The sequence below is a fragment of the Symphodus melops genome (genome assembly GCF_947650265.1).
Source record: "Symphodus melops genome assembly, chromosome: 3".
NCBI lineage: Eukaryota > Metazoa > Chordata > Actinopteri > Labriformes > Labridae > Symphodus > Symphodus melops.
The window spans coordinates 24,344,338-24,416,426 of record NC_136693.1 but is presented as its reverse complement, the minus strand read 5'-3'; the positions used below and the strand labels follow the sequence as shown (position 1 = coordinate 24,416,426).

The window sequence follows — 72,089 nt, the reverse complement described above, 5'->3', positions numbered from 1 at the left end:
CTGACAGGCTGGACGAGCTGGACGAGACAGCAGAGAGTCAGACAGCTGCTGATGCGGAGAAAGATCTGCAAAGCATCAAGGAGGAGTTTCAGGCGGAGCTTGAAAAGTCCCGTACCTCCTTCACAGCCGATCTGGAGAGCCTGAAACTGGTCAACGCAGAGCTAACTGGGGCCCAAAAAAACGCCCAAGAAGAACTGCAGCAGTGGCAGAAGGAGTGGCAGGAGGAGAGGAGCTCCCTCTTAGACACCATTCTGCTCCTCCACAAAACCCTGAAGGAGAAGGAGGAGAAGTGGACAGAGCGGGAGAGCTACATGGCATACAGGATGGAAGAGCTGGAGAGCATGATGGAGGAGATGTTAGAGAAGAAAGCAAAGAAGAAGAGAGGCTGGCTGAGACGAATCTTCACCTGCTCCAGCTCCAACTAACACCATAGGTCTCCTGCTACCTGCACTGAAACATGTGCATGTAAAGAAAGAAATAAAAAACAACAAAAGTAAATATACTGACCTGTGAAACATTGGCTATTGTTTTAGTAAATAACAACACACATGCAGGAAATCCTGTAAGTCTGTCATTGTCTATTAGAGTGTCAGTAAAAAATAAAAACATGATATTATAAATAAGGTTGGACTCCTAAAACACTACCAGCAGGAACTTATGGCCTTCCATCATCTGCTCAAGTAAATACTGTGATGCACTGCTGCCAGTCCAGTCTTTCAGGACAATGTGCAGGTGGAGGTTGTCTGTTCCAGGATGGATTCACGTCGCAGGTCGTTGGTCAAAGTCCTGCCTGGTATCTAGATGTTGAGCTCACTGTAGATCCCCATTTCCCCCTTAACCTTAAGAGGGGATACAATTCTAATAAATTCATGAAAAAAATTGACAAAAAAAGAGTTTGTGTGATTTTCGTCATTCATGATTTCATCTGTAATATGAGTGGCTGCATATGACTACAGTTCAGTGATCTTAAGAAAATTATTTATTACAACGATAATATGAAAATGTGACTTGACAGAAAGTCTTTGGCGCTTGGACTCTATGTGGTGGATGATGAGTTTGGAGAATGAAATTCTCAACGTCATTAGGATCGATCCCCCCCCCCCCCAAAAGAAAATATCGACCTGCAACAGGTCGGCTTCTCAACTGCACCCTCTTTCTCTCAGGGCCGACTTTCCCACCCGCCGCTCTATATTCGACATGCAGGTCTAATTTTTATCCGTTTTAAATTGTGTCAAGATTTTTATTCTTAGTTCTGTACTGTGATGTCCAAGGAGGGTCAGCGGGGGATGTTTTGTTGTGTAGTGATTGTCTTGTGAAGGTGTGTCGACCATGTGATCTGGTCCGATCACTGATTGGAGTAACTCAGCACACCGGGCAAAAGTGTGCTGAGGTTACTTAACCTGCAATTTCACGCACTCTCTCTCTCATAACTTGCACATTTAGCCTGTTGGTATTTTACCTTTCCATTTCCCTGGCTTATTATTATCTGCAGTTTAAGCTTCCTTAGTAATAAAATATTTAAATTCTTGGCAGAGCTCAATCAGCAGCATTGGGTCAGTTATTGAAAAAACGGCGCTCTATCTAGGTGTTGTCCGACAACAACAGTTCTGGGGACTTTTTGAAGAACCACCCACGAGTTCCCTGAGAACTACACACCATGGGGACTTAAATTATGTCTGTATTCGCAACGCCATGGTGCTGGTTCAAATGAACTTTCCAGTGATGTAAACCAGGTGACCTGCAACACAAGAGAAAAGCTGGAAGATAATAACCGTAATGGGAGCTGTTTGTGTGTGATGGGTTCAAACTTTTATTTTTTGTGGTAATACAATACTGTGGAGAAATAAGTCTGAAGTGACAAAGTTTCAGATGTTGCTGTGGATAATGGCACAGTGCAGTGCACATTTGGATGAAAAGCAGAGCGGCTGAATGGTGCACAGAAAATTTCCGGATGTCAAGAGAAAAAGTTAAATAAACATGTTTCCGCCTTAAGCTTGTTATGGAGAAAGTGGATAAAAATGTTCGACTCTCTGCGCCTCTTAAAAAAAAACGAGTTGCGGTCGTGCTGTGGAAACTTGTCACAAACTCCAAATACAGGAATATGTCACATTTGTCTGTTTTTCACGTTTCATCATATATGAAGCTTTACCACACCATGACCATCACATCAAAGGGAAAATGGTGGCCATAGAACTTTGTTTGTTTTTAAAAATAAACAGAGAGTCTAAAGTCTTTTCTCAAACAGAATCCTGTATTGTGACATCATTGGATTACAGAGGTTACAAAAGGCTTTGAGTTCATTCCAATCTTCATAACCACTTTGATCAGTCTCTGGATCAGTCGCTATTTTCACAGCCAGTTGGTACTTTTACAAACCTTTGCAAAACGTTCAGTTTCACTCGGTTTACGACGAACACAGTCAGTAGTTTCTACTTCTGTGAGTAGTTTAAGTGCAGCGATGGATAAGCGCTTTCACAAGAAAGCTCAAAATCCCAGGAGGAGCAGAAACATGGAGGATGCCTGCAGCAGCATGCAAGACTTTGGACGCCAGTTTGAGTCAGGAGTCCAGGAAGACAAAATGTCTCAGCTGATAGCAGAAAACACTCATTTAAGAGCGCAACTCAAAGATGTCGAGCACCAGCGCGAAAAATGTTACAACAAATATATAGCTGCAGAAAAGAAAGCTACACATCTGAAGTCCGAGCTGAACAAGGCTCGCTTCGATCTGCTCAACACAGAAAATAAAGTTGCAGCTTTTGATCATAAACTTCAGATGGCCAAGCAGAAAATTAAGCAGCAAAGCTCCAACGCCACTGCTGAGGTTTCTGCAGCCAATCAGTGCACCCAGACTGAGGACAAAGACGCCGCAGAGCTGATCCTGCAGCTGCAGACAGCTCATAAAGATCTGGAGAACTGCACCCTCAAACTTCAGTACAGTGAAGATTTGAAGGAAGAGGATGAGAAAGAGCACCAGCAGAAGGTCCGTACTCTGAAGACAGGCATCCTGAGCCTCAGTGTGAAGCTGCAGCAGGAACAGGCTGCTCTAATGAAGAAGGCCACAAAAATGCATCCCTGCACCTCCAAGGAAGAGGGCACCAGCCAGTCTGCCCAGGTTGAAGAGGTGGAGAAGATTCACTTCCACCTGCAGCAGCTCCAAATTGATCTCCTGAACCAGGCCCTGAGTCTGAAAACAGTTTGCGAGGAGAAGAAAGCTTCAAACAAACACAAGTGGGTCAGAACGCACCGGGAGCAGGAGCAGCAGACTGACAGGCTGGACGAGCTGGACGAGACAGCAGAGAGTCAGACAGCTGCTGATGCGGAGAAAGATCTGCAAAGCATCAAGGAGGAGTTTCAGGCGGAGCTTGAAAAGTCCCGTACCTCCTTCACAGCCGATCTGGAGAGCCTGAAACTGGTCAACGCAGAGCTAACTGGGGCCCAAAAAAACGCCCAAGAAGAACTGCAGCAGTGGCAGAAGGAGTGGCAGGAGGAGAGGAGCTCCCTCTTAGACACCATTCTGCTCCTCCACAAAACCCTGAAGGAGAAGGAGGAGAAGTGGACAGAGCGGGAGAGCTACATGGCCTACAGGATGGAAGAGCTGGAGAGCATGATGGAGGAGATGTTAGAGAAGAAAGCAAAGAAGAAGAGAGGCTGGCTGAGACGAATCTTCACCTGCTCCAACTCCAACTAACACCATAGGTCTCCTGCTACCTGCACTGAAACATGTGCATGTAAAGAAATAAATAAAAAACAACAAAAGTAAATATACTGACCTGTGAAACATTGGCTATTGTTTTAGTAAATAACAACACACATGCAGGAAATCCTGTAAGTCTGTCATTGTCTATTAGAGTGTCAGTAAAAAATAAAAACATGATATCATTATTATAAATAAGGTTGGACTCCTAAAACACTACCAGCAGGAACTTATGGCCTTCCATCATCTGCTCAAGTAAATACTGTCATGCACTGCTGCCAGTCCAGTCTTTCAGGACAATGTGCAGGTGGAGGTTGTCTGTTCCAGGATGGATTCACGTCGCAGGTCGTTGGTCAAAGTCCTGCCTGGTATCTAGATGTTGAGCTCACTGTAGATCCCCATTTCCCCCTTAACCTTAAGAGGGGATACAACTCTAATAAATTGAAGAAATAATTTTACAAAAAAAGAGTTTGTGTGCTTTTCGTCATTCATGACTTCATCTGTAATATAAGTGGCTGCATATGACCACCCCCCCATGGAGTCCAGACCCTGGTGGTGGTGAAGCTGAGGACTTGATGAGACCGAGTGGGATGAAGAATTGATGGATGATTCTGCTGCTGAAGATGGCAGTGATGGGAAGATGCTCATTAAATCTTGACTCTGAGTTTCCAATACATTCACAAAGGAAGGCAGAATATTGATGAAGAATTGAGAGGGTAAGCCCAATATCTCTGTAATGCGAAGAAGAAATGTTTGACAGAAATATTTACTTTGGTGTAAGAGACAGATGTTGTTGGACAGTGGTCAAACAGAAAACCAACATTACCTTGATACTGAGATATATCGATTCATTTTTTTGTTAATAAAGTGGCAAGTCAGTTGTTTTTTTTATTGATCAGTAGTGTTAACTTTAGAGTACTCGATTCCCCAGATTTTCAGTCAAGTCTTCGAAACAATTAAGCTGAGATATAGAGGTACACAGTTTGACTGATAGAAACAATGGCTCTTTCCTGACCATCAAGACAAATACACATTGCTATAATATCAATCATTCTGTCTTGTGTGTTTTTTCTCATGAGGAAAATCCTAAAAAGACAGACATGTTTACAGAAATCTTTCCTCCATGCGTCTGCCTGAGCAGAAAGCTGCAGTAATTACACAGAGCCAGAGCACGCTCAGAGGGAATCTTGGCTGCAGGAAGAAGAAGCTGCTTGTGTTTTCAATCTCAAGGTCAGCTGTGAGGTCTGACTTGAAATGGATGCCGATGTTTCAGAGAAGGACCACAGAGGAAAGAAAACATAATCCTGCAAGCACTGTGATACTGTTTAATGAAACACTGTGTGCCCTGGAGGCTGGTTTCAGCTGGGAGCGATGAGACCAACAGCAGAGGTGTTACAGTAAAGACTTTTCTGCAGGATGCATGTAAATTGTTGTGCAATGTTTTTACGAAACAGAGACAAAAAGGACCGTACCTGACAGGACAAGAATGAGGCAAGATGGTGAATGTTCACACTATAATCATTTTAAGCTGTGAACAAGCTCAAAAAACAGTTTATCAGTTTGAACTCTGTGTCCCAGCATGAATCAACTCTCTGCCATCACATCCAGCTATCGATTCAGAACCTGCTGCTTTCTGCACGACGTGTGCTCCATCAGACTTTGGACCTAGAGTAATGTTTGCTAAAAATAAATAAATCTATCATTGACTGTCTTTTCTCCAATGTTGGCCTTGATGAACCTAGACGGCAGAAAATATCAGGCATTTATAAACGTATGTAGAACATGTCTCTGTAAAGGACAGGCCTTGGCTACATTTTTCACTTCTCCTGTTTAACTTGTTCATTACAATCATTCTCATTTTGACGCAATCCTGTTCAACCTGCGTTACAATGTCAATGCAAAATCTAGATGCTTGTAAACACATTGTCTTTGCAGTAAAAAAAAACGTTTTACACACAGCCACTTTACCAGGAGTTGAATAGCTTTTAAATTAGAAGACGATGAGTAAATTGAGGACGTAATCAGTTTGTATGGGAAACAAAAGTTGAGGAGTTGGCCTGTTTTAATCAGGCCAATCAAAGCAACAATATTTATTTTTCCATCTTAAAATAGTTGTTTAAAAGTTGAACTGACAACACAATAAATTTCAACAGGAGGCTTTTGGTGCTATATGTAACTCTGTCAATGGGCTGAGTTTGTCTGGCTTTACAGCACACACCAGCCTTCAGCTGCAATAAAGCCAGTTAGCCCATCACAGTATTGTTTGATACAATGGCTTAGTCTGAGAGATGGAAGAGGACTGTGACAGAAGAAGCTCAGAAGAGAAAAAGAGAGAGTAAGTGAGCCACAGGCAAAGTGTACATCCCTGCAGAGGTTATTGATAACAGACTTCAATGTAATGATATGGCTGTATCATCTGTGACCGCTGGCAAGCCGCTGCCGTGTCTCCTCCACTCTTTTCGCTGTTTTATGACATTTTGCCGTTTCTTTTGCTCACAATGTGTATGAATTTTGGACTTTAAAGACATCTGTTAGATTCAGTTTGCGCAATCTAAGACTCTGACACACTGAAACACCAGTTAACACTCTGATGGGTGCTACACTGCCGTGACAGAGATGTTACACCAATTTCTTTATGTTAGTGTGGGAGCACAGGGAAGAGCATCAGATGCGGGAGTGTTTAATGAATCTGATTTCAAGAAAGCACTGGACCAGGGCCTTCTAAATATCCCTGCAGAAAAACCCCTTCCACTGTCAGACGATGCTTATTCTTTGCGCACAGACCTCATGAAGCCAGTCCGTCAAATGGACTATGAGCAGAGAGTCTTTAACTACAGGCTTTCTGGAGGAAGCAGAGTAGTCGAAAATGGATTTGGTATACTTGCCAACAGGTGGAGAGTATCCGCACAACCATAATGCTCGACGCAGACAAAGTACAAGAGGTTGCCTTAGCATGTGTTTGTCTCTAAAGTTATTTGTGTGGCATTAGGTTTGCCACATATGCACCTCCAGCCCTGATTGACTCAGAAGACTGTGACCACAGAATTGTGGAGGGTACCTGGAGACAAAATGGTCTGGGACCCATGCTCCCTCTTCAACCAGGAAAACCCTGCAATAGCTCCATGGATGCCAAACAAAACAGAGAGAAGCTGAAGAACTTTGTTTCCTTTGCAGGCAAGATTCCCTGGCAGGACAACCACATTTAGGCTCAGGTCTGTCATATTCTGTATATTTTGTTTTGAATTCATAAATTCAAAACAAAAAAAACACATAATCTGCATTTAGTTTCTTAAAGCTGGGGTAACTTTTTTTTATAGCATTGAATATATTGTTTACACATTTTACATTTCTGGAACTGAAAATTCAATTAGAAATTGAAATGATCTGCCTAAACTTTTAATATTTTAAGATTTACAACATTTTATATTCACACCTTTTGTTTGTACTTTGTAGTTTAGTATTAATATTTGTATAGTATTTATATTTTGATATTTGATTTACCTGAAGTTCCTTGAGCAAAAAATTAAACTTTCTACACGTCCAAATGGTCTTGAATCTTCATATTTGAATGAAATAATTTAGTTGTTTTTTCTACTTATTTCTATGAAATTCCATATTTCAATCCGAAAGATTGTTGAAAAAAAGATTGTTGTTTCCACTCAGGAGACACTACACACGATATATCCCTGATTTGAGATCGGGGCGGTCCCAACATTCTTCCGACCAGACGAGAGCAGTCTTAACACACCACCCGGCAGGATGATCTTATAATCTTATGATGATCGGGGCATCCTTAAGATCATCGGAAAGGCAGAATCGGGGCCAAAATCGGTGTAATTATCCTGCCGTGTGAACCAGGCTTTAGCGAAGAACATTTTTTTATTGTTACTTAAACTTATACAAAGTTTATTTCGTTTTTAAGTGGGTTTTAAATTGTTTTAATTTACGAGAACCTCTATGCTCTACAAAATAAATCTGTTGCATAACAACATTATTGTTTTTAGTCTTTTAATTATTTGTCAGTGCTGCTCTCACACGATATTCATCGATCTGTGCATCATAACTTGGCACCCAGACTATGGAACTCCCTCCCTCCCCACATAAGACAGTCAGACTTCATCTCCACATTCAAATCTCAACTCAAAACCCACCTGTTTAAAGTGGCTTACTCACTGACTGGTCACTGCAAACCACACCTGTCGTTTGTCTTTTTTTTTTAAATCTCAATGTTTGGTTCTAATATTCTGTGTTATTTTATGCTTTTATCTGATGCTTTTATCCCCTGCAAGGTGACCTTGTGTAGCTTAAAAGGCGCCATCAAATAAAATGTATTGTTATTATTATTATTATGGTTTGTAGACATCATGGTAACAGTTGAATACACACATACTCCACACTTCCCTCAGGACGGATGTACAGAGCACTAAGGTGCAGAATGGCTCGCCCTGGGAAAAGGCTGATCCCTGCTGTTATTGCTGCCCTGAGAAAAAGGCCTCACTGAAACTTGTCAGCCGACATTGTTCTTTGGCTTCTCGTCACATCTTCGCAAACTTTGAACCCTCTGTTTGTTATCAAGTGCACATTGTCTAATGCAGCACATTGTCAATGGTGTTTATGCTCAGAGACCTTTGGTGGACGCCAAAGCACACACCAAATAAAATTCCTGCATATAGTTACTTTAAAGACAATAACATGCTAACTGTTTAAGGTAGCTCCTTTAAAGTCAGAAAGAGTTTACAAAATTCTGCATGTAAAACAGTTTATGTTCTGTATCAGAAAAAAAAGTAATTTCTGTATCTAGATGTTTTTTATTTACAATTTTATATAACAGGGGAATTTCACTTTGGTAACAATCAAAAACAGTAACAAAACATTTTACTGCTTTCTTTTAGCTTTTTTTAGTTTCAACAGTGGAGGATGAATGAGCGCACACAGAGGTGAATGAAGAGGAACAGAGGAGTGATCTAATGGAAATGATGGTTAAAAAGGAGGGCGGATGGGGGTGACAGGAAGTCTGCTGGAGATGACCTGTAGGGTGAGATGTCACTCCTCGTGGGGGAGAGAAATGGGAGGGTTTGGAAGAGAATGTGTTAATGAAATCACAGCAGCTCGCACACATTTGTCTATCCCTCGTCCTCTGTTCAACTCTGAAACAAGGCAGGTCTGATTCAGTTTGTTAATAAGATTTAGTTTGGTGCATTTTATTAAGTTAGGACAGTGAAAATAGACGGAAATTAGGGTGAGGGGGTGGAGGATGACACAAGGGCATAACCTGGGGTTGCAACCAAACCTACAAGGCCATCCAACAATTTCATTTTATATGCTTCAGTCAAATGTCCTCAATAGTAAAAACATCTAGGTGGAAAGTTAACCAAGGCTGCACATGTGTGAAATTACAGAATCGTACAGGTGAGGGACGTAAACGGCTGAAATAAACATGTATCAGGTTCTATTGCTTGTTTTTTATTTCCTATTATTGCTTCTCTCTCTTTAGTCCTTTGTTGAGTTCTTGTGTGGCTTGAGTTCTCATGACGTTTATGTAATTGTTTTTTTTATTTTTTTGCCATTTGATTGTCATGTTTGATTGTTGGATTTTTCTTGTTGACCATGTTGGTTGATTATAAAGGGCAATATCCATTTGCGTTTAGTCAGTATGTTATTCTATGTTCTGCATAGAAGTACAGAATGATCGATTTCTGATGTGCATCTGGATGCTGATAACAGCTGAGATAACTGTAATTGTCATTTTGCTTGAATTGGATGCCTTTGATCTTAAAAACTCAGCGTAGCCGAGCAACAGACCACTTTTTGAAGTCCGTTCATGAACAGGAACTCGGTTGAGGCAGAGAGGTTGGCGTGCGGTACATTGCGGGGTAGCTGCGAGCTGTGTGTCTGGTCTTTGGTGACGGCAGCTGTGAGGCCTGTGATCGGCTGGGGGTTGGCGAGATCATGTTCAGGGAGAAATTAATGACTTTGCCTCGGAACGCATGCAGCTCTGCCGTGGCTCTCGGAGTTCTGGATCCATGGTGAGTATGCTTACTTTTCGTTTTTCTCCTTGAAAGGTTCTTGAATAAGATCGTGTTGGTCTGTCTGAACTGAGACAAACAAGGTGTGGTTGGGTGACCAGGTATAAATAGGATTGTCAGGTGAGGTGTGGTTTTAGGCGTCGTCCTGCTCCCATCCCAAACCTAAGTTAATTCATTAACTCCCTTTTGGCCCCATCCACACGTATCTGGATTTTTTTTTAAAGGATAGTTTTTTAATCTCCCTTTTCATTACAAAATGGCCAAACCAGTGTTATATATATATCTTTCATTGGTATATTACCTCAAATATTTCCAACAGTTATCACAGCCAGACAAATCCTTAATTTTATAGTTGTAACGGACTGTGTCTTGATGGCGGCCACCATCAAAGCAGGAGCTTCGTTTTCATCTGGGGGGGAGGGGTGGGGGGAGTAGCAGATTGAGAGCCCCTGGTGGTGTATTTTACAAACTGTGTGTTCAAGAAACGGACACAAAATAATTGTACACAAAAAGTGGAGGGGGGGCCAAAATGTTCTTCCTTGATTCAAAACTACGAAACACACGTTAATTTCCTGTCACACACAGGTAGGTGTCAACCAGGGCAAGTTAATATGAGTAACATCATATTTAAAACATCTATGATATATTGTGAATTACAAAGGCCTGACTGCCATGAGTACTGTGCAGCTTTTGCACCTAATGAACCTGTTTAAAAGAAACAAAGACACACCATCTACCTTATAAGACACACCCAGGGGGTTAAATGCTCCCCTAACTCAGCTTTAGAGTAAACACATTGCGTGCCCTGGTGCATCTTGGCTTGTTTACATGCAAACCAGACTCAGTGCAAAAAGTATCAGATCCACAAACGGAATGACTCTTGAGAGTTGGTGGTAACTGTGCAATGATATTTAAAAGAGATATCACGCTCAAACTTTCTGGTGATAAAGGAAATAATGACACTTTTTTAAAACTTCAAAATAAAAAATGTATATGACGTCTATAAATCTTACTTTGACATCAGTATGATGCGTATATTTATATCGTCTGAGGCTGTCAGCAGCTCGACACTTCATCCACATTTGAAGACGGTCTGGAGCCGTTACCATGGAGAGGTTGTGAGTTTTTTTGGGGGGGGGGTTTGTTTTGTTTTTTACTGAGTTGTCCTTCCTTGCTCCATTCAGGGAGGAACATTTGTTTTAACCGGTGAAACTCTAATTAGATTCTGGCCTCACAGTAAGTGAAGTTTTACTTTGAGGCATAATTCAAAGGTTTAAGTATTGAGGACTTTTCTTCTCAAACCATATTTATGTGTTTAAAGGGATATACTCACAATCCTGTATCATACTCAACTAATTTAGTAGGACAAATAGGGTTATGATAATATGGGTCTAAAGTTAAATATATATATATATATTTTTCATATATTATTGAAAAGCATTCATGTGTTTCCTGATGACAGAAAATGTCAGTGCAAAATGTCAGTGCAAAATGTCAGTGCATGTCTACCTGGAGCTCTGAGATGTGTGCGCTCACAGATGAGCAGGTGTTCAGAGAAAGCGCTGAAGACAATAAAGAGGTTTGTGTTAGTCTGTTTCCATTGATGCCTGAAGGACAGGTGTGTGTTCATTATACTGTATGAATGCCTCTCTTCAGTGACAGCTGCACTTCTTAGCTTTGGCAATGAAGTGGCACAATTCAAATTTATAGTCAAACAATATGTGTTTATTTCAAACAGAGCAAACTGTGTTCACAATGCTCTCACCTGAAATAAACGAACATGAGGAAAAGACTGTACAGTCATTGTAATATGTTTTATTTCAGTCTGTCACAATTGGATTACTGAAGACGGACTATAAAAAGGTACTTTTTTGGACATTAAATAAAATCCATACAAATTGTCTAAAGTTTAGACAACAAATTAACATTTGTTTCTGATGATTTTTCATTAATCGATTACACACACCTCCATATTAGTTCTGAGGACAGCTTTACTTCATACATACTTTGAAGCCAGCATGAGTCATGTGGTCTTTCTCATGCGTGAATGACTTTTTGTGTTTTACGTTTTTATTATTGTTTTGTGTTTTCATGTATTTTGCTGTTTATATGTGTCTTATACGGGCTTTAGAATAGGACTCTTTTTTATCATTATACAGGAATAAAGAAATTTCATTGCACACCCTATAAGTGGAGCTCAAATAGAAAAAGATGAAATCTTAAAGTAGAAAATTTTAGGGTTACAAATCACACACCTGTGTAAGAAACATGTACACACCATACACCAATTTGTATGGACATAAGGTAACAGTGATATTGCACTTCCATCCAGCCATCTATTTTTATCTATACTGCTTATCCTGTTCTCGGTTGTTGGGGGCTCGAGTCAATCCCAGCTGTCATTGAGTGAGAGGCAGAGTAACACCCTGGACTTGTCGCCAGTAAATCACAGGGCTCACAGACAAAGACGAACCATCAGTCACACTCACGGTCACACCTTCAGGCAATTAGGTGTCACCAATCAACCTAACGAGCATGTCTTTGGACTGTTGGAGGGAGCAGGAACACTCACAGTGAACCTGCCATCCGATGGACAGTCAGTCCAGGAACCTCCTTGTGGACAGTGCTTACCACCTAGCAGCCCTTGATGAAGAAATGAAAAGAATACTGCACAGAAATACAGAGAGAACGTGAAAGCTTTCGAGTAAAAACTGTTCTTAAGTCTGTTGGATTGCAGATAAAAGACCTTACTCATTGTTACGTTAAAATTGGGATGGGGGAGACGAGATAAGATGCAGGACGTAGATTTCTCACGTTCCTGTTGTCCACACTTGCTGCTGAGGTCATAACAAGCCATGCATGAATGAGGGCGGCTGTGGTTGTGGGGTCGACACAGTCTGATGCTTGTGGCTGAGCGTAGGGTGGTAGTAGTGCCATTTCACCTCGCTGAAGGTTAGCTTGGTGTACTAAAGAGTCCAACCTCTGCTTCATGTATTTTCTGTTTTAATTTTGCTATTTTAACTCACTGTGCACAACTGTGTTACACTGTGTTGTTTTTAAAAATATAACGGATACATGAACAGGATTGGATTCAATTTATTGAAATCGTATTGTTGGCTATTCTTCCAGATGTGTAACCAGTGTTTGTGTTATTAAATGAACACACATATGGAGCAATGCACAGTATTCGATGTTGTGTATTTAGTTTATTTATATCAAGAAGTATTGTTTTTTGATTATATATTCCATAGTTATTTGATTGGCACGTTGAGTTTAGCAGAATCAGTATTGTTGTGTCGTATGGTGTTTAGGTAACACTATGGGCACCTGAGGTTAGTAACAGCAGTTAAAGGGGCGCCAGTAGCTCAGTCTGTAGGGACTTGGGTTGGGAACCGGAGCAAGGCACCATATGGCTGTGGGCAGCCCCCTCACTCTGAGACCTCTCCATTAATGCATGTCACTAGAACCCTGTTTGTGCATGAGTGTGTATCTCGGCCTATGTGTGTGTTCATTAGACAGAGTGTAAACCGAATTTCCCCTCGTGGGATAAATGAAGTATAAATTAAAGGACCAGCATGCACCTATAACTGCAGAGAGGCAGCAGGAGCCGGGATGTTCTTAGTTCTTTTGTTTGCATGCTTGCTATTTGTTAAATAAACCATCAGACTCTCTAACCTGCGGGTCAGGGGTTCAATCCCCAGTTCCTGCAGCCAAGCCTTATCAGCGGTGTGTTATCGTGTATGAATGAATCATTTCTTACTGATGGACAATTCCCATACTTTGTGATCTGTAGCACCACTTTCCACTTACTGTAAGTAACATCACTGAGTCTGGCTCTAAGGCCTGATGGCTCTTCGCTCTGGACAGAAAGTCTTTTAATAAATTAACCATTCCAAAATCTTTGCTTTCCTGTTTTGAAAACAGTCTGTAGTTGTTTAGGGTTTTCTTGATGTATAGGATATGACATGCACCATTTTCCAGCCTTCAGGAACTCTAGCAGATGCGATGGAATAATTACAAACAGTGGTAATTAGCTCTGAGATGATTGGAGCCGAGAGCTTCAGAAAAACATTCTCACATTATTAGAGAGGACACCTGTGTCACAACATTAACAGGTGGAGTTATTACCATTAATGACAGCTGTGATCTCATCAACCATTTTAAACAGAGTTCAGAGCAAAGTTAAAAAAAAGAATCTAACATTTCACACAGGAGTCCGCTGAAATCTGTTTTATTATGGCACCGTGAACCCGTGAACAGAACATCAGAAGAATGTCATCGCTGTCGAGTCAATAAGACACAGAATCATTCTAAACTTGTCCTGATGAGATCAACTTATTAATACTTCAACAAGCTGAGTCTGCATGTCCTGAGGTTTGCAATTTTATTTAATTAAACAAAGAAATTGCAGAATGTTTAGTGTAATGGATTTATATTTGTGTTGACATGGTATCAAACAGGTGTTGATATTCTTTGATTTTTTTTTTGATCTTATCAAAGTTTAAAATTCAAGCATTGAGACATCCACGGGCTGAACACAGCTTTGATGATCCAGCTGAAATATTTCTGCTCAAACATGAAAATATCTGCAGTGAATCAGTCTGTTAGTGTGGACTTTCCAGGCTGGTTAAACATTGGCTGGACTGGAGCCTTAAAGCAGATCCTTAAGCCTTAAGCAGTTCTGGTGATGAAGGGCTACTCGTCTTCCTCGTACAGGACTTCGTCGATGAGCACATCGTTGGTGTCCACAGGGATCTCCTTACACAGCTGCTCTTTGAAGGCCAGGGCGATGGTGTAGGGCTTTCCTTTGGTGTGCTTGATGCAGCGCTCCAGGTATGTGTCATAGAAACCTTTCCCTCGCCCGAGACGGTTCCCTGAGCGGTCAAAACCCAGACCTGGCATCAGGATCAGGTCCAGACCACCTGTTGAGGCAGAGTAGAGGCTGTGATGAGTTATAATGTCTGTAAATGTCTGCCTTACCTTTGGGCTGACACTAGGTAAACAGAGGTCAGGCGAGCGCACACTGTATGGACGAGTTACCATGCGCAGTAAAATGACCTCTTTAGTGGGACAACAGCTCCATCTGCTGGTGAGTCTTTGACACAAGGTCTGGTTTCAATAGATAGATACTTTATTGATTCCAGGGGAAATTTAAGGTTCATTAAATCACATCTGATTAAAACTAAGATCAGAATCATTATCATTACTTGACACAAAATATTAGTAGTATAGTTTTTTGTTTAAAGGTGAAGAATAAAGAGCGCTCTGACGTATTCTGAAATAAAAGAGCATGTGTAGTACTGAGACAAAGCAGCATTAAAGAACTTCCATAATCCTGACTGTATTTTCCTGAACTAGTTTCGGGGATCTGAAGAGAGCGTTCTCAACTATTGACAAAACACTCAAATTAACCACAAGTCATCTAAGCTGAGGGGAAGCAGATCTCGACCCGTCACTGTCAAGATGAGCTGCATTACTGTTTTAGACCGAGATCGGATCAGAGCGTCTGTGGTTGAGGTGGGAAACACACAAATCACAATACATCGATAACGTAATGCAATAACAGACAACATTTCTAACAGACAAAGTTCTCCATTAAAAAAACAACTTCTCTTCCACTTCTCTTTAAATTTTTCTTCACTTTTGATATTTTCTTGGAAAACAAAGACAAAAAAAGTCAGTACAGAGAACTAGCATGTGTATACTAACAGGAAGTATTTATTACCTGAACACATTAGCGAGCACTGACCTGCACAAACAGTCAGCATTCATGCCTCCTTGAAATTTCAGCCACATGCATGAAAGGAATGCTTTTTAAACTTAAACTGTGCAGTCATGTGGACATTAACCTGCAACATTAATGTGTAGGACTCTGTGTTTGATGAAGTCTTCCCCTCACCGGGAGTTTGAACTGCTGGCTGGAGTTTGTTCTTCACCTTTCCTCTTGTCGTAGCATGTAGAGAAACATTTTTATTCTTCCTTTCAGCTACTTGAGGATTTGATAGTGAATCTCTAACCTTTTCACTTCTGTCGTCTTCTGCTTTAATATGCAACTTCTTCTTCAACTACCTAGGTAACTAGGTTACCCTCGTGTCATGGAGAATTGATCCTGAGTCAAATTAGAGGGGGAATCTGTTGAGGCAGTATTGACAAAGAGATGATCCATAAACTGGAGCTAGAGCCCCATCTAGTGGTGTGCTGCTGTATTACAAAGTAGACGCAACATATAAAAGGGATAGTTCAACCATTTGCTTTAAGCATCGTATCATTAGAAACCTGTTCGTATTTTTGAAAAGTCATGCATCCCGCCCTCATTTTCCCCTGAGAGGGGAGAGCTCTGGATTTCTTGTCTGAAAAGGAGCACCCACTAAAGCTACAGACCTAACACAGATCAGTAAGCGGGACCTCACTCCCAGAATCCAAATGCAACGTCCGCCATCTTGCTAGAAAGCTATACTAACAGGCTATGTGGGGAAAGCGAAAAAAAACCAATACTTTAACTTTAAACTGATATGGATGAAGAGGATTTAGAAGGTCTTGCGCTTGAATCAGATTTTCATGGCCATCTCTGCAAGCCGCAATATAGCGGCGAGCTGGCTGCTGCTGATAGGTAGGTCGGCGGTTGTGAATACAAAGACTTGACCTGGGTCAGACTGGTGGTGTCGGTGCTCTCACTGTTTGCCTACGGACACAGACTTAAGTCTGTTTGCCAGGAATTGCAAAGATGCTAATTCATGAAGAGACCTTTGAATCAGTTAAGGAAACTCTTTTTACAGATGTGTCCAACAACACATGAATGCACCAAAAGACTATCTACGTCAGTGGGAGGGGTCTGCGGTGCAGTGCATTCTGGGAGTTGTTGTCATTCATCCATGAAATCCAAGAAACTCTGCCAACATCAAAATGTATGTCACATTTCTACGACGTATATGACCCAATGTCAATGTGTTTTTAACATTGTTAAAAATGTTTAAGTTATATTAGTTCCAACTGTCGAGATCGATAATTTCCTTTAATTGCCCCCCGAGGATAAATAAAGTTTTTGGAATTTGAATTTGACTTCTCATCGTCTAATCGCATGTCCAAAAGTTCACGCTGCTCTGCAGGTGTCGCTCATGGGACGACATGTAATCAACAACACCCACCCTCTAGTCCAGTGGTTGTGGTAATGAACCACAATGCTAGTCACCAAAGACGCTATAGCTGAAAACGGAAGAAGAATTCACATAAAAAACAGTGGCGGTGGCATGCGATAACAGCAGCACGAGCACCGAGGAGCAACAAGTAGAAAAATAAATCCTGCACACGGCCTTCAAAAGTGTGGGACTTTTTTTACTCTCTTTTATGCCACCAGATCTGTGTGCATTGCGTGTCTGCTCTAGCGTGTCACGGCTCCGTTCTCCCTTTTGCTGCAAGAAGAGCAGTGCGCTGGACTGCCGTGACAAAGGTAATTAAACAGATTCACTCACAACCGTGCAAGATAATACAGTGTATGCAGTATAAAACTCTATATAATCCCTATCAACACAGAAACGTATACAGGTTTTTTTCTGAACTGTCAAAACGGATTGTTTTATTCGGAAAATAAACTGGATGTTTTAATGTTGTATCAGTGTCTGACTTCCTGTCATGGCTCCGGCATCCAGCAAAAATAGAAGCGTGATGTGGTAGTTTGCAGACTGAAAAATTCATCTGGTGTACCACGACTACAACAGCAATGAACAAATATTTGAAGAGAAAACATCCAGAAGCTCTGTGTCAGGATGGTAGCAAAACATATTGTCTATGTTGAATCGTTACATTGATCAAGTGAAATACCTAAAAATGAATTGTTGGATTAACCGAAAAATGAATTGTTTGAAAAATAATCGTACTGTTTATGCGTTAAATTTCGAGTTTTGAAGATGGGCATTTGTGAAGGAGGGATAAAAACACATTCTTTGAATATCAAGGCCCTTTGTTGTTTTCTCTACTCTTTAACACAGCAGAGCAGTCACTCACGTTCTCACCTGCAGACAGCGCCTCCTCTCTGCTGTGATCTTCCTCTGCAGGCTGTTGGATATTCCAGGACGTCACAGGCAGCGTCTTCATGTCGTCCACACTCCTGAGCTGCAGCATGTCCATGTGACTGGAGCCGCTCTCATATTTGGGAATGAAGCAGCTCTTTCCCCGTTTAAAAACGTCTTTGATGATTTCTTCGGTGAGCACTTCATCATGCATACTGAGAAACACCGCTATCCGCTGACTGGACACATACTTCGGATGTCTGAAGAGCTTGAAGAAAAAGCAGAAGAGGAGAAAGTTCAAATGAGAAAAGATCGGAAACCCAGAGCAGATTTCAATATCAGCAGAACTCTGGTCTACTGTGCGGCACCACCTGTCACCGTCCTTGCGCAATCCAGTCTTGAGTCCCCATTACCTGACACCGAGTCAAGTCCCCACTATCTGAGCCCAAGTGCTAAAGGAGTTCAAATATGGGCTTCTGTTCTCCACTCCAGCAAATTAACGTGTTTCTTTAATTATATTAAATGCTTCCCAGCTTTAGCCCTCAGTTATCTTTGAGTCATCATGTCTAAACTGAACCTCAGAGAGGGTGTGATACTGTGAAAATAAAAATAAAGACACAGGACAGAAGAAACTACCCAGAGAGGACCGATACACTTGTCACTTTTCTGATATTAACAGTTCCACAGATTTAAAGGAGCCAATAAGTTCTATAAAAAGGCAGCCCCTACGACGATGAATAAAAAGAGAAATAGGCTAAAGCTCTTTTTTCTGTAGCAGGCTGTAAACAAGCTGTTTATTTATGCTTTAAAGTTGGAGAATTTAACATGTGGCTCTATGAGGGTTGAAATACTGCAAGGGATGGCCTCTAGAGGACACTTGAGGAAATGCAGCCTATTTTTTTATTTTATTTTTTTAAATGTAATGCCTTTGCTTCATGTCTCAGCAACAGATTGCTTTTTGGACTGTCTTATTTTTTTATATCACTGATGTAGTGTTATTTTTTCTATTTTTTATTTTAAGTATAATCTACTCGGAACAAACTGTGAGTGTTTATATTATTTCGCTAACGCTGCAAGACTCTTCGTGCAAACTGGACAAAGTAATAATTAATCTGATTCACAGCTGTTACATAACTTGAAAACTCTGGCAGGGATAGTTTGAGTTTCTCTCATGAAGTTTTTGACTTTCTTTGGATCTACATGCAGCTTCAAGCTCTGCCTCACGTTGTCGCCTTCTGTTAGTAGAAAGATTACAAATAGACATTTGGTTAAAAATAAAATATTAAACTCAACATAACTCTGAAAAGAGCAGATGAGAAAATCTAACATTGCATTAGTGTTTAATTTGGACATAGCTTGAAAAACAAGCATCAGAATAAAGTCCTTATCATTTAGTAGTCTTTTAAATGTTGCTGTCTGTACCTTTTGAGAAACGACCAGGGACTGCCGTAGTTTCTCCTCTTCACAAAGCGCTGCGACCCGCCGCTTGATTTCTCTCCTCAGAGTCTGTTTAGCAGCTCGCAGAGCAGCCATCCTCTTTCAAACTTCACACTAAATACACTGAAGGGTGATTTAAGTCCTACCTGGTCTTCTGTGGCGGTCTGTTCAGACTGATTTTAACATCGACGTCGTGTTTTAACGTCATGCCACTCTCCAGAAGTTAAACATTAACTCGTGTCAACACGCCGAGACGAATCAAACTAAGAGAGTGAAGCCTTAATCCTCACTTCTGACAGCAGAGAGCTCACACATGACTCCGCACCGTGAACAACCCTGCGCCGCATGCATGTGACGACACAGCTGCATGCGTATGACGTTGCAAAGGACGGCGTGCTCCTCGCGGGAGAGACCGAGGGGGAAACAAAGCAGCGTGTTTCCGTTTCACCTTTCATAGTCATCCTTTATAATATCAAAGGAAAAACAGATTACACAAAAGTAGGCTACAAAATAATGTGCAAAAGATGTAGGCCTACATTAAAAAAACAACAACACGTGCATGACCATAAATTAATATAATCTCTAACTAGTTAAAAAATGTCAAGTTTTCAAATACAAATAGGCACACATTTCAAAAATTCAAATGTCTCCTTGTGCTAATAAACTCCTCTTCAATGACACACAGCAAGATAGAGAGAATAACACATGCGGTGGTAATACATTTTCAAATGGGTTTAGAATAGCCTGACTTAATTAGTTTCAGGCAAGACTACTTTATAAAGATCTCTTGTTTTCCAGGTTTTTTTTAATTTTTTTTATGTTTTCAGTATTTTCCTGCAGACCTATTTTCTTCACATCTAATTGTAATGTAAGCTACTGGGAAAATAGATAGATTAGATCTGATTGGCCTTGTTGTGAACTGCTTGACACCTTCAATGCCAAGAGGCCTCTGACACAACATTTAAGTGTAATCACAGGGACTGTTTTCCTAAAAGGGACGAGGCCAGCTTTGAACACTTTCTTAGACTTTTTTAAAATGTGTATTGAAGTTGAATGAATCACAAAAATCTCTAAAGCTTAGAAAATTACTAACTAATAACATGTGATACAGCCCAGAGTCATTTATTCATCCTATTAATAGTAATCAAGAGCACGAATGTGTGTTGTTCCACAGGGAAGTGAAATGAAGAGTGTACTGTACAGTTAGTTCCAATAATATAGAACTTTCTTTTGAAACAGAGAGTTTGAGACTGTTCACATACTTTGATTCATACTTTTGAGTTACTCAAAATATATTTAAACTAGGCCAACCAAACGTAGCCCTGCCATCTGTTGTTGTCTGAGCTGTGTTTACATCCTCTCACATGTATGGGATGGCTGGAAGACTCCTCCCATTGTATAAAAAAAGCTGTTTTAGTGGCGCAGTGGTTAGTGCACGCATCCCCATGTATGGAGGCTATAGTCTTCAATGCGGACGGCCCAGGCTCGACTCCTGCATGTTACTCCTCTCTCTCTCCTGATTTCCGACTCTGTCTCGTCTATATCTAATAAAGGCATGACAAAAAAAAGTCAAGGACTAGAGTAAAGAAGAATTACATGGCCAACTCACTGCTTATTTGAATGTCAAGTATAAGATCACGGTCATTCTGTCACTTGACATGCAGTTTGTTTTGGTTTCATTCTGGTGCTCATGAGCAACATTCACTTGATCAAAAAGTTGCACATTCTTCCTTTAATGACCAATCAAGAGAAACCTTTCCACAAACATGTAACATAAAATATGACTATATAAAAAATCCTCCACAAAGAGACCAGAAGAACAATTCTAAAATCTCTCTACTCGGCGACCTGGAAGAGTCAGTATCAAATTTAAATATCCCCAAAGTCTCTCACTGTAGTGCTTCTTTAGATCAGGGGTCTCCAAAAGTAAATGCACCTCTTCCCACTCTTCATCATTTTGGCCCATAACAACAAGTGTAAAGTAGTAATATTTTCTTCTACATTTCTGTGAATTTTCAGTAACATAGCACTAACCTATGTGGCACATTAAGAAGTGTAAAACAGTCATGTTTTTCTCTTGGACCTTGATGTGACTTTAAGATTGTTGATAAGCATTGGGATTATTGCAATTACTGTACAAACAGTAACAGCTGATGGAAGCGACGTAAATATATGAAAGCAATGTGATGCAGGTAGCTCTTGACCACTTTCATTTGTTCAAAGTAGCTCTCAGATGAAGAAAGGTTGGAGACTGCTGCTTTAGATCAGCTATTTGTGTTGAATGTTGAAGCAGTGATTACATGCACATAGCAGACATTCAAAGGTCCCGTCAGGTCACTTCACTTCCTTGCTGGCAGGTAATTTCAGTTAGTTTATCCATAATGAACTCCTTTGTGATTAAAGTAGGAGCTGAGCTGTCCCCTTTAGAGGGGGATCATTCATAAGGATGTTCTCGTTTGATAGAATTATTTGTGTAACATTTTGAGTCTTTATACTGCGACACGTGACCACATATAATCCTGAATGCTCTTTTCTTTATCACAATGCTGCAGGAGGCGATGACGTCTCATCTGAGCTGTGGAGATCGTGCTCTTATTGTATGATCGGCTTAAGAACCTATTACACAATTACTGACTGTATATGGAGGTCTGAAATCTGGTCACATATCCTTCTTAACCTATAGAGTTGTCCGTGTGTTGTCTTTGACAAGTTGGGACTGAAAAGATTTATTTGAACAGTTTTATAGTAACCCTAAGATTATATTCTTATCCTCAAGAACACCTGGAGTTTGACTTCCTGCTCTTTCACATCTTTTTACTGAACCAAATGTTTTCAACCACACAACGCTAATTACCCATAAGACTCATTATATAACCTCATGTTATTTAAATCTCATTTTTCGTAAGTCAGCTCTTTCCTGCAGGTTTTGACTTCATTGATGTCTTCCTCGACTCCTACTTTTTATATCACTCTCATAAGAAAAAAGACATCACCCTCGGACTTTATTTGTAAAGAACATTTAATCCCTTTCTATCTGGGCAAACCAAAGTCTACAGGAGCAGAGAGGGGTCAGCTTTAAGTGGCAGGGCGATCAAAAAAGGCAGCATCATGGACAGTCTGTCAGAGAAACTGACGGCGTGAAGGTTTGATTTCCTCTCAGTCCGCACTGCCACACAACAACCCCTCCCCTCTCTGTGCAGACTCCCTTTACGACGTACCAGACAAGATATCACAATACAAGAGGAAAAAAGGCATACATTGTCTCTCTACAGCCTTCATGATTCATTAGTACAATACATCAGAGCTGTAAATATTACAAGACACTTTTACTGGTTCTCAGTTTAAGCATGAGATGTTAAACAAGACTAGGTTTAGTGATAGTATGAAAGGTTACACAGGATGATATGGATGATAGGACTGCGTGTGTGTTTGTTAAAATGAGACGAGCAGGATCAGACCTCTGGACAGATGATTTTCTAGTCTGTGTGTGGGAGTGAATAAATGTGATCCTGCAGGTGAGGGTGAAGCTGTTAGTGTGACTGCGCTGCCCGAAAACTAAACAAGACTAAAGTCAGCACAACAATCAACCTGAGAGGGTGAAGATGGACTCACAGAGAGCAGACACAAAACCACCAGCACTCGACTCACGGAGGTTAACGCATCACTTGCAGGCTGGAACTATTTCTTTGTCTAAGTTGTGGCGTTGAGTTCAACTTTAAGGTGTGCTCACATTATTTGGAGGAAAGACTGCTTTTCCAGTTTTAATAGTCAGTCATTTTCTGTTTGTATGAAGTCAAAAGGAGTTAAGAATTAGCTTGTTATAGAGCTCTGAACCCAAATAAACACAGTTTACTATGATTGAATTACAATAAACCAGGTTTAAAGGATACTGACATAACTCCGTCTTAATGCGGATTTGCAGAAAAATTCTGAAATTGTTGATTTTTCAGGTTTGCAAGACAAAAAGCAAACAACATTGAAAATACCATTTTCTAAATGGAGTTTGGTTTGACCTTTTCAAAAGCCCAGACTTGAGGGCTACAGCCTCTGTACACAGAAGCTCACAAGAAAAAAAAAACAGTTCCAGTTTTCTCTCAGGTTCCTGATAATGTGTCTGCTCCTGTTCTTTTCTGCACATGTACACTAAACACACCTGGTCAAACTGTTTCTGGACAGCATTTAGGGTCAAACTAACAGATTAGCAACATTAGCAGGACAGCACAACACTTAGTGCAAACCACGGGCCCTGCACTGGGATCAGTCGTTACGTGAAGGATGACGATGAGGAGGTTAGTCTGCTATAAAGCTGAAGGGGAAGAACAATGAGACAGGACCAGACTGAACCAGGTGAGGAATGAACAAACCAGGCCTCTGTTTGTAGATGCTCTGACCACAGGCTGGAGTGTCACCCTGCGCCGTCTGCAGGCAGCGAGCGAGAGAGCGAGTGAAGGACAGCCGACTGATGTAAAAAGTACAAGTTGCATAAGATCTTTTAATTTCCCTCCTTTAGACGTCTCTTTTATCACTTTCCTTCTTTCTACTCTGAGAGAGATCAGAGGAGGTTTCCAGAAATATTTCAAACACAATCCTGAACTGAAACAATTAAAGTTCTTCTGCCTGACTTAATTTCAGATGAATTGGCTGAATGTGTTTGGTGTCTCATTTGGTTTGTGAGGACGTGATTTTTTTCAACTTGATGCAACTTCATCGATTGGAATCAGTCATCTAAAGGTAGAAGAATTCGAAGGTTTTATGCAACAGAGCCACTTCCAGGATAAAGTCCTCCCTGCAGACGCCACGCAGAGCGGGATAGATGTGAAACAGAGACAACAGAGACACTACAATTAAAGCTTCTCCATCTCCAGGTTCAGTCTGGAGTAAACAAGAAGTGAGTGTAGGCAGAGTGTAATACAACATCCATGCTCAGGCAGTCATAAAGCACTGTTAATATATATATTTATATACAGTTTATACATAAAACAGTGAAAAAACATCCATAAAACTAAGGGTATAAAGCATGTTCATAGAAAGCAGTAAACAAGTCAAAGGATTAGAGCACCAGGACAGGTGTGTGTAACTCAGGTGTGACAGTGTGGTATAAGATCTATCAGGTTAGGGTAGCATGGGTTAAATATGCAGAACAGCATCTGTGACTAACATAAACTTCATAGACAGTGTCGTTAAAATGCTCCATGGAGGATGGCTTACGTGAGCTCGCTGAGCTAACTAAATCCAGCAAGCAATATATGTGACATCTCCTGCTTATAAAAGAAAAAAAACAAACAAAAAAACAAACAAAAAAAAAAAATACTGAGACAGACGGCGAGGTCGTCTCTCCATCATCAGCGAGCCGACTGGTGGTCAGACGCTTCAGTACACCGGGCTGTTACGGATCCCGCAGCACAACACCATGCTGAAGATCATCTCAAAGATCTGCAGGAGGAGGACAAAGACAGGAGGAGATGGTGACGATGTTTCATAGTGGAATGGTTACGTGTAAAAAAAAACTCGACACATTTTGAAGCATCCCGAGCCGCGTCACATACTACAGGACTTTTCTAAGATCATCGTGCCAGGCGAAGGAGCGCAACACTTCACGTACGGCTGTAACTGTTCGATGTGTTACAGTTCTCCGGCACACGTGTGCGGGTTGCGTCCTGCCGTCCTACCTTTGATGACGTAGCCAAGATTTAAAACCCTAAACATCGAACAATAAACCGGGACATCCCCAAAGGACTCTGAGCAGATCGAGGACATCCGTTAGGATTGGATCTTTAGAAAGCAGCAACTTTCTTTTATTGAGGCTCAAATAAAGTTTTTTGAATTTGAATTTAAGTGAGAAAATGAAATCCACTCCCACCTCACCAGCGTCATGTTATTTCCCACAGAACAGAAACTAAGTTTCCCTGCTTTTCGATACACCAAAGAAGAAAACACACCATGTTGTCAGAGCTGTAGTGACTGTTAGTGCAGCTTCATGTTCTCACCATGATAACAGCGACCGCCAGAGCGAGGATACCGATGAGATAAATCTTATCCGACAACAGTTCCTTGATCCTGGAGTGGCAGCTCTGCAGAGAGAAACAGCAACAGTGACGTGAGTCGGTGACACCTTCATCCGACTTGTTCAAAAGAATACGGATGGAGTCTTATCGCTGGGAGAAACAGTGTTTTCATGGAAATGTGACCCTTTCTCTGAGCTCATGAATCATCACGACGAGTGAAAGGACCACTGTGGACCACCTACATGCTGCGAAGGAATTAAGTTGATGCCTCTGTGCAGTCTGAAGAGATTTGAAATTTAGCTGAAAATCTTCCCTCAGAGAGTCTGCAGTGAACGTCTGACACGGAAACAAAGTTATTAAGTAATCAATGAGTATATCAGTTAAATACAATCAAACAGGCGGAGCTGTAAACAGCAGTGACGGATTTAATGCTTTATCTCATATTCGCGTCACGCAGCATGTCTCTGTCTTTGTTGAAGCAGCTCAGTTAGAGATTAAAATGTTCTGTGCTTGTTTTAGAACAAGACAATCTTTGAATGACTGTGAGTATCACGATGTGCCGTAGCATTAAAAACCCGTCAGTGAACCCCCGTGGTGTGGGCGAGCCGGGGATGATGAGCTGTGTGTTTGTGGTTATAAGCTTGATCACACTCACCGTTGTGGCTCCAGAGGAGGGGCAGAGGTCGGTTATGCTCAACATGTCCGTGAGGTGTGTGAAAAAACCAGAGCCCTGTCCTTTACCGCAGCAGACCAGCTGAAACACACACACACACACACAGAGATTAACTCCCAAACACCTCCTGTGTTCCTCTGCTCACAGGGAACAACAAGCTAACCTTCATTTAGAAAAGGGATTTTGGTATTAAAGACAAACGTGACAGTTCTTTTAGCGTTCCTTCAACGTTCCGTCTACACCAAACCGCCTCCCCTCTTGGCTCTTTCAAAAGCCACGCCCCTCTGTTTACCTGCACGAGCGCCGTTGCTCCAGAATCATACCTCAGCTCATCGCTTGCAATGTACAGAAGCTACATCGTCTCATGCCTCATCCAGCTGTAAGTATCTTTTGAGTGTAGAGAACGAGCGAAGAGACAGGAAGGCGGGATGTGATCTTCAAATTGGTAGCACGTGGCAGATGTTACTTTTTACAGTCTTAACACCGATGCGGACGGCACGGTACTAGTGGCGACGAAGGTTGCCTCATCTCACCTACACGCCAAAAAAGTCGCACTCAAACACACCGTCAAAACTACAGCCCACGGCCTCATACGTTCTGTGCACGCGCAACACCACTGTTACGCAACACTCGTATTATTTGCAGCCTACTTATGGCGAAGAAAAAGTTTGAAATGACAGTGGCGTTGTCAGTCAGAAGAGGCGCAGGAGACGAACAGCCGAAGGAGATCAGACAATCAGCGAGAGTCCTCTCATCGACACAGATTCAACATGGCGGGCGGAAAGTGGCGGACACGCCGCAAAAACTAGGGCAACAACCGCTCACTGACGTCCGTGGTCTACGCGGTGTATCAGGGCCTTTCCCACTGCTGGAGATGACGGATTTTCTTTGTTGTCAACCAAAATCTTAAAAAGTGTATCTGGAAAAAAATGACCAACCCTGCCTTCATCTGTAGCTTCTTTTTAAAAAGAGATATACCTCTACATGTTTTTACTTTGCATGAAAGTGATAGGCGAAAAGATTGACAGATTTTTTATTCAAGAAAGGATTACTGTATATGGGCTCTTTATTATGCTTTAACTTTAGAGATTGGACAGTGGACGGTGTCTTCATTTATGTGATTACGTGAGTGTGAGGCGGCTCACGAGGAATAAAACTTTAAAACGTCTGAAATTCACTGGAGCAATTCACAGTTTTCCCTTTAGTGGACTTCATAAGAAGTTTGTCCGTCTGTTGAAGAAAAGCAAGATACATCTCACGTGGGCTCTGAACTGAGATTTGAATCGGGTCATTTTGCAAACGAGAGAAGCTCAGTGCAAAAAAAAAACAAAAAAACCCCTACATTTATTTTTTGGAATATTTGACAGCGTTTGGTCTTACCGTCTCATGGAAGACCTTGAGCACAGAGGCAGCCGCCTGCTTCTTATCCTTGTCAGTCAGACTTTGTTCCATGGCCTTGTCGTACACAGAGTCGTAGAAGTTCATCATTTCCTTCGACACCTGAAACAAACGACATCGTTAGATGTCTTTCACACTCACACCTCTCCTGTGTCTCTTGATCTCAGGCCAACATCTCTATCAGTCAAGTTCAAGTTGAAGTCAATTGTTCACGGCTCGCTCAGAAAAAGAACAGGAAATTCAAATCAAGACTTTAAAGATTTACAAACTTAGCACAGCTTTGTGTCTCTCCAGCTGCCATGTTTGTCAAATCATCTAATACAGCATTCGAAAAGTAGGGAGTAAAAGCTGTGTGCAAGTAAAGTTAACACAGTTTAATCCACTAAGTTAAGTGATCTTTGATGGTGGATCGGTTTGAACATTTAGAGAGGATGAAAAGTTTTATTTCTGAGGATCAGATAATCCAGCTCACGTCTGCAGAGAAGAAACAGAAAGCATCAACCGTATCCAGGGTCAGACTTGCTTTAAAGGCAAAATCACACTACATACTCTGTCCACAGGGAGGCGCCCAATTCCACACAATAAGAAGGCTGAAAATCCGATAATGTTTGAGACAAAAATATTTTTGATAAAAAATTATTAATTACTGCGCCGGTGGCGCAGTGGCACCGCGTGCGTCCCCATGCATCGAGGCCACAGCCCTCGTGTGGGCAATCCGGGTTCGTGTCCAACCCGTGGCAACCATACTGTACGTCTTTCCCCACTCTCTCTCCCACCCTCTCATCCATCCGCCGTCCTCTACACTAAAGGCTAAAAAGGCCAAAAATAAACCTTAAAAAAATAAATGATAATCATAATTACTTTACTACACTAGTGCCAACTTCCGCTGCTTAAGAAAAAGTGCTTGAACACATCACGTAGTGTTCATTAAAAATTTTTAAAAAAAATGTGTGCGGATCTTTTTCTCTCACATTGGTCCACTCTGTTATTGAAGCAAATAAAGCATTCAAGTGCAAAATAGATTGATGTTTAAAACACCAACTGGATGGGTTTACAACCCTTCATATACTTTAACTCAGCATATGCATGACATCAGCCTCGCCTACCCTGTGGTGGTTTGAAGCGGAGGTTGTGCACGTCCTCAGAAACGCTTTGCGTCCACGAGATGCTCCAACAGTGGCGGAAGGTTTTTAAGAACAGTCTGCAACTACCCGCACTATAAAACCAATCCACGTTCAGCACAGTTTTCTACGGTAAACCCTGATCTAGAGTCAGCTATGTGTGACATCATCGAAGTCCAACACAGTGCAGCCGCTATTAATTCAGTTCAACATAGAAACGATGAAACACAGAAAACGATGGGACCCTTAAAGGTCGGATCTGAAAAAAGGAGGACAGATCCCTTATTTTGTTACCATTCCAACAGTTTGACAGTTGAAATGAAGAGAAATACTGTTGGTACCGAACTGAACTGGACCATACCACTTGGTGGAAACAGGGCTTATAATGCCTCATTGCCGTTGCCTAGCAACTAACTTAAGTGACAAATAGCTGGCGACGGATCATCTCTACTTTGGTGTTTTATGCAGTCTCATGGATTTGATGCTCCGTCGAGAACAATCCTCCAGTGACATGTTTACGCATACAGGAGCTTCACCCCTGCTATCCAGTCTGAATCCAGCCTTCTGATAGGTCCGATATTTTTACATCAAAGTTTTTAAAATACACTGAGAACTGAAAGACTAAAAGTTTGTCACTGTTTAAAAAGAAACAAATAAGATGACCCGATCTTATCTGATTACGAACCACTTCTTTTCTAACTGATTAACGACCAATCAAACAAAAGTGAATCTAATGTCTATTGTTCTCTTGAACAACCTGATTTCAAGATTTAAGCTGATAACTTGAATCTTGTTGGATTACTTTTTAACAACCGTGCCCTGGGAACAGTTTTCGTCTCTGTGATGAGAAAACACGGGAGGTAAAAACCGGAGCGAGCAGTGAACTACATCGAGGTAACTCAAATATGTTTTTATGAGTACTAAATTAAAGATGTCTTCATGCTATCTGAACTTCTGAGACCTTTTGAAACCAACACGGGTTCTTTTTTATTTCACATCATAGAATATTTGTAATGAAGCTAGTACAGTTCCTTCCTGTATTTGCTGTCTCTGTGTAGTGTACTTCTATAAAGCCATGAGTGTGTGTGTGGTCTTACAGTTTCTCTGTGCATGAAGCCCCAGATTCCAGCAGCTACCTCACAGGCGAACAGGATGACGAGGCAGGCGAAGAACTGCGGGAAACAACACAGACATCACTGCAGTTAACTCGACACACACAAGAAAATCACAAATTACAGGCTCTAAATGTCAGATTGATCATTGATTAAATATCCGTCCATTAACAGGTAAACATCAGATTCTGTTTCACACATAAACTCCTTAACACTTTTCGAACATTTGAAGCAGGCTGCCCTTGAAATCTCCCTGAGTTGGTTGTTCACACGTGCAGCTCACAGGAGGAGGCCGTCAGACTGAGGGGGGTGGGAGGGTCATGAGGCGACACACGACATAAAAAGAACGATGTAGAAGCAGAAGAATGACAAGCAGCGAGTCTGCCGCCATCATGACATTTTTCGCTTTTGAAACAAACAATGAAACATGTAGTAAGACACATTCCTGGAGAAGAACACTGCAAACAGAAACATTTTGAAGCAGGTTTATTATGTGAATGGAGATCGCACCTGTTGCACATGCCCCCCCCAACATATTCCCTGCTGTGTCCTCACATCAGCTCACCCTGACGGGGCTGTCAGACAAAAACAACTGGGTAAAGCCTGAGTGAAGCTCAATCTTAAACTTTCAGGCTGTTTAAAGAAGTTTTCGAGCATGTGTGAATAAAGCGTCAGACTTTTATTCTGAAAAAGTGTCTGAAAACATCACAGAAAAGATCCCGACAGAGAGAGTTCTTTAATATTAAGAGGGAGGTGATTTTCTTTATCCACAAACACCTGTTACATAACTATCTACAAACACACCAGACTCCATTCATATAAACAGTCACTGTAACCTCCAAAACAAGAAAGTTGCTGATCTACCGCTGTTTACATCAGTAGTTTCTTTGTGTCATAGTGTTTCTTTCAAATGTACGTTCTTCATGTCCAAGACAAAACACGCATACATGCACACACACTCTTCAGTTTGAGGCAGCATTACTCCAGAAGCATCCAGGAACTTTGAGCTTAAATTCCCGTTTGTATGAATGGAGTCTGGTGTGTTTGTAGAGAGTGATGTGACAGCTGCTTGGAATCATCTCCCGCTTGAACAAAAAGGTCTCTCTTGTGTTCGGATCCTTTCTGTTATGTTGTCAGACACTTAGAATAACAATCTGAGTCTGTCAGGGACAAACACAACCACTTTGACCCTTCAAGGATAATATGCTGCAGGCATTACGCTGCTGCAGGCTGATGAAGGCCACTGTGTATTGTTACCATGTTCCCGGGTTAAGTCATGTGAATGTCTCAGATACAGTATTTTTTTTTATTTCTAAAGTTCCTGATTGGTCAGAAACTACAGTCACCGTGGATACTGAAAATGTGGAGCGAGATCAGGCCATCTTGTGACTTATAAACACGACGAGCGTTAGCAGACATGAGCTTCCTTGTTGATAAGCTCTATTCATCTTTAAGGTCTAAGTGTTGGTGTTTAGTTCTTTACATTCATCAGGAAATGTTTTCATCCAAACCTTCAATAACGCATTTAAAATTCCTCCATGTTGACTAGCCTCGCGTATTGATCCGTTGTGTCTCCCTCCGATCATCACTGCCACCACGTGCTGATCGGTGACATGTTACGGTAAAATGTGATACCTGTCATTGTAAGCTCATGGAGGGTTTGAAACAAGGGGACTCACTGTTCCTAGAAGACACTGGGACTCCTGGATGGCGCCATAACACCCGAGGAAACCGACCACCATCATCACTGCACCCACAGCGATCAGGACGTGGACACCTGGACAGACACACAGTAACGATTGTTAATCCCCATGGCAACAAAATAACATGAACAGATATGAATCTGGAGGGCACGAGTGAAGCGCCTATCAGACTGAACAGCTGCTACAGGAACAGAAACCACTAAAAGGGTTATAAACGCGCTGCGGTGTTGAAGCTTCCTGAGTGAAATTGAAACACACACACACACACGCAGTAACAACTGCTGACCAGCAGAGGGCGCAGTGTTGTTTAGATGCCAGCAGAATAAAGTGAGTCATGTTCCAGTTATGTTCACAGGAAGCTGTTCAGTAATTTTGAACACAAAGAGTCTGCTCCATCACTCATCACACACACACACACACACACACACACACAGGCTGATGTTCGACAGTATGAGGGAGGGCATTTTGCCCGCTGAATCACTTGTCTATAACCTTTTGTATTTCTGAGATGTAGTACTGAGTGTAGTTTGGTGTCCAGCTGTTCAGTCCCAACAGCTGAGAAAAGGAAACGGAAAAGAGGCTCATAAAGGATGAGGTCGAAGGTCGGGGTAATCAGGGTTGGCAGCCTGGGAGGGGGAAGGACATTAAATTCAGCACGAAAGGAGAAACTCACAGCCACATATCCATGTAGTCAGAGATCTCTCACATGCTTTGGAAGACTTTTAAATATGACACTTTTCATGTCTGGTGTGCAGCACTTTGATTGGCCCTTGTTGTTTGAATTGTGCTTCATAAATGTCCTGTTCAGTCAAAACACAAATGACTACTTCTCCTCCAGAATCCATCCAAAGCAAACAGATGATCTGTGTGGAAATAAATCAATGTTTGCATAACTATTGTGAACAGTTGGCATCTTTTAGTCCAAGCAATATGAGACCAACAAACAGTTTTTGAATTTATTAATCAACCTTTTATTAATCCATCCCAGAGTTGTATACAATTCAGTGTTCCGTCTGTAATTCCTGGTGTTGAAAAAAAATAATATAAAAAAAATCACACTGTGTCCTCATTTTTAAATAACTAAAATTTGCAGTTAACGATTTTGGAAACCAGAATCTTTTTCATTCATGATGGATAGAATCAAATAATACTGATGCTTAAAAACCCCTAAAGATGTTCAGCCTTATTTTGAACCCAAAGAGAGAGAGCACAGTCTGAACTGCACACATATATTTGACATTGCCGATGTTTAATCAGTGTGAAAGAGTTTTTCTGTACACTTCTGTTCATTAAAAAAAACAAAACAAAAAAAAACCAGAAATGAGCCAGTATTGTTGGTCTGGAACTTTCAATGTTTTTGATTTTCTGTTTGAACTTCTGGTATCATGACAGCCCTTGTAGTTTTAGCACGTGAATGTGAGAGCGATCCTTTTCTGCAAACAAATGAAAGAATCACACAACAGAGGAAATCCTGCTGTTTCCTTGGTAAATACTAAACAAACTCTATCAATCACTAAATGCGTCCCACTGCATCGTTTTGCAGCATTCCATAGCTGTACGAGTGCTGAAAGAAGCACAAACAGTGATGTCATCGTGCGCTGGTTACCGTGGTTTCATGTGGAGAGTGTTCAGACTCAGCATCATCACTCCTGCCTGTCAGATTGAACTGTAACAAGATTTCAGACCACTAACAGGCCTGCTTCCATATCTCCCCCCCTTTATCTTACCCACAGAGCCACACACACACACACACACACACACACTCACTGAGGCTAATTTCTAAATCGATATCTTGGAGACGGACCAAGTGCTCTCTCTCCAGTTTTGACACGCCCTCCCAGCCTCTCCCTCTCTCTCTTTTCTTCTCCTCCTCCTCTTCCTCTTCGTGGTGCTCACTCCTCCCCCTCTCCTCGCTCCTGCGCTCTCGATTCAACGCAATCCAAATTATGCTCTCAATAATTCCATTTACTTAAACGTCTCTTCCTGTCTCTCTTAATTGAATCTTCTCTTCCATTACACTCTGTGTGTGTGTGTGTGCGCTCTCGCTCTGCTCGCCTCTCTTCTCCTCTTCTTCACGCTCCTCCTCGTCCAGTCTGGAGGCGGAGCTAGCAAAACCCCTTGACAACAGCCACTCCAGGCCTTTTCTGTCGGTTACGATGGGTTTTGAAGATCAAATGGTTCCTTTGCTTTGTCTTCAATGGTTTTAAATTCATCTTAAGTTTCTTAAATGTAGTTGTTCTTGCTCCGAGAAAGAGTGATTTCATTTTTTTATTTGGAGGGTCCTAAATGACTGGAGCCATGATTTACTTTTAAGCTTATAAAAAACTGAAACCATCCAGTGTTTGTTTTTTTGTGTACTACAGAAGCCCTAAGCAGACATACATCTAACATTTAGGGACATCAGTAGTGGCAGAGCGCTTGTGGTATAATTGGGAAAACTAAGACTCTAAGATCTACAGGCTATTCCACATATACAAAGTTATAGTAGTCTTGGGTTTGTCCTGTTCTGGACTACTCGTCACCTATGTCTGCTGTTCGTGGTGACATGGGGTGGGTGCCTCGTGAGGTCAGGCGGAAGGCAAATGTGGATAGTTTTTGTGACAGAATGTTTGACCTACCAAACAGCAGAGTGGCACGCAAGATTTTAAGGTGGGGTCTCTCACTAGGAGGCGAATTGGCGGCAGACATGTGTGATCTTCTTCTTTAGCAGAGGCTTGTGCATCTCTACAGCCACTGACAGAAGGTGGGGATATTTGAAGAAGTTACCATGACAACGTAGACAAAGGAGTCGCTTTCATCACAAGCCAAAGTGACAAACGTACTGTCTATTTCAAAACTGTGTTGTGTAGGAGCTATCAAAGAGCCAGCATCCTCGCTGTGCCCGGTCTCGCTCTGACATATAACCATCACATATTCAAACTGGACGATATACTGGAACTGTTTCTGATTTTTAAAAAAATGAAATTGAAATCAGCAGCTTTGATTCCAGCTTTCTTGCCTCATTATCGTTGTTTGCAGCTGCCTTTTTTTTCTCCACATTTCCTTGAACTTTCATTTCCCCATCTTCTACTTCTTCTTCTTCTTTGCCTTCTATTTTGGGAACAAAATGGGCATCAGTTCAGTTCTATTTGTACGAGTATGATGTGTGAGGGTAAAAGGCTGGAGTGTTCACAACCCTTTGTTCAGTCCTGCAGGTGTAACCACTGAGAGAAAAAAAAGTTTCTGCACTCTCAGTCTTTGTGATGAAAATTATGACGGGCGTCTTTTTATTTTCAGCGTGTCGAAGGAAAACTACCAGCAGAACGTCTCCATTTCTTCAGTTATTGTACACGTTCCTGGATCTGTTACTGTCTAAAGTTTCTTTAGTTTAATCAGAACTTGTTAAGTCTGTGTTTTTCAAACTCCTGGAACAAAAAACAGGACATCCTTTGACCTCTTTGACACATAAGAGATCTCATTTTAACCCCTCCCAAATTACTTCATACAAGTTTATTTATTCGAGTGATTCTCATTTTAGTCCCTTTAAATCACATTTAAGATTTCTTTGTTCCGATTTGTGGTGCTGCTGAGCAACCCGGCTCTAAGAGCAGCTCAAAGTGTCACATTGATATTATAATGATTTCATATATTCACTTAATCATGCAACAATACGAGGTCCATGCAGTAAGTAGTATAGTTTTTGTTATTTTTACAATAAGTACCGTAAATTCCGGACTATTGAGCGCACCTGGATATAAGCCGCACCGGCTAAAAATAGGTAAAAAAATGTATTTGTACATATATAAGCCGCACTTGATTATAAGCCGCAGGTGTCCACGTTATAACAAGAGCTATTTACACAGAAAGACGTGACACAAAGACATTTTTTAACTTTTAATGAAATACGTACTACTGGTAACATCCGCAAATATGAAGCCTACTGTAAATCCTTTATCAAACAGTGTCTAACACACTGATGAAAAAGATGACCGTAATATATTTCACAGGAAAAAGTCCATCCATTCACTGCCTCAGAGTTACTTCATTACTCACTTCCTCAGTCTCTTTTTCGTTGTCGCTGTCAGTGTCAACTTTACGTGCAGCAGCTCTATTTCCTTCTTTGACAGCCAGGTCGATCGCCTTTAACTTGAAAGCTGCATCATATGTATTTCTCTGTGTGTTTTCCATGATGAGGGTGCGTGCATGAAGCGCAAAATGACTGATATTAAGATCCGACGTGACGAAGTCAAATGTTTTTGCGGCACAAGCTCATTGTCCTGCAAGAAAAATCCATAAATAAGCCGCATCGTTTTAAAAGCCGCAGTGTTAAAAACCGCGACAAAAAGTAGCGGCTTATAGTCCGAAATTTACGGTATTTATTATCGTAGTGTTCTCTTTTTGAGTCTCCCCCAGAATGCAGAGAATCAAGTGTTTATGAAAATTATGAAATTAGCCAGATGCCATCCTACTGGTCTGTAATTGGACAACATTTCTCTTCATGCTAAAGGTAAACAGACTTGAGCTTGGAGCGCTCAAAGCCCTTTTACACTGCAGGTCACAGACATTCACACGCTGATGGCAGAGCGAGACCACCAGAAGTAACTAATCCCATTCATACGCTGCCAACAAAGCAGCGCAAGTAATTCAGGTGTCTTGCTCAAGGATACATTTTAGCTGCAGGAGCTGGGGATCGAACCCTCAACCATTCTGGTTGAGAGACGATGGTTCTACTTAATAAGCCACAGCCGCCCCGTGCCCCTGGACCCCCCGACCTGGACACCTTTTCCCACTGGCTGATTTATCCATACGTCTGTGGGAAGCCCTGCTTTAAGGCTTTTTCTTTTACTGCTGTAGTGAATTATTCTGTTTACAGTCATGGACTCAACTTCTTAGAAATCCTCAGCTTTAAATTTCATTCTGGTTCTTTTAAATCTTTGTTTACTGTCTTCCAGTGGACTCGGTGAATGACTCCATGTCATTGTTTAAATGAGCGTTGGCCCTCAGGGGTTTCTCAACTATAAATACAGCTTAATGATGACGACAGCACGTTCCAGCACTCAAACTCATACTGTGGACCAATCGTGCTAAATAAAAACTTTGTGAGTCTCTTTTTTGGTTTTGAGCAGAAACAAATCTGGTTTTATAACAGGAGACGTCCTACCTCGGCACATGTTGGTGCCAAATTCAAAACTTTTCAGTTCAAAGTTGAGTCTGCTTTGTGGACATGATTTCTGCAGTCGGTTCTCCATTAAACTCCGCCGTACATCATTTTTTTGTTCTGCTGCTTGGAGGGTGACTCCATGAAATCTGATTTTTTAAAGGCTGGACCTCTGAATTAAAAATATAAAGAGGAAGAGGAAGCGTCAGACAGGAAGGCGTTCTTTGTTTTGTACACAACAGTCGGACGTTTCATCGAAGCAACAAAGCACATCTGGATTTAAAATCTGGAGCTGGTTAATTATTTTATATATATATACTGTATATATTTCATTATTATTAATTATACTGTCGATTAAACAGCAGGTAAAAAAAGAGAACGTAGAGTCACGTTAATGCTGTGCTCAATATGAGTTTGATTCGTCCTAGAAATAACATTAAACACCTTGACATACTTTAGAGTTTAATATTTTTTAATATTATTTTAACTCCTTCCTTCATGCCACCACTTGGGACACAGATTACAGACTTGTTTGTGGCTTCGTCCATACTAGAGGAAAAAAAATGGATATATCGTCTCATAGCGAGTATTGACATTTTTATTTTGTAATTAGCAAATGTGCTTTTAACATTCTTCATTACTGAAGGGGCTGCACTGTTGCAGTCGTTCGCACATGTTTGTGTTCGATAAGATTTTAAATCCATCGATCAATAACTCCAGAATCGTTTTGAATCCTATCGTAGGAAACATTTCTTGAATTTGTTAAGTTTTGTGAACATAACACGACGTTAAAGAGGTTAAATTAAAACATATTCTTCCACAATTCTCAGCATATTACAAACGGTTTAAAAACATTAACTAAAGTACCGTCACATCATCATATCGTTGAGTCCATACGGAGGTGGGTCTTTTTTGAAAACGCTGCTTAGTCTGTTTGTTTTGGCCTTTGACCTTTTGGCCCAAACTGTTTCAGCTCACAGAAAACGCACCTCTGGGAAAACTCCTTCCAGGGCAAAGATTTTCCGAAGCTCGGTTTAAGCTCTGTTTGTGTGAGATTTGGGCTGGTGGTGGCACGCGGTGTAACTGTTTCTCTTTGGTGCCATTCTTAGAAGCTGTCACTTTTTGCGGACATGAGAGTGCTCTGCCTTTCCTGAAGGAGACTAAAGAGGACCCTTTCTCTTTCATTAAAGGTGGTAACATGAACTGAAAGCATGCAGTAACATTCAGTAAACCAATGACTGAATATGTAAATCTAAGGTTCCAATCTATTCCTCATCAGTCTGTCAAACCTCCAACCGCCTGTTTATTGAATTGTGTCACAGCTCTGTGTGGGTGTGTGTGGGTGTGTGTGTGTGTGTGTGGGTGTGTGTGTGTCTGCAGCAGCTTCCTGACAAACACAACTCAACCGCAGTCGTCTGTCAGAATCATCTGTCAGTGAAACAGGAAATCAACTAAGCTATTGCTGTCTTGTGCATGGTGCCTCGACATCATCACTTCCCTCGCTCTTCTTCTCGACTATTGATTCATGAAGATGAACTATCAGAGCGTTTGACAAATCATCTCACTCAAGTTTGCAGAGTGGAAGTCACTTTAACTCCACTACAGAAACTGGCTGTAACCTCTGATATGTTCTGAAAAAATAAAAATAAAAATCAAATAATACTGAAACCTGCTTACATAACACGGCAACAAAAGCATAAATCCACCAAAACACCAAATATTTTATTTCTTCTTTTTTAATTACGAAAGACATGCAGACAAACTCCTGCACAATATTCAAATTGCGAAAATATATTGGAAATGTTTTATACAAATTATTTGCCATTCAGACAGCTCTCTGTCTCTTCAAAAATAATGATGAAGATCTGCAGTTTTTTAAAGGCTTGTGACTTTTTGATACTGTGGATCATTAAAGTAATCAGAGATCATCATTTTAAAATATTCTGACGATCTTCCTGTAACTATTGAAAATGTTCCCTTTTCTGTTTTGTTTTTTTGAGTCATTAGAAATGCTTTAATATCCCTCCAAGCTGCACAGACTCGATTAGACAGATAAATTATAGATTAAATAGATTGATGAAAGTGAATGAAGCCGTGCCAAAACAACACAAGTAGAAATATCGCCCAGCTTTCGGGAAATTTCCTGAACATATCAAAACAAAACGGCAGAGGCTTTTCAGGTCGAGTAGAATCGTTTTTATATCTGAAAGAGTTCGCCGGCCCTCTTCAATCTCTGCCACACCTGTTGGTTTGCTGTGATAACTGGTCTCCTATCTGCAAAACCGAGGGGCGTCCTAAACAGCCGTCTACTTCTCTGGTCCAAATAAATCCAGACTATTCAGGACCGTTATCAAAGTCAAGGAAACCAGCACTTCAACATGTTTCCATGACGATACAGTAAGGTCATTTTATGGTTTTGTCTAACACATTTCTCCTTTAACACTCAAACTCTGAACCTTTTGCGATGTTCTTTTTGTACTGAGGAGAGTGTGAAGGAGCTTCAAACGCTATAAGGGAATGGTTGTTTTCTGTGTATTCTAATGTTGGAAAATGGCCAGCAGATCTCGCTCTGTGAGCTGAGAGAGAGAGAGAGAGAGAGAGAGAGAGAGAGAGAGAGAGCGACAAAGTCTTTGTGTTATCCCCGTGTTATTTTACACATCAATAAATTCATCAGCTGCATTACGCTCTGTTTGTCAGCATCAGGGCTGCAGCTGAGATATAACGGAGAAACAGGAGTTATTAAAGTCGGATCAAAGTGAAGTGACGATGGGAGAGTGAGCCTTAAACAGAGGATTCACACCTTCCTCTTGTTGTCGTCCTCCCTGCTGTGTCGCTGCAGCTGTGTGATGTTAGTCTGCAGTAACCTTCGTCTTCCTTGTTTTAAAACATTTTTTGATTGCTATCGTTTTTTCTCAGTGTGCTGGACGCAGACGTGCTCGTGATTGTGATAGGTGATCTGAAGATAACTCCGCCCCTTTTATGTTGAAACTCTGGCTTGATAAACAGCGTTCTGTCGTCGTTTAGCACGCTCTCTTCTTTCCGTGAACATTCTCTTCTTAGTATGAGGACACTGATCTTAAAGGGCTGCTCATGGAAAACTCATTTCAACCTCAGAATGTAATAAACTCACGTTTTCCTTCATTAGCAGCTTGTTCTGTATTGGAAAAAAGGGGCTTCCAGAAGCGGCTGGGGTTTGGTGTGACTCTGGTTGTGCTCACACTGACTCATTGTGTCCTCTCCTTCTAGTGCTGTTGACAGGATCGTATTTTACCATTAAAGCCGTCATGGTTCCGTTTAAAAAAAAAAAAGGGAAGGAAGTGTCTGTTGGTCTGTCGTTTCGGAGGAAAACCTGACTAATCTGATTATTGATTGACGCAAGTGGAAAAAAACATTCAAGGTGGAAAACAGCGTTTATCTCAAAACTGAGCCATGATGGGAAGTGTTTGAGCGGGTCAAGGGGTGAGAGAAAGGAGCAGATGTAGAGGTCAGCACCGGAACGTTCCTGGAAGGAGGAGGGGGAGGAGGAGAAGTGGAAGGAGGGGGAGGAAAATAAGGGCGAGCGAGTGAGACAGTACGACTGGAACCACTAACCACAACCAGATGGGGAAGTGAGGGGGAGGGAGAGTGGAAAGAGAGCGAGCAGAGAGAAGGAGAGGGAAACTTTTCACAGGGAGGGAGGAGGAGGGGCGGAGACGCCCGAGAGGAGGAGGAGGAGGAGGAGGAGGAGGAGGGACGGTCAGTGAGGAATTCTTTCCTAAACCGACGAGGCCTTTTCTTCCTCGTGTGGAATGGAGGGAGGTTTATGTAACGGGGGGATGCAGTCATGGAGGCGGGCGAAGAAAGTAGTTCCTCTCTGACGGCTGAACGACCACAGATATGTTGCTCGCTCGCTCCCTCTCTCCCTCTCCTGTCTGTTGTTCTCCTTTGTGTCTTCTCTGACTCGCGGGCAGATGACTCAGCGGTGACAGTGTTAGTGTGGGGAGGTGACAGCAGATAACTTCATGTGGTTGTTGAGTCACATGCTGAGCTGTGTGTCCTCTTTTAGTCCCTCCAGGAGCCGCCCTGCTTCACACCACATTCATATTTTCACGCCCAGGTGGTGGTGGAGGGGGTCCTGCTCTGTACTGTACCACCTCTACTGTACTCTTAGTGTTATTATATAAGAGCAAACGACAGCTGAAATATGAATTCTGCAATTTCTCTTCAAACCTGGACCCTGGGTTTTTGAACACAACCCTTGATACATAAAAATGAGATGTGTAAAAGTTGTTTGGGTCACAGAAATGCTCAGAGAGTTTTTTTTCCGAATGGAGGCCAAGCACACACTGTGAGTTTTGAGGCCAGTTCTGACCCCACTTATGAGCCACATGATGGATTTTGAAGCGGAGCTGAATTCCAGCCAGGTGGTTTGTCGTTTGCCACATCGTGTCAGGGAGGCCGAGGAGGTGAATTTCCGACACTTTTGTCGTATGACTGCCGTCACTTAGGGTTCGGGTATCTCAGGTTGTGATTTAGTTTGAGATCACTTTCAACCACTACTATTACACATCACTCAGTGTATGTTCAGCCTTACAGAAAGCTTCTCTGACCTTTTTTTAACACCATAAACAGTTACTACATTTGTCACTAGCATTGTGTTTAAATGGTTATTAGAAAAAGTTCATATCTACTGGAGTGTAATCAAGATTTGGAACATGTTTCTACATTTAGATTTGTTTCTGTTTTTGTGTGAAAGGACTGGGGTGTTTTATGTATGACATACTTGAATATGTCTCATTGGATTCTCCAGTCTTTAAGCTGTTAAAGATGTGTGAAGCTTTTAAAGCTACTCTGTATAACTTGTAACCAAAGCGTGACCCAAGCAGGTGTCAGGACCCCCACTGAAGTTTCATTAGCCAACCAAGGGGCCGCCACAAAATCTGAAGCCATGAATCTGTATTTAGCTGGAAAATAAATCATATGATTTAAAATACATTTTTTGTTTGTGTACATAGATGTCACCTCTTTGGAAATACGTTAACACACAGAGCAGTAAACACACAACTAGTGGAGTCACCTTTTAACTTGGCCAAAAAGTTGCACTTGAACACACCGCAAAGAGTGCAGATGATGGCCGACCACCACGTTCATTCTGCGCATGCGTGAATCCCTATTATACATGTTAGGTACTTATAATGTCTGATAAGAAGTAGAAAATGGCAGTGGCGTCGTCATCCCTTGGTCTATTAGATGAAGAAAAAAAAAGAGGCGGAGACGCACTAAAACACACTAATGGGTGAAAGCATGGATACTACAGCCTGAACCTCCGAACAGCCAATCAGAGAGATTCATCACCGCTCACCAACGGTCCAACTAGGACTGACAGGCGACGATCTCCTTGGTGTGTCGGGACTTTTAGTCAGGGCCCCTGTTGTACACGCCCTCCCATCATAAAAACTCAAAGGAATCAAAGGGTTAACAAACACAGGGTCCACTGTAATAACCATTATCATAAGACTGAATAATTAACTATTAATAAGGTCTTTAAAAGTCACCTCTTTCCTTTTAACTCATCCATAATAGATGTAACATCCATCCACTGGACACATGCTCTTCCTGCCTGTTGACTGTTAACTGTCTTCACAGTGAGCGCATCACCATAAAGAGTCAGACGTCAATAAACGTTTCAACATCCACTCTGCTCGTCACGCACACTCTTAAAGGAACCCCATGAAACCACAGCGCGTCCTGTGGTTAAGTGCACATTAAGGTGGTCAATATTTGAGAGATATAAATACTTTTATATAGCGGGAGTTTGAAACAATTCCACCTACGTTTGATTTAAATGATCAAAGGTGTGCACAAAAACTAAGTCACATTTTGAACAGAGAGAGAGAGAGAGGGAGAGAAGGAGAGACAGCGCAGACACTTGACAGCGCTGTCTAAATTGCACACATACAACCTTTTGTACAGAAACATTGCCAGTGTTTGTTCAGCTAAGCATGTAGATTGTTTGTATTGTTTGCCTGCAACTTTAGAGAATTAAACGACCACATCTCATTCATTACTGATGCGGCACGTGTGTGTACAGTAACAGTTGAAAGACTTAAACACTGTTCTAAAACCAGTGGTCTAAAGCCCTGTTTCCACCAAGCAGTTCGGTTCGTCTTGGTACGGATTTTGTGGCGTTTCCATAGACTAAAGCCGGGATAGAACCCAGAATTACCGATCCGTCCCGTCCTACTTTTTGGGAACCTTCCGTTGGCGTGCCAAGAATATCGATCTGATCCTAAAAGTTGGAGCTAAACAGTGCAGCGGTGTACAGTGTGTCCATCTGCTGTGATGTGATGCTATTACGTAGCTGATGCAGCTATCGACATCCGGCTTACACACCACCTACCAAATACAGCACGGTCGGCTATGGAAACACAAACAGGCTTTACTGAACCAAACCGTACCAAACTGTAGTGATCCATACCGGGCTGCTCGGTGAACACTGGGCTTGATTAACCTCATGTGAAGCCCTGCTGTGTGACAGGTGTTAGAGGTGAGATACTTACTCATGTAGAAGGTGTTGGGGGCTTGGGCTCCATCAAACTTCAGCTCCAGCAGGTTGCTTGTCTTCGGGTCATGTCTCAGCCACAGGGCCACGCCCAGGATCACACCTCCTGTAAGCTGCAACAAGCAACACACACACACAGGTCACTGACCACATTCTGCTCTTCACACGCTTTAGTTCCTGATTGTTTTCGTCATTTTATATTTCAGTGTTATGGACAGTGCAGAAGAAGAGTGTTGCCAGTTGTTTTTGTTGGCATGATTTGTCTTTTGGTGTAATAAGAGCAAAAGTGAATTTACCCCCATGTGTTACACAAGGTGGTTTTTAAAGGATGATTCGACACATGCGGTGAATATTCAACCTTTCGTAACATCAGATAACCTAACCTCATCCTGTGTGTTTTCATATGATTACTGTGGTTCAGCTGGGGTAATCTCCTCCTCCTTCATGAACTGTGTCCTGAGGCAAACCAGGCACCAGTTTGATGACCCGTTAGCTCGGATCACACTTGACTGCTCCTCGATAAAGTACTCTTAAGGATGCTGTGATAACTACATCGTGTTGCAAGTTTTTTAAGACGTCAGAGTTCACTATTTATTTATTTTTTTCCGTTTTTATTTTTAAGCCACTGATGTGTGATTTTGGTGTTTGTTTGTTTTTTGTAACCCATCAGACAGACAAAAATGCTCGTCTTTGACATTGGAGGGGAACTGCCCCCCCCCCCCCCCCCCAACAATCAACAAATCCAAATACCTCCCAAACCTAATGTTCCCCTCAAAGAATATCATCCTATTTATCAACAACTAGAAAACAGTAAGAAAGAAACAGGGAAGAAGAAAAGGACAACAATCATTGGCCAGATCAAGAAATCGAACTTTAAAGTATACAACAACATGCTGTCAGTAGCAATTCATTGATATAACGTCCGGTGTTTCCATGGCAACAAACAACATGTCCCGTCTATCACGGCAGCCCTGTTAAAGCTTTATCTGAAAAAGACCCTGTAGTAAAGATTGGCGGTCATGTAAACATATCACATGGGTTTTTATTTTCAATGTTTTTATGTCCAAAAGTAAACACACTGCATGTTTAAATCTCGAGTGATGTGGAGTCATATTCCACCGGTTCACAATGTTTTTGTGTTTTCTTCCTCATTACTTTGCAGCCTTAAAGCTTCCTTTTCCAGCCGCTCCAGAGATCCATTCTTTGGGAGTCCAGCAGACCAAGTGGGATCAGCCCTAATGCCCATTTGACACAGTGTTACTTCCTGAATCATTACGTGAAGTACCATCCCATCATTTCTTGCTCCAGTTGACCATTTACATTTTTGTGCTGACTTTCAATAATACATCTGTAATAAGGTTGCAACAGAAGTTCCACTTTGCACCTTAATGTTAAATATAGAGCACATCTGTCTCGTCCTCGACACTGCAAAGTCTCACAGCTCAGCTGAAATGGCAAAACCTTCCACTGAGGGAAAAGGTCCACATTTTGGAAAATATGTTCATTTGTTTCCTGGCTGAAGGTTGATGATCTGCGTCTGCAGCTGGCGATCGTAGCGTCGCCCAAAGACTGGAGGCGGAGGACACAGCTCTGCATGAAAGAAGGATAAACTAAACGAGTGATCGACATGTACGTCGTATCACACGCCAGACAGCAGGACCAAACCTGCCAACGTTCACTCAGCGCTCAGTGCTCTGGTGACCCTGAACTTGAATGAAATCCTATAAGACAGAGTTCTCTTGTTATTGCAAATAAAAAGGAGAAGTCTTCTTTATGTCACGCAGGAATAAAAATAAAAGTTGTGGACTTGAGTGTTTGACGTTTTCCGTTCTCTCACTGGTTAAAAACAATCTGAAGATTTTTGGAACGACCGATTATTCAGAGATTCGTTTAAAAATGGAAGGATAGGATGGAAGCGTCCAAAATGTGGACAAACAGACATGAATGTTCTGTATGGGACAAGTGCATCACTGAACACGTTGTGCTGTGGATGTTCTTAAACTTTTACAAAGGTTGTCATCACTTTGACCACTCACTTTTCCAGTACCACACGTTTTAAGATCGTTAGCCCTTCTTTTAGCTGAGCTTGCTAACAAGTTAGCAAACGACAGAGTGGTTGTTGTAAATCAAACGGTGAAAACATAGACTACTGAGACGAGAAAAATGTGTTTTCTTTGCCTGGAAGTTTTCTTCATGTGATGCAAAAAGCGTCATATTGCATCACATGAAGAAAACTTCCAGGCAAAGAAAAACACATTTTTCTCGTCTCAGGGCAAAATGAGGGTTGGATTCACGACCATTCAACACTACTACCATGTTTCTAATGATACACAGCTTCATGTAAATGGGTGAAGGATCCCTTTAATTACAGGTGAGATACATTCGATCCTTCTAGCGTACGGTAATATCTGAAGGTTGACTTTTGCTACGCTAGGTGTGCTGTTCTATTGTAGAGCAACTTTGAGAGATTGGATTTAGTACGCTATCAGTCGGACAATAACTCAGATATATGTTTGGGCTTTCTGATTTGTATGGCTAGGACGGTAGATAGAGCAGGAAACCACGGAGAAGGAATGGGGAATGACATATCGAAAGAATCCACAGGCCGGACTTGATCCCAGGCGGCCCACTCAAAGGGCTATGGAGTACGTTGTAACCGAACCGCTCGACCATCTCTGCCACATTAAACCCTTTCTTTTATATCTGCATGTCCACCTACTGAGTGTGTCTGCACTTTTTTGAGTTAAATTTTCCTTTTAGACCTTCATGCACACTTATCGAATGCAAACTTCTCTTTTTAACAAGTGAGGCAGGTGTTGACGTTGCGTTCACAGTTTATCCCCTTCAGTCAAAGATTCAACCTGTCCATCACAACAAAGTTCCACAGTTTAGTCCAAGTGTTTGACGGGATGTTGAGTAAATATTAGAGGGCAACATGTTACACAGCTAACACACAAGAGAAACCCGGCGTGTTCTTTTCTCCGAGCATCCTCCGCTGCTGAGTTTCCCGGGGGAAACCCTGCACAAACTGCACCGTGGAACTCTGTTATTCTGCCTGTTTTTCATTCACCCGAGCCTTCCTCAGCCCTTTGTTTAGTCCACTCCAGGACAAAGACACGCTAAATATATCCGCAGCTCAATAAACCTGAGCAGGCACACAGGAACCAGCTTCACCCTCGGCAGCAGAAGTTAAATAAACGTCAGATGGGAGAAAAATAACGTGCTTTTAAACGGAACCAGCCCTGTCACGTCTGACACCTCTACCGTCCTCCACACGTCGGCCTGTTTGCTCCGTGTGCGGAAAATAAAAACTTACTCAACACATCCGGATGAGGACCAGTCAACCTCTTTATGTGATGAAATGTGTTTTATGAAATAATGAATGTCCAGTATGAACGAGGCAAATCATATTCATGATTTGTGAAGTGTGTGGTCCAACATGACCCACCTCGAAATGAATATCATACGTTAGCTCCAAACTCAACCCCCCCCCCAAAACTTCAGATCTTCAGCCTGATTTAAAAACGATAATGAAAGCAAGATCCATAAAACCATTACTGTGCCGCATGCCAGGTTGCGGTCGTCTTGTCCTCAGATTTTATTTTTCATGGTGATAAGTGTTTTTGTCATGCCTCATGTGATTATGATTTTTGACTTAATGCAGCAGCCCGACAGAGCACTTTCTTCAATTTGAATTAACACAAGATTGTATCCAACACTGAGCATCTCAGACTTCTATTTTAGTGATGATTGTATCCAAACATGTATTAAATCGTTGATTTTACTAAAATGGTGTCAAAGTTTAAAACGCTGGTATGATGAATCCTTATTTAGAAATTGCCCACATCGCTTCATTAAAATGAACTGTTTGAATTTCACATTTCTCTTTTTCTATTTTTTCTCCGTGGCCCAGAGACGTGTAACTAACAGCCCATCCTCCTCCTCTCTCCCTTCGTCGTCTCACTGAGGTTCATTCCTGAGCTCAGTCCAGCTGCTGCCCGGCAACCAGATCAACACCACAACTGGAGAGGGAGCTGAAACTCGAAACACTCTCTCTCACACACACACACACACACGTCAAGTGCTGAGATGACTCACTGAAGGTTAACTCTGATTTAATCTGTTTTTGTGAGGTATTTTATCTTACATGTGTGCAGAGGGAACACAGGACTTCACCACAGGATGCACCAGGTACACTTATTAGTGTAATATACTACAAGTATATATATGTATCTGTGTGTGTGTGTGTGTGTGTGTGTATATGATAAAATATTGTAAGCACTTTTACAACCAATTCAGAAAATCCCTAAATCGTTCTTAGACGCTGTGGGAAAATTTTAAAAAGACTGAATATTGTAACTATCGGCTGAACCGGTGCTGTTAAAAATAATATTTGTAGTTAGATTATTCCTGGTAAACTAAGTCAACAAGAGATATTCAGGCTAAGACCGACCGAGTCATTGGCCATCGATAATATCGGCGGTTGTGAGCACATCAAGTGAAAATCGGTATCGGCTAATTTTATCTCCGATATACGTCGGTATTACTCGATTTATTCACGATGTGAAATATCATTTCATTTCCGCTTCATTGTATTACAAAAGCAGAATCTTCCTGGCTGTGACCAGCAGAGGGCGCTATACAACACACACTTTCCAGAGTGTCACGTGACGATTCACGTTCATACCCAGTTATTGTTCTGCATCTGAGGGATCAACACACACAAGTGTTTATCTAGATCTGTACAGACAGAAGACAGATCAAAGAAAGATAAGGGCTGATATAGCGATGTCTGTCGGGCCCGGATTTAAACAGATTCAGCAGGTCAAACACTTCTAAGATTTGTTGACATTAAAGAGACATAACTATTGATGGATTCTTGGAGACCATCTGAATGATCTTATGAACACTTCAATGCCATTAAGATGCCTTTTGTGAATAAAAAGTGTCACAGCAGGTTTGTTACAGAAGAGAAAGCACTTAAATTAATGAAGTCAACTGTTAAAATCTGAGTCCAGTCGTGGACTTTTAGGTGCTAGTCTTACTTAGGCCTGGGCTATAAAACATTAACAATAATTATCTGATATCATTTTCTCAATGTAAATACAAAATGTTTGATAAAGGTTTAATACATTTGAAACTGTAATTACGCCACCCAACCACTGCAAAACAGGGGGCACTAATGTGCACGGAACGCTAGTTCCCCCGATATTAAAAGAAGAAAAGGGACATGGGTAGGCGGGCTTACAGACGTTTTGAGCGTTATGGAAGCACAGCCGAAATGAACGAGAGCAGCATTGAAGAAAATGCTGAGTGTACCGGCAGGTCGACAAGACGACAACAAAGAGCGCTCAACCTCAGGAGTTTGGAGATATGTTGGTTATTAGAGTCCAACGAAATGAGTAACATGCTCTGGTCACTGTGCCGAAGACAAGTACAACTAAACGTGTAACACCACAGACACACGTGACTCTTTAAGTACACACTGAAGAAAAGAAATCACCAATCGTCAACAATGTGTTAGTGTGGACTGTATTGTAAAGGAATATAAAAAGTGTCATATCAGTGTTTCCAGTTATGTGCACTGAGCTAATGATGGTGAAATGTTCATGTAGTTTCTCGTACTTTCACAAGAAAGAACAAGTCAACCAAATTAACCATCTGGTTTCTTCAACTTTCACTAAAAGCAGGCTTGAAATCTGAAAGAATCAACTATTGATTTATCATGATATTTATAGCTATTGACTGATATGACCATTTTTTGATCCTGAAAACATTTTTTCATCACATCAACAAGGCTTAGTCTTACTTTAAACAGACCTGCTTCAGGTTTCAAAAGCAAGAAAAAAGCAGGAAACATACATTTGGCCTCCAGAGTGGCTGCCACCTTTCCACCACCTCCACTCAAAACACTTTGTGCTAAAATGAGCTGAATGTAGTATTGTGTGTGAGACACATCTGAAATAACTTATTGAAACATTTCCCAAACAAACACTGTCAGCATCCGGACAGCTACATAAATTCTATTACTGCATACGAGGCACCAGAAAAAAACACAAAAAAACAGTGATCTTACAGTTTCTCAGGGTTTCCACTACACTGGTGGGAAGTGACCATTTGAGCATCTAGTTTTATTAGTTGCAAGCGAATCACAACACCAAAAATAGATTTACACAGCCATGCCCCCCCTCGACAGACAGACAGACAGACAGACAGACAGACAGACAGACAGACAGACAGACAGACAGACAGACAGACAGACAGACAGACAGACAGGTGTTTTAACATGTTTTCACTTTCACTCTCAGGAATGGATTACTGCCACTGATGGCTCCAAAAGATTGTGGATCATTTGCTCCCTCTATCCACTCGGCCTCTTGTTCTTGGGGAACATTTTACACTTTGTGTGTGACTCAATTGCGCAGTTTTAGTGAGTGCAAAAGCCACTCAATAAAGTGTGGTGTCAGAGGATTTAGCAATCATTAACCAGCTGACAGATAATTTTGATGTTAATGTTTGCTGGTGGTAAGTGTGACCCAGATTCTGTGGAAAAAAAACAAAACTGCTGACACTCTCTGCTCCTACAACTATACTTATGCTTATACTCATCACTATACTGCATCACTTCAAGGGATACTTCACCCGTTGCAACATGAATGGGTGTTGAAGATGCGTCATATATGTAGTAGTTTTTTTTTTAAATTGGTGCCTTTTTGACCAAAAAAAGGCAGAAAGCGTCTTTTTGGTCTTATGCGGATGAAAGACAACAACTCCCTGAATGCGCAGCACCGTAGGTCACGCCCACTAAAGCTATGCTTCTTTATTTCCAGTCTATACAGCCACTGGTCCACCCCGGCTCCAGACCTGTCTGTCAGCAGCAGCCGCCTCCTGTTCCTCCATCAGCCTCAACTGCTCGCTGCTGTATTGCGGCTCGAAGGGAAACCCATGAACATCTGATTCGAGAAAATCTCTTTTATCCATATATCAGTTTGGAGTTAAAACACTTTTTTTGTTTTTTTTCGCACTCTGTCGTCATGAGAACTTCAACTTCAATGAGGATTCCTTCAATCTCTTTCCTTAGACCACCACAAAGTCTACACAGGTGTAGACAGCGTTATGTATTTTCAAAGTCGCTGGTTCAGTTCTTCATAATCAATGCATAGTGAGCGATAATAAGCTAACATTCGCTACCAGGATCAGACATGTCAGCTATCTGTTAAAAATGGTTAGCGATATTTTACACGATATTTTATCGCAGGATCCTGAGCCTGAGACACTATCTGTATTGCACGAAAACACTGGCAATGTTACAGCAATGTATCTGAGCATTCTGGACGGTGCTCTGTATCTTCGGCTCGTGGAAACGTTTGGTTCAAAGTAGGACTGAATATCTCGAGCTTGTTTAAAGGCTTGGTCCCTTTAAATACAGTCGATCATGTCTGTCTAAGGGGCTCATTCATTTGACCACCTTCGCTAGCACTTCAATGGTTTAGATTAGAGCTTCTAAAAGTTGCCCTTATTTAGTGACTGATCATGTTTTCACAGACATTACAGATCACCACCTGTTGCTCATTCAGCATTTGTTGTCACACATTCCTCTGTAAGAAAATGGTGTAAACACATGTTTTCTGCAGCTGTGTGCAGAAAGACAGGGGGAGGAAGTCCTGCTGGCTGTCCCACAGTGTGAGCGGACTGGTGGTAAAATTAAGAAAGTGAAAGTGTTTTGAACATTGATTATAAACGCTCTGACGAAGCCTGAGATCAGCTGCAGCTCTCCCTGGCTGCAGAGTCTATTTCTGCCCGTTGCTCAGAGCACAGGGGGTTACAGAATGCAGGGCATGCCGGAGGAGGGGGTGTGGGCGGCGAGGCGTTGTCTGCAGTCCCCCACCCTTCCTCCACCCTCCCCTCTCGGTGTCCGCTGTGATTTATGGAAACAGGAGGTCTCATTTGGAAGCTCCATTCTCCTCTGCCTGCTGCTTACTGACCACACGGAGCAGCCGCGGCGTCTCTGAGATGGACTGAGCTCTTCTCGCGGCTCTTTAGACAAACAATCACACTAAGTGGTTAAAAAGTGGGCGGTGTAAGAGGGATGCTGTGATGCACTAACAATCCCATTAAAGTCACTTTGCAGATGGATTACCAACACTTTTAACAGTGAACAATCACACCCTACATTAATTGATTTCTCAGATTTTTCCCCCCATCACAGATCATTAAAACCTTGCCAAGATACCTTTTTTTTTTTTTTTTTACTTTGGTATACATCTAGTTAAAATCAGATACTACGGATTTCATACCTGTTTTGATACCATGTTGTAAATTCAAAAGTCCTACAGACATCTGAGAATTTCTTTGTTATAATGGCTAGAAATCACAAGATTAGAGCCCGATGTCGGCAGCCACTATGTCTCATCCACGCCCTCAGTCAACCTAGTGACCGGCAAATGACTGGAGCAGAGGCAGATCTAAGGCCTCCTGACAAACAGCAACAACCAGCCTCCCTGTCAGTCAACTCGGCCACGCCCCTTATTTTGAAAAACTCTTTATAAAGTCAACGGATTAATTATAAAAAAAGAGGTAAAGAGAGGGTCTATTATAAACAGATTCCCTTCTTGGACGATGCGTTGTCATGTTTAATTCTGCTGTAAATGTGTCATACTAATATAGGACCAATATGGGGATTGACTCACTTTGCTCAAATTGACAAAGTCAGAGGTTAAAGACTTCCACACTGACGTCCTTTTTAAACTTTGGAGGTTTTTGCTTGTCAGAAACTAATGGCGGGATCATGTCGCTGACACTTCGTCCATGTGTAATACTACTACGCTACCACTCCACGCCCGTGTTAAAAAAGGCTCCAACAAACCAAAATGGCCACAGCCTAACTGTGAAACCAAACATTTGCATGCTGTACTCCACAAACAGAAAGTAAATGTGACTTTCCCCACTTCTTTTTTTTTTTTTTTTAAAGGTCTCTGGAAAATAAGTTCATCAACCAATCTGGCAGCTTATTTGGCTCCAAAAAAAAAACAAACAGTTTATGTTTTAAAATAGAATACAACTTAATACATTTAGTACATTTTTAATATGTATTTCAGAGAAAGACTCAGAGGAGTGCCAACATTTAACAGAATCAAAGAAAAAGTGAGAAAACTGAAGGAGCCGCCTCAAAGTGAAAACATTTGCATCCACAAAATGTTTCCATGATCCAACACCCAACACAGAGCCTTGACTCACCAAATGGAAACCAACTTCCTTGGGTGCCCCCTTCACACATACATACATACATACACACACACGCGCGCGCACGCACGCACGCACGCACAGCGCACACTGGGTGGAAGATGTAATCCAAACAAAGCAGATATCCAGAACCGAGCAGGCCAACATCCAAATCTCGGACTACTAAACATTCCTGAAAGTTTTCAACAGCTAATGGATGTTTTATTGGTGACATTAGCCTCATTTTTACTGTAAATCGTGTTAGTACTTCCAAATGAACTCAAACTCGTGCCGTACCGAGACGAACCGAACTGAACCGCCTGGTTGAAACGAGGCTAAACTCCAGACTGGACTGTTGACTGCGGTGGTAGGGGCGGGTTTAGAGGTGCTGAAACTAAAGTCCCGCTCACATCGTGCCTCTGTGTGTTGCTGTTACATAAATGAACCACACATGCCTTTCTGGACATGTATTCATCCACGACGTCCCCCCGCGGAGAGAGCGTGGTTATTCAGAGGTTATAACGGTGACCGTGTAAACATGAACCGTTAGCCTGAATGTGTCTCACTTGTTCCTTCATTCATGTCGGGCTGAACAAACGAAACAAACCCGCTACACTGCGTGGACAAACACGCACACATAAACAGACACACACACAGCGATTTAAAAACAAGCTGCTCACCCAGAAGATGAAGTTGAAGATAAAGAGCATGTATTTGATGCCTTTGGTGCAGCCTTCAACTCCCATGGTTCCTCCGGGGGGTCGAGATTCAGCGCAGAGATCAGAGAAGACAGCGGGGGAGAGTGGTAGGACGGCGGCTAACGGACTGGACCAACACTGGGAATCCTCAACTCAGCTTCGAGACCAAGGCAACACCCAATTCCTCCTCCCTTCTGCGTGACCACCCTAATCTAACGGCACACCGCACTTCCTGTCGAGACCTTCAAAGTAAATCACCAAAGTCTCAAGATTTTTGGAGAGGAAAAAAAATTAAAATTCTCTGTTTTCTATGTGAGAATTTAAAATGAACACATGATATTGCACCCTAATGTTAAAGATAAACCCTCCCCAGCACAGACGCACAGATTTGTAGACAGGGGTGTGTCCAGAGAGGGTTGGGGCATGGGCCCTACAATCTTATCGGCCACCCAAAGTAGCCTACCTCCCAAAAATCCTTATCAGTAGCCCTATTCAGACCATTTGTATCAGTGATAGTAGCCACATTCTGAGTGTACACACACACCTGGACTTTCTTTAGCAAAATATGATGACCATCATCAGCAGTTTATAAGCTTACAAATGCCAACTGTCTTCCATCTCAAGTGACTTAATTTGGCTGTTTTCAGAGAAGGGATATAGCTAAAGAAGTCTCATTTGCAACAAAACTGTACAAGATATATCCACACAACCACTGGTTATTGTTTCATAGCATCTTAGGCAATGCAGTAACAGTTTATTTGACATGAATGTATGTTTTTTTGTAAATGAGAGAAATTACAGGTATCCTCACTACAAAAGTACAATTTCCGCCTAAACAATGTTATGTTTAAAGGACCATATTTCAATATTTCTTTAGATAAATTACATTCTGACTCTTTGGTGATGTAGGATAGACACATGGTACATACCTCGGCAGATTTTATGAAGATAGGAGTGATTATTCTCAAGTTATAGGCTTTTTTTTGTCACTTTTGGCCTATTCGGATTTGCCTTTTTCAGAGATTGGGGTAGGTTTAAACAATAGCCCAAAAAACACATTTTGCACCAAAATGAAATTTCACAACAATCCATTTCATTAATGGGAGACCTTAAAGATGAGAAAAAACATGGTTGTGTTTTGTTCTACGTCGGGGAGGGGTGTCTCAAAATCTGAGGTATTCTGCTGCTAGACTAAGGTTTTAAAGAGTTTGAAGTCTGGAACAATCAGCAGCTGCCAACACAGACACGCACAGCAAACAGCACCACCTTCAGGCAAAAGAGGGAAAGTACAAAAGTATATACAAATGCTCTTTGCGACATTTATTATAATTCATATAATATTAATGCTATCAGTCTAATTCTCATATTTAAGGTGAAGACCTGTCTTGCGATAAGAAAGATACCGTTGTACCATTTTAGTTTGACCTTGAGTTACAACCAAAAGAATAAACATAATGATGTGATCTGTTCTTTTGCAACAACAATTTCAACCAATTTTGCTTTGGTTGAATGAATAACCTGTTTCTGTAGTTTATTAGACACAAACCTTGTCAGACCACAGAGGGTGATGTCACTCTTTCCTGCTTTGAATCCTGATGTTTATAGCCGTTAATGGGCAAACTTGAAGGAAAAGTAGGACAGACTACGGAGAGTTGTAATAGGAAAAAATGTGGATGTTAAAATGTCTAACATTTTAAAAGAAATACGGTTTAGTGCATTCATAGTGATTACGGGAGCTCCTCGTACACACACACACACACACACACACACACACACAGTTTTGTGCTCCCCGCTGACTCCACTGATACGCCTTACCCCTGTAACGCCTCTGTTACTACCTTCAGAGATGGTACAGAGGGGGAATCACTTTATTCACCCATTGTTCTTCTGTGACATTCAGGTTAAAGGCAAACATCACCATATACGCTTATCAAATATAGATCGATTGATTGATCACAGGAGCGTTATTGTACGACCGTTATACTGAACGTTATTTTGCAATCTGTGGAGTGGCCTTACTTTCATTGTCTGTATAAAGTGTGGGGTTATTAAAGATATGTTGCCTTCTTCTTCACGGAGAACTTTAAAGATAGGGGAAGCAGAGGTGATGATATCCGGCTCAGTTTCAACCATCAGTTTAAAAAAAAACAAAAAAAAAACAACAACTTCTGTTTAGCTGAATTTCATTGATACCTCAAATGTTTTTGTCATTTGTCTATAACTTGTTTTTAATACTTCCTGAGTGATACAACTCACAGCAGGTCAGTGCCTTTTCATGCCTTTTTTCCTTTTGAGGTTTTTTCAACATTATCAAAGTAGAGGGGATATTTCTGATCATCCTGTCTCACAGAACAGATTAACTAGATGTGTCACTACAATTTGAAGTGTCAATTTAGAGCAAACTAATTGTGTTTCTACAACAGTGCAGTTGCACTGTGGGGCCTCCAGTGGGCGCCAAAACCAAAACAGCTCCAATGTGCGCCGACAGAACTTATGTCTGTGTTTCCACTTGTCATTGCTCTACTGTTAACTTTTAACTGTTTATAGTATTATAACCAACCACAAAGATGTGATCAAAGGCCACTCTGTTCAAAGTTTGTTGTCTGTAAAGGATACAATGTTCAAAAATCTGCATGAGCTGCTGTTAATACTCAATGTGAAAAACACTGAACATCAATTTAATAAATAACAGATGAATTCAAGCATCTGGAAGAATCAGGACATTATTATATAAAATGATTAAGACTGATTTCCAGTGTCCCTGGAGCACCCACAAGCGTGACCTTTTTCCACTCTCTTCTGCTGTAATGACAGTCACTGTCATTTTCTCCTACTTAAAAAAACAACAGGTAAATGTTCAACACTTCTTTCCCTGTGTGCCCCGGGCGTTTTGTTAGTTAACTTTATGGATGTTACTAACAATGGATTCAGAACAGGTGAAATTCTTCCCTCTGATGGACACTGCAGGAGTATCCTGCCTGGCATCCTTTTCTGTTCCTTCACCCTGCCCTGTTTCTATAACATGCAGCGGATTCACCCCAGCTCACATCCATTTCCATATGTGTGAAAGCATCAGTCTCATCTCTTGTGGAAGCTGGGACTGTGAATGATCTGAGAGAGCTTCCCGAACGCGTCCATCGTATCAACGGGTTCCTCTGTTAGATCAAGACTCTGGCCGGGCTGCTCAGGGACGTCTGATCCAGAAGGCGAGGTCTGGTGCAGGGTGCTGATCCTGGGGAGAAACTGGGCCAGAGCAGGGACTCCTCTGTCTCGATCCTGCAGCCTCTGCCGGTGGTTTCCCAGACTCAGTAGGACTTCGTGTCTGTCTGAGAAGTAGACGTTGTAGCCGTCCGGCAAGATCTGCTCTCTGAAGGTGCAGTTGTCTTTGCTGTAGATGGTCTGCAAACAATGGGAGGAGTTCATATGTAAAGCTTTTGTGTGATAAGTAAGGTAATAAGGGGCTTCATATTTCAGCCAATAGCTGTGCAACATTATCTTCTGATCAAAGTATGCCCACTCAAATTCTTGTTTGTCTTTGTCTGTGCCGAACAACATTGAGGTTGCAAAATGAATCGCAATTTTATTGTTATCGGGACAGCACAATAAGCAAATCAAAAGTAAGAATTCATCATGATACATAAGAAAAATGATTCTATGTAAAAAGGAAAACTCTCCCACAAACAGAGTGTAAACTGAATTTTAACATGCGGGATTATTAAAGTATGAATTATTATATTATTATAATCATTTTGATGCAGTGACGTGAAGGTCAAGCTAGCTATCGGCTACCCTCAAATTTAAAAAAAATCCTGAAGGACATGTTTCAAACACTGCAGGTATAAATGATCCCCCATGACATACCTTACATCTCTTCAAAGCAACAAGACTTTATTGATAAAAACTGTATGTTTACAAAAAAAAACAGCCCACCTGCTGCTTTAACGAATCAGCTACTTTGTGTCATTGTGTGACTTTTGTGTTTTTGACTGTGAGTTATGACCCAACTTCACAAAATAAATCAAACCAACTTTGTGTGATTTAGTCACCTGTCAGTGAACACAAATCATGTTCTAATCTACAAATCAGCTTTTTTTGTTTATCGAATGCATTTAAAGAGAGGATGTCACGGCTGTTTCTGATAAAGGGCCATGGGTAAAGTCATCACAATTACTGTTTCTAAACATAAACCTACTTTCCATAGTTCTTCAACTGTCTTCCCATTGCAGGTAAAAAAGAAAAGTATTGGAACTGCTCCATTAGATTGATTCTGTCTTTAACCATGAAACAGGTTGGTGTCTGTCATCCCTACAGAGACAGCCCTTTTTGTTAGAAAGTAAGATAATTTGTTTAACCATAGTGCCCTCCATTTCCCCTCAAGTCTCAGACTCCATAAAGAACAGGAGGCTTTATGCTCAGGTTGTCAGCATTGCATCTTACTATTAAAAAAGGGGGGTTGGATGTAAGCAGAAACTAAATTTACTGGAAGTTAAATATTTTGATAATCATTTTTCCATTATAACATTCATGTAAAAAATAATTACATTTGTATGATGATTATTTTTATACAACAAGTTCAACTGTAAGTGCAGGTAAGTCTGAAATTTAGACCACCTAATTCCTGAATGTTTCATTAGAATTACATGAATGGTGATTTTAGAATGAAGGCCTCTTCTATTAGACAAACAAAAAAAAAAACAGACATAAACGGTGCTGCAAGTTCTTGGACGGCTGTTTGCTTGCACAGAGACACAGCCAGAGGCCAAGGCTGTTGTTGCTGCTGCTGTGGCTCTTTTCATTCAGTTTTTCTCTTTGCAAACACACATCCTGGCTGCAGCACAGCGGACAAAGGTTGATGAACCAGCATCTGTTTGAATGAAAACCTGATGGGCAACAAGTGTTTTCTGAACATTAACAACACACACTCAGAGCTCAGGTCAACTCTGATCCTGCAGCAAACTCCTTTGAACATTTTCAACAAAAAACAGCTTCTACTTCTTCTGAAACTTTGATTGACAGCTGGGGGGGCATACTGTGCCACTGCCTTTCCACTTTCCACACGATATCTATGTCCCTGAAGCTGTCACAATAACAGAACTTTAAACTTTGATTTAATTCTCGTAAAAATCAAACAATATCGATGGCTGGTTTGAAACCACAGCAACAACAATATAGAATTCCTAGACAGCCAATACTGGGTCAATTATTTTTCTTAATAAGCCAACATTGAAATGCAGAATATGAAAAATTGCCAATATGTTTGTGTAATTTAGACAGCCCTCTCTTATCTGCTTGCAACACACAGTCAAAATTGTACATTGGCAATGTTTACACAGTGTCTCATTTTGTGCATTTATTAGAGGTATAAATTTAACTTTTGCTATTTTACGAGACGTCAAAGGGACTTCTGAAATGTCAGGTGTTTTGTGTGACCCCTAAATTTGAATGCTCTCTCTCTTTTTTGTATTGCTACTACTATGCTACTCTGCTCTGTACTTTTTTTAAGGTACAATGCTTATTAATGTTATGGTTTATTAAAGCAACAAAGATTGTATCATTTTCAGACATATGGTATCTAGAACTATCAAAAATATTGTCAATTTTGACATGCCAAAGGAGTGCATGTGGCCCCCTCGATCTCTGGGGTAATTTAGTATGATGGTTCCATTAAGAGTCAGATACATCAGAATGCAGGGAAAGACGTTATGGTGAGGCTACCTGGGATTGACAAGCTGTGATCTACACCTGTCCTCTTCAATCTTTGATTTTATTAAAAACACTCTAAGGACCAGATTAAAAACAAGATTTTCAGTTTGATTCATAAAAGACAAACAAAGGGTTAAATGCTCCTCTAACTGTGCTGCAGAGCAAACGGCGTGTTCATCAGTGTGGATTTGCATATTTTTAAATGAACCATCATGCATTTGTAAGTGCACATGAGCTTTGTTGCAAAAAGCATACAATATAACACAAACCACAGTTTACAAGCCACGTGCAGTTAGAAAAAATAGAGTGCAGTTAGAGTGAAAAAAATGACATTTTGTTGAGAGTTGGCGGTAACAAGGTATAGTACATGTGACATGCAAACTTTCCTACAACAAGGGAACAATTCCTCCTTTGTATGACTTAAAGAAATCCTCTGTTTATAAGGTCTGTAAATATTGCTTTGACATTACTATTATTAAAATAACCAGGGGTTCAATAAGTCTGAGGCTGTCAGCAGCTCCACACTTTATCCGCATGTGGGGAGACAGTGTGGAGCTGTTACCATGGCAATGATGATCTTTGTTATAATTGTTCGTTCTCGCTTAATTCTATTTTCACGCCATATTTTTGGAGTCACACATAATTTATCTATTTTACCTCAGCAGCATCTTTTCATAAATAACCACTGAAAGTATATCTTCAAACACAAAACGTTTCCACTTTAATCGCATTTTCACGTTATGATAAATTAAACCTCACCGATGAGTAGAGTCTTCCGTCTCCTTCCATGCACAGAAACCTATCTGTGGCGACTCCTCTGATGACCACACAGCCCGGACCCACCGGACGGATCTCCATCAGACCTGCAGATCGGACCATCAGTTGTGATCTTCTCTAACAGATTGATACAGTCTGCATGTTTTAAAAAGCCTGACTTACTGCACAGGGTTTGGTCCTCAGAAACCTGGATCTGACCGTCCAAACTTATCTGCAGGTGTACTCCTTGTCTGGCCGCGTACAGGTGCCTGAGCCGTACCACCTGGCCCCAACCTTGGGTGATGTGGGGTCCTTGCAGTGGAACAGGCATGCATAAAACTCCGACGGCAAAAAACACGTCAAAACAGCACACAGAGAGCAACATAAGCAGCAGCATGATTGGTTTAATCCTGTTTTCAGCTCTGTTTCTCAGCCTGCAGTGTGCGGTGTGAAGTCAGGTAGTCCGATCGTTATTGAGCCCTTTAAATGTGGCTCTTATCAGCTGCAGATAAGCCTCCTTCCCAAAGCCAGTTCTCAGAAACATAACACACCCCTGCACTATATCCAACTGAAGCAAAGCTCCCTGCGGGCCCCTCAGCCGACCGCAGCAGGCTGTGTGGAAAACCAGGTGGGCCTGATGACACTTTTCAATTTATTTCAAATTTTTGATACTTCAAAAACAGGAAGGTTATACTGATGGCAAAACCTGTAAGGATCAACAATTGTTAACTAATTCGTTCATACACAGTTACGAGCCATTACTGAAGCAGCGGGAGCACTTTGGGGTTAAGTGTCTTGCCCAAGGACATTGACATGTCATGTCACATCAACATTAGGCTGCAGGAGCTGGGGACCGAATCCCTGAGCTTCTAGATGAGAGACAACTGACTCTACCACTCAGCCACAGCTGCCCCATTTCTTAACTCACTCAATATTGGATGCTGTTTAAATGAACCAATCAAGCAACTTTTTGGCATAAGCATCTAATTGGTTTGAGTGATGGAAAATTAACAGACCTCTGCTGCAGATACACACAGTGTAGCCACTTTCCTAAACTCAGGTCATGAGACTAAAGTTTGAATACTCAAGTACATATTACTGGCCCGACAGTTAAGTTCAATTGGCCCACCCACAACATCAACAATAAAAAAATAGCTCCAAACCACTTTGAGAGAAAGCAACTTTACTGTAGGAGCAATTAATGCAATTTATAATTATTTTCTTTTTTATATATATACAACTAACGGTTAGGTTTTGCTCTTTAAATAACCTGGTTATCATTGCTTCACATTAGGATGGACCATGTTTTCTCATGACAACAGTTTAGAGTCCACCATAGCACGGAGACTGCATTGGTTAAAGTTTCAAACGATCGACTTCAGACAGTGGACTTCTCCCTGTGCTTGTCCTGTTAGTTCTTATTGCTGCATTTGACACGATTGACCATCACATCCGATGACAGACTATAATATTCTCATGGCATTAAAGGAACCACTTGTTAGTTTAATGAAGGTTTAAGATCAATTTCAAATTGTACATGTTAATGATAAATCTTCAATACATGTAGGAGTTAGCCATGGAGTTCCACAAAGTTTCGTGTATGGAGCAATTCTATTGACTTTATATACTGTATGTTTCAATCTTTTGAGAAAACAATTCATACATTTTAATTGTTATGCAGATGACAGTTTTTCTTCTTGTCACTGTAACTTTAATACATGTTGCTTAGCACTCATGATGGATTAATATTGGCTCTTAGTGAATAATAACAAAGAGCAAGATCTTTTACCTGCTCTTTTGTAAAGTGTCTTTACAAGATTTGTTTTAATAAATTTGCTCTATACAAATAAAGATTGATTGATCAATGAAGCCTGATGACTCCATTTAAATTATGTAAACTAGAAGGGCATTAGGAGCTGGATGATCTGTGATGATTCAGTTCAGTTTTGTTTCAGTCCTTGGTTGGTTTGTGTTTGTTCTCCCCGTCCCCTTTCTGTCTGCTGCAGGTAGGTGAGCGGCAGGGGGCGTGGCTGGTTTCTCCATTCAGCAGACGAGGCACACCTGACTCCAATTAGTAAACACCTCCTCTATAAGAACCTGGTCTTCACTCTACTGCTCTGCCAGATAATTCTGTCATGTTTGGTGGGCTCCTCACGCTTTCTGTTTTCTGAGCAACGTAGTCCAGCTGGATATTTTTGTGTTCTAAATTACACATTTGTACTTACCTGTGTTCTCCTGTTCTCCACATTTGCTGGTGTGCCTCCGTCAATTTCAGTTTTCCTTACTTCCTGCTTTCACTTACTGCTTGTTTTTGGAATATTAAATGTCTGTTGAACTTTTTAAGTCCTGTTGTCAGTCTCTGTAATTTGGGGTCCAACTAACTGAAATCCTAAGATGACCAGTTGTTTTTGCAACAAAACTCAGCCAAAACATTATTGTGCTTGGCCACAAACACATCAGAGAGAGTTTTTCTAATTATATTACTGTCCTAGATGGCCTCTCTCTCTCTGTGAATGTCAATGTCTGCAAATATTATGTTCTACATAAGATTCTGTTCACATAATATTCCTGTGAGCTCCTGGGCTCTATTGTCTCGTAAGTTTCACAAGATCGTTGGAGCGTTGACTGATTTGGGGTCGAGGATTTCTATTTTCTCAGTATGTTCTAACCACTCACAAAAAACACATTTCAAGGAAAGCCTATTTGCCCCTTCATGATATCTCTAAAATCCGGCAGATCCTGTCGCAAAACGATGCAGAATATCTGGATCATGCATTTGGTTGGATTATTTTAATTCTCTTTTATCAGGCTGTCCTGGTAAGTCTCTATAAAGTCTCTTTAAATAATCCAAAATGCTGCAGCTTGTGTTCTGACTAGAACTAGGGACCACATTACTCTGCACCGGCTCACTATAAAATCTACAATATTTTAAATCCTTCTTCTCATTTACAAAGCTCTAAATGTCCAGGAAACATCTTATCTGAGCCGGCACCTTCCATCCCTAAATGTATTACTATGGGAGGTAAAGCCTTCAGTTATCAGGCCCCTCTCCTTTGGAGCAACAAGTCCTCCAACCTATACGACTATAGAGATCGTCTGTCACATAATTTGACCCATAGGAGCGTTTCCTAAATTAGCGCCCCTACTGGCGAAAGGACAAATGCCAGTAAATCGTCACCCTGCACCGTCACACTGCTTGATGCGTTTACCAAGGTAAGTGGTAATTAACTATTATTTTGGGAAAAAAGTTAGCTAGCTTGGACTTGGGTTAGGATTAGGGGTCAAACGTCAGGGGTCAAACGTCAACGTCATTCGATGACGAACACACCGGATTGAAGTTATTTATTCGTCCGCTAGAGATCGCTTGACTCTAAAAACGTAGATATGGGTCATAATTTGACGCTTGCACAAACGACCAGTGGAGTTGTATAGGTTGGAGGACAAGCTCCTTTGGAGTCATCTACCAGTCAGGGCCCGGGAGGCAGACACACTCAGTTATTTTAAGAAAAATTTCCTTTTTGATAAAGATTATAGTTTGGGCTAGCACAGGTTTGGATCCACTCATAGTTAGGCTGCTATAGGCTTATACTTCAGGGGCAACAAGCACCTTGAGCTCCTATCTCTCCCTCTCATTATCTCTCTGTGCATTCACATCGCATTACTAAATTTATTCATCTCGAGTAGCAGGCCAACAGTTGTAGTAAAGGCTGTATGGTTTTGTATTAACAGATGTAGTAATACAGTAAAGGTGTTTTTGTTGTCATATGGGGAGCACAATGTTGAAAAAGAGCGTACTTTGGCATCAGCCCATGCACTGCATGTGTCTTACAGTATATTGATCATTACGTTACATAAAGTTCTATCAAACGCACACAAACTTCACGTTTTATTTGCGCTCAGGGTAAAGTCTACACATCGGTCTGGATCTTGGCGCAGCTGAGAGACTGGGTCAGTGCACACTAATATAACAGACTTCTTTCCGCTCTTATCGCAGTCTGCCTTGCAGTGTTTCCGCCTCATGGCCTTTTTGTTACATACAAGCAGGTTAAACTGTAATGGAGAGTAAACATCACCAAAAGTCAACCCAATGCCCACATTTCAAAAAGCTTATCTTTTGGTTACATTTCAGATGAATAAAATAAATCAATCTGAGAGAAGACACCGTTACTGCCAACTTTGACAAGTGTTCCCCTCGCCCCCTTTTGGCTCAAATATCTGCACAGACTCTGTCACTAGATGGCAGCCTACAACAGGAATCGATCTTTCTGAACCAGCTGTCTGTTTATCAAATACAACAGAGCGGATACAGATAGTTTTACAGAAAAACATAATGAACCCAAACTCACACCCCCAGAACAAAAAACAATGAGTGTGAAACAGATTGGACGACAACAGGAAGAAAGAAAAGTGAAAAAGAAGAACAGAATGACAAACAGAGTGAAAGAGGAAATGATGCAGACGTTTTAAGAAAAGTGCTGATGAAATAAAACTGATGACGATAAAGTAAAGCTATTTCATTAAATATACTGATCAGAGTTATATTTACAGTGTGTGTGCATTTCCTCAGCTAATATATAGTATATTAAATATCTTTAACAGGGGTAAATGAAGGTAAAATAAGCCATAAAATAAAAGACTTTAGCTAATGTCTATAGCAATAACAGATTATTGATCCAAACAGTGTCTCCCTTATTATAAACTCTAGTCATAAATTACAACAGCCTTGAGCATAAATATCAATGTAGATGATAAATAATTTAGAAATAAAAATTCTTTAAAGCTGCTCTGAGGACTTGTAGCTGGTTGAGAATGAGACTGCATGAAGATGTCTTCATGAGCTACAATAGCAAACAAGACCATCTGTAAGATTTCTGTTTCATCTTTTTTTGATGTCAGGAAATGCTGATTCACTGTCAGACGAGGTGATTTAAATTGTGCAGGACAAACAGCCTTGGAAAAATTGGGGACATTTGTCTGTTAAAAAAACAGTAGGAGATTGTTTTTACACAGAACACTACTCACATGTCCTGGACAAGTTCAGCCAAGAGGTCAAAGGTAACCATTTTGCCCACAGAGGTGCCAACATTTTTTTTTACATGTTGACAGACCAGTACTATAACGTGCTTATTTATTTATTGGTCAAAACAGTTCAGAGGATGAATTTTGGATAACTTTCCATTTTGATCATTTGAAGAGTTTTGCATAATCACTCATTATTAGTGACAGGTGGGTGCATTGTAGTTGTTTGCTAGGAGGCTAAGCTCCATTTTATCTCAGTCTTGTTGCTGACATTAAACTTGTTTTTTTTGTTTTGGTTTCATCATTTGGAATATGCTGAATAAGATGGAGAGGCGAGCAAGATATATAAGATATCCAAGATATATACATTCAATTCAGTTCAACCTCAGCTCCTTGTCTGTTTCTAGAGTAGCTGGAAGCTTGCTTGAGTCAACATTTCCAACATGGCCACTGCCGTTGGGATTCTTCACACCTCTTTAGATACCACAGGAAAGGGGATTTTATCAGTATGTTTATATGGAGTTTATTATCATCTGTGGATTTACCAGAGCTCGGTCAGAGGTCCTCTGACTGGATCTTTAAGACTGTTCTGAACACATGAAGACTGATAAGTGTTTTCTGTAGTCTAAAGCAGATTCAGAACAAACTGCATTCTTGAATTTATCTCATCATTTGTATTCAATTTGAAGACTTTTCATTAAAAAAATGATTTCTTTCAACCTTGATGTTTTTGAATTTCTGCACCTTCAGATTCTCAAACAGTTTTTTATCCCACGGATGTCAGAGAAGGGAATTCAATTCAAAATCGTTGATGTTTGTGCAATATATTTAATTGGTATTTTATTGTTTATATTTTTATTTTAAGCTTTTATGTTTTATGTGGGCATTACTAGAAGAAGAACTTTTGTTGTATAGCTGTGCAGTAAAAGTTATCATGAGTGTGGTTATTGTTATGTATAGTCTCAGTGATGTCACGCATCGGTTAATGCATCAAAAGATTGCAGTTGCCATAAAAAGCTGTCTCAAACTTCAGTCAAGCTACTCACAGACAAAGAAGTGGAGCTGATGTGGGCCTTAAGCTTCTCTTGACAGTCAACTTAGCTTCACCCTCGATATAATTAGACTAATGAGTCTCCACAAATTGCATCCCCCATTTCAATCAATTATCAATCAATCTTTATTTATGCAAGCTTTATGAAAAGCAGGTCAAAGACCCTACGTGACCCTATCATGATCACAGCATGAAGCTACATTTAGCAAAGTTAAAGTGGCAACAAAAACCATGTTGTTTCTGTTCAAAAAATTGACATTTTTCTATTGGGTGTGCAAGGATCAGTCTTGGCTTTCAGCTTTATTTTTCAACACTGGAGTTTGCTGTGTGGTCCGTATCAAACATGAGCACATGAAAAGAGTTGTGCAGTGTTACAGAAAAGTGTTGGACAAATATCAGACACTTTTTGTTATCAGCATGCCATTAGCTAGCCATTGACTGTGACTGTATGTGATAGGGACATGTTTAATAATATAAGATAAGAAAAAAGATGAGATAACCCTTTATTCATCTATCTCGCAAATGGAGAGATTTACAGTGTTACAGCAGCAAAACATGAGGGAAGAAGGAAATCACAAAGTGCAAAATTAAATTAGATAGAAATATGATAATGTAAAAAAAATATGCATCAAAAAATAATTAAAAGAACCAGTAACTTCAAAATGTAAGACTGCATAACTGTATGAAGACTTGAACATTTACATTTGTATATGTTGGTGTCTTTCAGTATCTGTTCATTCATTTCCATTACATACTTAACAAAACCATACGCATTGTCCATCTGTTTGTAACACTACCTTTACTTTTCTCTCAGGCATCTGGTGGCTGCAGCAGCAGGTGTGTCCTCTCACACACGGTGAGCACATTTGAATGCTGCCAGTAAGCAGCTGATTTGCCTCTGGATGACTCAAGAGCAGCTCTGACCTTGTTTTCTGTCCTGATTGATGGATTCAAATCGCTGACAGACACGAGGACTTCACTCTGACTTGTGACAGTTTAGAGTTCAGTTTAGATTTGCAGTCTGAGAAAAGGACCAATGCAATGACTTTCCTCTGTCCTGTTTTTTTCCTCCCGTCTAATAAAAACATCAAAACACATAGCGAGTGTGTGTTTGTGCACATGCAGCGGGCAGTGGGGAGGTTTTTATCATCTCCTCACCTACCCGTGTGTACGCTCAAACATCATTAAACCACCGTTCAATCCCGGCTCTCTGTTGTCCCAGACATCGTCGTTAACTCTCTCCTCACACAGTTTTCAGGATGTGCTGTTTCATCCCACAGGTGTGTGTGTCTCTGTGAATTTGTGTGTTTGTGAACCCTGTGCAGTTAGCAGACTATAAGGTAGAGGATGCAGGTGGCAGGGCTCTATCTTTAGCCTGGTTTACAGCCTTTTACCCGGGCTGGCCTTGGTTTGGTGGAGCAGAAAGTTGTCATTCTTTTAGGCCGGTTTTAGCCCTGGCCTCAGCTGAACAAAGGGACAGAAATATTTATGTAGAGCAGCTATGTGGACACCTGTCCTCTGCTCTGAGTGAGGCCACAGGGCAGCAGATACAGAGTCCAGCAGGAGAAGAAAACCAAGCATCATGTCTGCTGTCTGCTCATGTTACATTGTCGAAAGAGAGCACAGTCTACCGAAGTTAAATTCCTTGTGTGTTAAACATACATGAGCAATAAAACTGATTCTGATGTTTAAAGCATGAGGTTCATTTTGAAAAAGAACCTCCTAAACTACCTTTGTATGGTTGTCAGCGTAGTTCCTGGATAGCTGGGTGGAAAAACGTTATATTTAAACTACTTTCATCGACACTTTCAAAGTAAAGTCAAACTTAACAAATAAATAAACATTTCCTCACTTATTCTGAACCCATAAAATAAAAATAAAAACTTTTTAATGCTTCAAATGATTCAAATGCGAAAAGAAGATGTATATATCATTAGCATTGTTATTGTTTTAGTTGAATTGAAATAGCGTTGTTATTTGTGGTAATCCAAAGTTATAGTTCTTACAGCAAAAGATGATGAATTCTTCATAGCACTGGTGATAAGTTTTTAAAAGTGAACATGTAATTTGGTGACTTTTAGCTTATTGCCTCTGTTAACTTCTGTTAATTACTCAGGGTATTAGCAGATTAACTGCTCTCAGAGTTAATGTTAAAGCTTGAATTTCTATCTATCTAATCTATCTAACATAAAAGACACCTTTTTGGGCTTTTTTTTCTTTTATTAGGATAGAGTCAGAAAATGGGACGAGCGATATATAGGAATTAAATGCCGGGAACACGCACAAACTACAGAGCCATTAGCACCATATTTACAGATTCGATTAACTGTATCCACTTCTTTCAAAAGTGTTATACAAGGTTACACAGGGGCTTGACTCTGACTCAGTTTAGTGTTGAGAAAAACCCCCCCCAGATTTCTTGTGATTCACTTGCCGAAAGTTTGGCGAAATAATAAAATCATGATGCAGATTTGTTATAATAAGGAGTCCAGCTTTGTCACGTCTGTCCTTTAAAATTATATTTGAAGCAGCTGAATGTTTGGCAGTGCTTTGAGTCCAAGACAAATCGCCCCAAGGAAGAAAATAAAGTGTATTGTATCGTTGTATTGTACTGTAAGAAATGTTTGTTTGTTGAATGGAAGATGGCTTGAGCATTTCTAATGCATTTCAGGTGGTCGAGCAATCTAAAAGCTGAGTGTTTTTCACCAGATTTGTGGCTTATAGTCAACCATTTGATCTGTAATTGACTGTAAGCTGCTCTCAAATGTAGATATCTGTTTATAGAGGTCATAACATCATTATGCTGGTGGGAGCTGGTATGTCAGTCGTGCCTTTAAAGTTGTGACAGGTTTCTACCATACACAAAGACTGTTTCTCCTGCACACCAAAGCCAGCTGATGTGTTATTGGTCATTAAAATTCAAACTACATATGTATTAAATAGAAAAGAGACACTTCCTTTATGGTGGAAATGTATAGACCCTGTCTACAGATTCTACATTTGTACATGAAAATAACATAAGGCTGAAAAAGCATCTAAAATGACTGAAGTAAGACAATGTTGATGACCTTAATTCAGATCTTTTAATAGGCCTTTGTGTAACAGAGGCATAGTCTCAGGATTGACCGAAACTGTGGTGGAGGGACCCTGAGTGATATATTTCCATGGGTCCCAGAAACCCCAGAGACTCCCCTGAGGCAGACACTTATGTTTAGATCTCCTTCCCTTTGACGCAGATTGGTTGCACCCAAAGTGGAAATTTTTTAAAGGTTAAAAGATCACCAGAATCAAATGTGAAGAATGGGAACGTTTGGTCTGAGTGATACAGATTAAAGTGAATTTTTTAATTTTTTTTGTTTCAAGCAGCATTCACTCACTATAGAATGTAAACATCACATCTGTGTTGTATACTATGTGTGTTTGTGTGTATGTATATTTATTGTATATTTATCATGGGTGCGCTGTGGGACTTTGATTTTAGGTTATACTGAGTACATTTTACTTCCACATTTTCTGCGTCATGCTTAAAAATAACAATTAAACACTCAAAGGAATGCAGCGTCACAAATTCTTATTTCTTTAATTGAAAAAGGAGTGTCATAAAAGATCTCACAAAAATACAGATAACACACATAAAACATCCTGGTTTAGTTCCCCTTAAGCGATCCATGTGCACAGCACATACAGAGATATTTTATTAGGCCCTGGATAAAACTGCAGGACAATAAAATGATTCGAATAATAGTTACAAAGTTGTCATAAGACCGATGGACTCAGAGTCAATGAACAGCGTCTATCACCCCGTCATGACAAAGACATATTTATATACTGCATATATATGTAGTCCAGACGTGTACAAAACAGTTTTATTATGACAAGATCTTATCCTGAAGATCATTTTGCTGATTGTCAAAAACTCAACACAACACATGTTCATTGTTATTTTAAACTTTAAAGGGGCAGTTCACATAAACCATTCTCAGATATCTGATGCCCTCTTTCTCTTTGTATTCATAAAAACATTAAAATGCATTTAAATAACTTTACAGCAACACAAAGACACAAGACAGTGTTCTTGTGTTTTGATCTTTTCCTTTGTGGTAAATTTGTTCTTAAAGTCCATGTAAAGCCAAATCAGAAGTTGGTCTTGAAACAATAATGTTTGTTAAAAAGAAGTAGCTGAAGAATTTCATTTGCAGTGTTTTTCCATTTTAGATGGGTGTCTTTCTGAGTGGGTGTGCTTTTGTCACATTGTACAGACATTCCTACAGCATCCCAGAGAAGAAATAACTACTTATTATTTTATGATTTTGCTTAACACAGACATCAAAAGTAGAAATGCTGGTAATTTGGGGGCCCTGATGCCTGCTAGGTAAGAGACAGAAATGGATTCCTACAGAGATAAACCTTTTGTAAAGGAGGAAGATTTTTTTTTTTTTGTTTGTTTGTTTTTTTTTAAGTCAGAAAGAGACATATTAGTCTTTACAAAGACAGCGGACTTTAACCTGACAAAACAGGAGTTATGTATCTGCTGCACACACACTACCCAACTATAAAACAACAATACCTAGCTAACTAACTAACTAATCAAAGCAGCAGTATATCAACACTTCTAAGTGTGACATAAATCACTGCATTTTATGAATGAAGTCTGGCGTTGAGATTGAGATAACAGTTGTCTGTCGTTTAAAATCATCTCTCTCTTTAAAAAAGGTCTCTTTCTGTGGGGTTCCTTTGTGTAATGTTGTCAGTGACAAAAAACAATGTAAAGTCACATCAGGCACATTTGCCGGTTAAAGAATCAACTGAAATAACTCCAGTTGTGACCATTATGAGCCCAAAATTGTGAAGATGAAGCCCAGATTTAAAATATCTAATCCCTGCGAACATTGAAGGATTTAGGAGGGAATTCTGTCAAGTGTGTCTGTGATCAGCTTACAGCAGAGTAACCTGTGAATCACTGAAGGCCTAAGAACAGACAGACTGCTGTTCATGTTGTTGGGATTGTGGCTGAGTAACCAAATGAGTATAGAAGAAGGGGCCTGATCCTGGGACAGAGACAGAGCGCAGAGAGGTTTTCTACTGTAAACATGATGCCCGCCATGCAAAGCAGTGATACTGGAGAGCAGTGCGCACAGCTGTGAGCAGCAGGCACACAAGGTTACCTGCACGCACGGCTGCAGACCAGCTAAGACAAGGAGAGAAGGTTCAAAGGACTGTACTGAAACAGGAGATGTTACAGGACTTATTCGGACAATGTGTACAATGACATGTATGTCCACACTGAGCCTGCATAACTCAGAGGAGTCTGGACATCCACGCCAGTTTGCACGAATCACAGCCTTAAGCCACAACAGTTTGCATGATATTTGCTTGAGCTATTTGCAACTTAATACCTAGCGTGTGCATTCAGCGTGGCGGCCTCTTTGCTAATGCATCATTACTTCTACTGAAGGCACTTCAGTTGAAGTAATGCAGTAAAAAAAAGAACAATCCCTGACAGCAGACACAATGTAAGCTATAACAAGAGGAATGTTAAAACAGAGATTTTAAATCTCCTTAATAAACATTGGAAGAGAAAACTGCAAAAAGTATACAGGTTAATTGTGTTCACCTTCCTCTCACCCTCATTTGGGGTTATTGATGAATAGTGAATTTATTTTTTAATGAATCAAACACTGTGTCTTTCACACAGAAACTCCCACCCTGCTCTGTTGGTTTAAAACTGGCCTTCCCCCCTGAAAGGAATACCAGCACCTTCAGTTACTCAGAAGATATATTTACAAATATATAAAGAAAAATATAGGGTTACTGGCCTGAGCATATAGTACAGTCCAACAGCTGTCCGTAAATTTTTCTCCCATGATTATCCTTTCTAAAAGTAAATCACGGGGTAAAGATAGCCGGAACGTGACAAGGCGCAACCAGGACAACATGGCCACCAGAGCTGAGCTGCAGTCAACAACAGAGACTCACAGAGAGAGACAGACAGAGAGGAGACAAACTAAAGGAGGAGTCTGGGAATTAAAAACTCGGCTCATATATGCTAATGCTATTAAATCAAAGCTTGTCGGTTCAGTAAAAGAGAGGAGGGAACTAGAATTTGGTCGTACCGGATGTGCGCCAACGTTTGTGAGCTCAACAGTGTTTATTTGTGAGTTTATTTTCTCCTGAGTGTGTTGTTGTTCATCACTGCTGCAGGAAGTGACCAGAGGGGAAACACACTTAGAGAATGACACTGATGTATGGCCTGAGAAATCCCGAAAAGCTGGAGGAAGACTGAGATCAAGATATAAGATCATTACAGAAATAGTTCCACATATTTGGAAGTATGTCATCCTTTCTGCTGAGAGGCGGACGTTCAGATGTGTACAACGACCGGTTATCTTAGCTTAGCACTAAGACCACACAAAGGGGAAAAAAGCTAACCTCTCTCTCTGTCCAAAGCTCACTAAAACTTAACATTGTGAAGGGTATTCACCATAATCACATTGTGACCTCCTCAAACGCTTATCCGTGAGCTGAAATGAAAAAATAAGTTCTGAGAGCGCTAATTTTCAGGGGAAGCATATTTATTCCACTTGCTTTTAGTCTACCTGCTAGCTTAATCGCATTGAGAAACTGTAACCACTAACACCCTGGACTGCTCTCTCGGCACCTAGGTTATAGTCAAAACTACTACAGTTCAGTGTTTTCAGCGCTCTGCTCCCTTAACGCAAAAACTCCTCCTCCTCCTTAGTCCTGCAGGCTTAAGACTGCAGGCTTATTGGACTCAATGTAAGACAAA

The 72,089-nt window shown here is 41.0% G+C and overlaps 3 protein-coding genes across 3 annotated transcripts; all 3 read right to left on the bottom strand.

The window, feature by feature from the left end:
* Window positions 1–13,563: 13,563 nt before the first annotated feature.
* mthfs (5,10-methenyltetrahydrofolate synthetase (5-formyltetrahydrofolate cyclo-ligase)) lies at window positions 13,564–19,579 on the bottom strand. The gene is made up of 3 exons (XM_079339785.1): window positions 19,149–19,579; window positions 17,730–17,994; window positions 13,564–14,642 (listed from the first exon to the last, which is right to left on the bottom strand). The coding sequence occupies exons 1-3, from the start codon at window positions 19,257–19,259 to the stop codon at window positions 14,416–14,418; spliced, it is 603 nt and encodes a 200-aa protein (XP_079195911.1). The 5' UTR covers window positions 19,260–19,579; the 3' UTR covers window positions 13,564–14,415.
* A 2,585-nt stretch (window positions 19,580–22,164) lies between these two features.
* Window positions 22,165–53,052, bottom strand: LOC306821456 (CD81 protein-like). The gene is made up of 8 exons (XM_079339891.1): window positions 52,756–53,052; window positions 42,852–42,966; window positions 31,152–31,249; window positions 29,458–29,532; window positions 27,222–27,341; window positions 25,824–25,922; window positions 25,151–25,234; window positions 22,165–24,596 (listed from the first exon to the last, which is right to left on the bottom strand). The coding sequence occupies exons 1-8, from the start codon at window positions 52,819–52,821 to the stop codon at window positions 24,534–24,536; spliced, it is 720 nt and encodes a 239-aa protein (XP_079196017.1). The 5' UTR covers window positions 52,822–53,052; the 3' UTR covers window positions 22,165–24,533.
* A 2,799-nt stretch (window positions 53,053–55,851) lies between these two features.
* fgf19 (fibroblast growth factor 19) lies at window positions 55,852–59,646 on the bottom strand (the record flags this gene model as incomplete). The annotated part of the gene is made up of 3 exons (XM_079340218.1): window positions 59,416–59,646; window positions 59,236–59,339; window positions 55,852–56,172 (listed from the first exon to the last, which is right to left on the bottom strand). The coding sequence occupies exons 1-3, from the start codon at window positions 59,627–59,629 to the stop codon at window positions 55,852–55,854; spliced, it is 639 nt and encodes a 212-aa protein (XP_079196344.1). The 5' UTR covers window positions 59,630–59,646.
* Between the last annotated feature and the right edge of the window lie 12,443 nt (window positions 59,647–72,089).

What these genes read in the sequence shown, in the direction of transcription:
- LOC306821456 (XM_079339891.1), bottom strand. Translation starts at nt 52,821, where the DNA reads ATGGGAGTTGAAGGCTGCACCAAAGGCATCAAATACATGCTCTTTATC. An exon ending in CCCAGTGTCTTCTAGGAACA is followed by an intron (nt 29,533 to 31,151) that starts GTGAGTCCCCTT and finishes TGTTTCCCGCAG; the next exon opens with TTCTTCGCCTGCCTCGTCAT. An exon ending in TGGCGGTCGCTGTTATCATG is followed by an intron (nt 24,597 to 25,150) that starts GTGAGAACATGA and finishes CTCCTCCTGCAG; the next exon opens with ATCTTTGAGATGATCTTCAG.
- mthfs (XM_079339785.1), bottom strand. Translation starts at nt 19,259, where the DNA reads ATGGCTGCTCTGCGAGCTGCTAAACAGACTCTGAGGAGAGAAATCAAG. An exon ending in CCCTGGTCGTTTCTCAAAAG is followed by an intron (nt 17,995 to 19,148) that starts GTACAGACAGCA and finishes TTTTTCTTCAAG; the next exon opens with CTCTTCAGACATCCGAAGTA. An exon ending in AGAGGAGGCGCTGTCTGCAG is followed by an intron (nt 14,643 to 17,729) that starts GTGAGAACGTGA and finishes CTGCCTCAACAG; the next exon opens with GTGGTCTGGACCTGATCCTG.